Raw genomic sequence first — 72089 nt, 5'->3', positions numbered from 1 at the left:
AAAGATGCGACTGGAGGAGCTTTCTTCCCTCTTCTCCTCTTCTTCTCCCCAACATCTTTTCTTGGAAAGTGGTTTTTGATGGGACAGGGTAAAGACACAAGAAGCTGATACTAAACCTCAGGAGGCAGTCATTGTTAGTGAGTTAAAAGTTTGTTTGCTTGGAGGAGGCTTTGCTCTGAAGAATTGGACCTGAAAGACCTCATCCTGGTTATCCAAGATGGAGCAGGAACCCTGGGATTCCTTTCGTTGTTATGTGAAACAAAAATTAAAGCAGGGGCTTCCCTGGTGGCGCAGTGGTTGAGAATCCGCCTGCCGATGCAGGGGACACGGGTTCGTGCCCCGGTCCGGGAAGATCCCACGTGCCGCGGAGCTGCTGGGCCCGTGAGCCATGGCCTCTTGGCCTGCGTGTCCGGAGCCTGTGCTCTGCAATGGGAGAGGCCACAACGGTGGGGGGCCCGCGTACCGCCAAAAAAAAAAAAAAAAAAAATTAAAGCAGCAAGGAAGATGTCCAGGTAATTACAAATCAAGGTTCACTGCTCCCTTCCTTCTGTTAATTTAATGATGAACCAGACACAGGAAGTTGGGGTTCTTGGTGACCAATGGCAGTAGCCTCAAGTAAGAGTGGCCAGTTAATTAGTGTAGACGGAGGGTCAGGTCGTCTTCTGCATTCACACTCCGGCTGGATTCAGAGTATCTCCTTCCATGAACTCTGGTTGGCATTGCCACCCCTCTGGCCCTCACCCTCACACTCTCTGCCTCACTGGGTTCTTTGATTCTCTTGTTCATTTTCCGAAGCCAGGCCTCAGATCATGTCACTCCAAGGATCTCAAGGCCCCTCTTGCTGGACTATTGTCATCGTCAACCCAGGAGCCAACACGGTGATTTTCTGCTGCCAATTCACCCAGCCCGCTGTGGCCACGCCATTCCACTGATTTGCGGCTTCTCCCTGTGTGGACATAAGATTCCCTTTCTCTTCTCTTCCTTTGGCAGAAAAGGAAAGAAAGCTACCCCAAAGCACCTAGTAACACCCTTCTGAGCAACCTCTGTAGGCTGAAAGGGTCAGTCTTTCTATTGAGCTATCATGGGTTTCTCCATACCCTGCCATGCTATATGGGTGGGTGAGAGGCACAGACAAGCACCCCAAAGGTGGTACCCCTCACTACCCCTGCCTGATGGGGGAGGGGCATGATCAGCCCCCAATTATTCCAAGAGCATCCACTCTGCTTGCTTTCTTCTGACTCTGGACTGTGTGCTGAGGCTCCTGTTCTGACATCCTGACCTTCCACAGATGGGAGACTGTTCTCTCCTCCGGGGCGGGGCCTGATCCCAGGCTCCGGCAGTAAATGCACGTTGTCAGGGACGTTGGCTGTGCCTGGCCCAGGTGGAGACCACCGGGTTATAGACCTTATTGTCACCGAATCCATTGCTCGCAAAGCGGGAAGCGTTTTGACCATCAAGGTCGGTGCTTATAGATACCGAATTCCCTTCCCTAACACGGAAAATGTAAGTACTGTCCTGCCCTCAGAAAGGCCTTTCTTTGTAAAACCCCACTAACCTGCTGCTTTCACATTCTCAGACCAATCAGGTCAGCGATGATCAGTCTCCCAGGAGGCAGCTGGTATATATGGAATCCTGGCTCTAGTGAATGGGATTTTGTAGGTGTACTGGTGAAGGTTAAAAAAATAAACAAAAATTAAGCTCTTGGGCTTCCCTGGTGGCGCAGTGGTTGAGAATCCGCCTGCCGATGCAGGGCACACGGGTTCGTGCCCCGGTCCGGGAAGATCCCACGTGCCGCGGAGCGGCTGGGCCCGTGAGCCATGGCCGCTGAGCCTGCGCGTCCGGAGCCTGTGCTCCGCAACGGGAGAGGCCACAACAGTGAGAGGCCCGCGTACCGCAAAAAAAAAACAAAAAAAAAAAATTAAGCTCTTGTGTTTTTCGCACAATCTGCAGAGCAGAAATTCAGATGCCCTTTTCTTTTGTATTCAATTGCTACACTACAACTAAGGTTGCAGTTCATCATAAATGGTCAGACGAGTTTTCTATCTTCCTCTCTCTCTCCCATGACCATTATGCCTGCAGACAGAAAGACATTTCCTCTCCAGGGGCAGCTAAACGGTGCTGGGGTGAAGAATCCCTCAATAACCACTGAACTGACTGAACACTGATTACTAATTAAAATAATTTTTTGCATTTTAATGTTTGATTTTTCTAATCTTAATCCTTTAAAAACATTTTTTTCTAACATATAGGAAAATATCTACCTACCTCCTCCATGTAATAACTCTTAATGTTTTCCTATATTTGCTTCAGATGAATTTTTCCCAAAGAAATAAAAATTACAGATTCAATAGAAGTTTCTTTTACACTCTTCTCCCTCCTTCCTCAGAGGTACAATGAAGCAGATACTCTGATTCGCTTTTTTAAAATCTTTTACTACATCCTGTGTGACAGTAAGCAATATAAAGTATCTTCTAAAACTTTATTACAGAACATTTTAAACATAAAGAAAATTAGGGGGAATGGTAGGAACTCTGGGGTTTTCTAACATCTGAGTTAATGGTATCATTTTCCATAAATCCTCTTGCAGTTTGGTTTTACATGCCTCATCTTGTTTCTGAGGGGGATCCAGGTTGATAGATGGAGATCTATTTCATGCATTTTAACGGCTCTGGAAAATCCCATTCTAGGCACGGCTACAACTTACTTCTCATCCCTCTGATGGTGGAATATTACGTGACTTCCCATTTTTCCAACAAGGCCGCAGTGAGGACCCTTGTACACATTTCCTTGCATGCATGAGGGTTCCTTGAGAAGTGGAATATAGGATCGAACAATAGGCATACTTTGAATTTTACTAGGTTTTGCCCAATTGTTCTCCAAATGGTTACACCAGATTTCACTCAACACAAAGAGCCTATGATTGTATTTCCCCACATCTTCACCAATACTTGTCATTGTCTGAATTACACATTTTACCCATCTTAATGGCTGTGACATTTCTGTGGTTTTAATTTGCATTTCTTGGACACTAGTGGGGTTGAACATTTTTTCAGGACTCCTCTGAAGATGTCATTGGCTGTATTCGGATTGGGGTGTAGATCTGCTTCCTGTGGATTTGTTTGACTGGAATCTAATCAAGGATAAGCGCTTGGTTCAGGCACAAGGCTAGGGGCTGGGAATACAAAACAAATGAGGCACCGTCTCCATCCTGGAAGACTTCTCAGTTCCATGGGGAAGAACGACGCCCGTGTGAACACACATCATACAGTAAAAACAAAGTCTGAGGGCCATGGGACCACAGAAGGGGGAGTTACACTATTCAAGAGACTTTCAGTTGAAAACGGTAGAAACCCAACTCAAACAAATTTAATCAAAGAGATTTCTTGACTCATGTCAGCATGGCCAGATCCGGGGCTTGTACAGAGCCTTCTGGAGTTCCTCTTTTTCCATTCTCCTCTCATCTTTATTTCTCTTTGCGTGTTAGACTGATTCTTTGTATGCAAAGAGGCTCTCTTTAAGTGGCAGTGTTGGGAAGTTGTGAGGGGGGGCTGGTTGGAAGATGACAGTTGAATTGTTGAGAGAGAGAGAGAGAAAGTAACCTGTCTTATCCCAGTTTGGAAAATTTATCGAAATGATGCCCCCTGGAATAATAACAAGCATTACGAGTGGCCCGAGACAGTGATAGTATAATCCTTCTTGAGGTAGAACAGAGTAATGGGAGTGTGTCTGTCTGTGGGTGCGGCACTATAGCTGCCAGCCTTACCACAATGACATGGAAAAGACAGGAGTTTCTCCTCAGAAGAATACTGAGCAGACAGAAACAAGAGATATATCAATATATAACAGAAGGGCACTAGAAGAAGCCGATAAGAGATGTACACTTTTGGCCCCCTTTAGAGCCCACTGAGACACAGATGCAAAAACACTGGGTTTGGAACCAGGAGATCATGGTAACAATGCCCATGTTGACACTTACCAGCTGTGTGATTAACTAATCACTAACCACCCTGAACCCATTTCTTTATCTGTAAAATGAGGATAGTTATGTCAACTTTCTAGGGCTACGGTGATGATAAATACTATAACCATCTACACATTTTCAGTGGATGTCTTCAAGTTGCCCCTCAAAATGGGACATTGCCAGCTGACTTCACTTCGTTACACAGAGATCTTGGTGGTGCTGGAGTTACAAGGCTTTATTCTCCTGCATTAAATATTTAATCGCTTGTGCTAAGAATGAAACTGAATGAAAATACTCTCAAAATACAATGTATATTTAATTGTTATTTCATTCTTGATACATTTCCGTTGATGCCTTTTGTAGTGATAATCTTTTTAATAAATATTCATCTTCTTTTGAGAGCAAAAGTGGATTCATTGGTTTCCAATACTACATTTTAAACAGGGCATATTTTTAGGCACCAGTGATTTTTAAAAGTCTCTCTTTGAGCTCCTGGAAACTTGTTATTTTCAACTGGAATTAGAGAACATTTCTGACATATTTCAGACAATTTCCCCGAACAAGGACAACAAGGACGCAAACAAATGTATTTCACTAAGGAAAAATACAAATGGGAAAGGGCTTTTTGAACAACAGGTAATGATATTTCAAGGACGATGCAGAACTATTCATTTCTGATATTCTCATTACCATTTCTAGCAACAGGCATATACGTCTCTCAATTTCTGTGTAGTTCTGTTAACCTCTCTACACAATATTCAATTTTCTTGCAACAATTCAGCTGATTTATTATTTCCCTCTTGCCTTTTAACTGCTAAAGATGCAATGTAACCCCATAAATTCGTTTCAGTCTCTCAGTTTCCATACCCAAGGTCGTTAATACCCCCCATATATCCTTCGCTTACATCACGCCTTTAAATGTGCCCTTTCTTGCCCAATGAGTTGTTACATAATTACATGGTGCCAGTAACAATATCATCTTGTTTTTATAGTTTTATGATTAAGTATATAAAAATGAACTGAATTCAAGAAAATGTTAGAAGATATTTGCAAATATAAGAGATGGCTACCATCGTTTATCACATATAAAGTATGTACATATTTAAAATTGAATTTTCTTAGTAGATAGATTAAAAATGTGTTCTGGAAAAATCGTTATATTAATGTGTGACCTGATGATTACGTATACATGGGGTATATCTTCTTTACAGGAGGGTTAAAATAATTGTGAAAGATTTATTTTTGCTACCACGAACCCCCCCAATTATAACCAAAAGTTTTCTATTGAACATTTACACCTAAAAGTATAGTGCTTGAGAAAGGAGAACAAATTTTTTAATGGGAACAACTCCCATACCATACAATTCTCAACCTGATTACAACTCAAAGTGTACCAGGGAGTAGTTAGGGTGACAGCTGTGTTCCAGTGTGCCAGGGACTGAAGGGTTACTGGGATGTGGGACTTCTGGTGCTAAAACTGGGAAAATCCCAGCAAAGTGGGGTGAATGGGTTCCCCCACGAGGAGTCTGGCTTCAGTTCTTTATCCCTATCCCTCAGCATCCCTAGTTTTGCCATGATCTCACTGTGGACAATAACACTTCCTTGTCCCTTGACTTGGGGCTTGGCCAAGTGACTTGTTTTGGCAAAAATATATGGGTCTAAATAATAGGTTTGAGGGGTCTTGTGTGTTTTTGGTTTCTCTCTTGCATCTCTGCCACACAAATGCTCCGCACTCGGCCCTGACTAGCCCACTAGCCCAAGGAGGGTCAGAGACAGGTGGAACACGGCCATGCCAGCTGACACACAGACCCGCAGTGAGAAGCAGCTTTGCCCAGATGAGCCCAGCTGAGATCAGAAGAACCCTAGCCAAACCACAGATGTATGAGTAGAAAATGCTTACTGTTATAACGTCACTGACATTTTGTGCTTATCCACCACACAGAATTATTGCAACAAAAGCTAACTGATACAGGTGGTTAACAAGTACTCATTTAATAAATATTTATCAAGGTGTTACCATGTGCTAGGTCCAGGGGATGCAATGACAAAGCAAGATGAACAGAACTGTTATTCTCATGGAACGTATAAGCTATTGCAGTGGTCCCTGAGACCGTTTCGGGAAGGTCTGCAAAGTCAAAATTATCTTCATAGTAATACTAAAACATTACTCGTCTTCTCCCCATATTTATTGTGCTGACATCTACACCAATGATACAGACAATGGAGAGTGTAACTTCTGATATCCTGATACAAATCCAGGCGGGGATGCTGAACTGCAGGAGAAGTCACTGTATTCACCACCCCTCATGCACTTTCAGTTACAAACATGTCAGTTTGGCTTATGAATGTCCTTGATGAAGTAGTAAAAATTACAGATTTGATTCAATCTCCACCCTTGAGGTTAAACTTTTCAATCATCTGTATGACACAACGAGATATGCCCCTAAAGCACGTCTGCTTATAATGGAATAGTCAATATTTGATTGAAAACTGGTTACTCCTTCGTTGGAAAAGTCAAATCCCTACCTCGCAACACACTCAAAACTATCTTCCCCTCAGATTAAAGATGTAAATACAAAAATAGAACAAAACACTATTAGAAGGAAATCTACAAGGACCCATTTTTTTACAACACTGATTTAGGATACTTCTTTCTCAGCATTGCATAAAGGCCAGAAAGCACAAGGGACTTCGGTGTTTTCCTTTACATATTTCACTGTTGTTTTAATTTCTCTGAGGTTATTTTTATAATAAAAATAATTAAATTAGCCCCACTAAATAAACAAAGCAAGTCTCTGCTGGCATTCTTCACCAATTGCAACTCAGGATTCATTGATGCCATATGAAGAATAAGCAAATTTTAAACACAATTATTACACAACCCATCCCAGTTTAACGGTAAATCTCATCAGAAAACAAGTCTCAACAATCCAAGACTCTTCACACCATTTGTCATCCAAAGTCAGCATTGGATCCCCGCGAGAGTGATGGCCCATTATATAAATTATGTAATTTCCCTAGACGTTCCAGAGGGTGAGGAACTTTAAAAAGTTCGTGACAGCTTACTAAAACCAAAATCAGAGAGGGTAAACACAATCTTAAGATGTTCCGGTTGGAACAGTCAATTGTTAACAGCTTCCCTTAATCTTTTTCGGGCCTAAAGCATCTTCTTCCTGGGATACGGCGCCAAACCCTATGGCCTCAAATTAATTCTTATTAAAGAGCCATGCCTTGTAGCGAGGTGGATGGACCTAGAGACTGTCATACAGAGTGAAGTAAGTCAGAAAGAGAGAAACAAATACCGTATGCTAACACATATATATGGAATCTTAAAAAAAAAAAAAAAAAAGGCTCTGAAGAACCTAGGGGAAGGACAAGAATAAAAATGCAGACACAGAGAATGGACTTGAGGACACGGGGACGGGGAAGGGTAAGCTGGGACGAAGTGAGAGAGTGGCATGGACATATATACACTACCAAATGTAAAACAGATGGCTAGTGGGAAGCAGCCGCATAGCACAGGGAGATCAACTCGGTGCTTTGCGACCACCTAAAGGGGTGGGATAGGGAGGGTGGGAGGGAGGGAGACGCAAGAGGGAGGAGACATGGGGATATATGTATACGTATAGCTGACTCACTTTGTTATACAGCAAAACTAACACACCATTGTAAAGCAATTATACTCCAATACAGATGTTTAAAATAAAATAAAGAGCCATGTCAAGACTGCTTTTTAAGTGGCAGCCCACAGAAACGGGAAGGATGTGAGTCAGACTGTAGGTTTTCACAAGGTCTCTGTTAGCACATACCATGCCCTTACAGGAATTAGAAAAAGACATCCCTCCTCTGGGTGGATAACAAATTGGAAAAAGACACATTAGAAAAAGGATCCTCCTCTGGGTGGATGCAGTGAAGCATCAGCTGGATTTCCACAGCCCCTAGTTCCCATAGCTGAAAGCCATTGGGAGGGTACAGCCTGGCCAGCTGTGTGCTATAGCCCCACGTCTTCACAACATAAGCTCTGCTTCTTGCTGTCTGGCCACAGAATTAAACTTTAATGAAGCAATAATAGGGAATATGCATTCATGCTGTAAAATTCCTCCTTGAACTATTTGTGACACAAAGCTTATTTGGACATTCTAGTATTTGAGACACAAGGATAAAGGTATAAAATCTTTAACTAAATTAAATCTTAAAGCTCTATCTTTTATTATGTTATAGCAGTGATCAACAAACAAAAGTCCATAAGCCACAGCAGCCAGGTTTTGTAGATCAACTTTTACTGGAGTAAACCCACACTTATTTATGTACGGTCTATGGATGCTTTCATTCTACAACTACAGAGTAGCTGTAATAGTCACCATATAGCTCACAAAGCTTCAAATATTTACTACCTGGTCCTTGGGAGGAAAAGTTTGCCAACCTCTGTATTAGATCACCAAGTAGCGCTGTCTCCATCATACTATGTCAGCCTTTTGCCTAAATGTCCCTAACGAATTGCAATGTATTTATTTATTTGTTTTTTTTAAACATCTTCATTGGAGTATAATTGCTTTACAATGGTGTGTTAGTTTCTGCTTTAGAACAAAGTGAATCAGCTATACATATACACTGCAATTTAATGCTAATCCCACTGCATATAAAGATGAATTGTATAATAAACAGTCATGTCCATCAGATCCTCTCTATATAAAACACCGTTAAAATGATGATATTTTCCAATTTCAAATGCAGTTCAACCTCAAAGTTTCCATGAAACTAACTGGATTTCTATAAAACCAAAGATTAAGGAAGGCAGTAGCCATTAGGTTACTGAGCATCTCTTAGTAAAGAACTCCGGTCACAAATTCCTCCATAAAATCATGAAAGGGAAAACAGAAACAGACTCACAGACATAGAGAGCAGACTTGTGGTTGCCAAGGGGGTTGGGGGGTGGAGAGGGAAGGAAAGGGAGTTTGGGATTAGTAGATACAAACTATTATATATGGAATGGATAAACAACAAAGCCCTACTATATCGCACAGAGAATTATATTCAATATCCTGTGATAAACCAAAATGGAAAAAAATATGAGAAAGAATGTATATATATGTATAACTGAATCGCTTTCCTGTACAGCAGAAATTAACGTTGTAAATCAAGTATACTTCAATAAAATAAATTTTAAAAAGTCTTGGAAGGGAAAAATTTGTCTTTGCAAACGAGCTCACTGCCTTTGTTAAGACAGAAAGCATTATATAATTCAACTCCTTTTACCTGGCTGCTAGGACACTCACAGCTAAATTCAAGACTCACCTAAAGTAATTTGTCACTCCAATGTAACATATGCTAAACTATCTTTGTTCTGTTTTCTTTCTTAACTGTTTTGTTTTTATATCATGTTATATTGCATTTATTCCTTTTTTGAAAGGAGGACGTTTTATAAATCTTCTATTATCAAATCATCTTGGCCCAGTGTTCCTCCCACCAACAACAATTTCGTTTAGGGAAAGTACATGGGTTTCATGCCAACCAGATCAGGGTTCAAACCTTAGCTCTGCCCCTTACTAGCACCATGCCCTTGAACAACTTATTTAACATCTTTGAGCCTCAGTTTCTTCACGTGTAAAATGAAACAGTAATACCTATCTTGCAACGTTGCCAGGACAATTAGAAAGAATATATGTAAAGTACCAATGAACTTTGCTTATATCATGTGTTCCTACTGTTACAGATTGAACCACAGGCCCCAAAATGGCATCACTTGTGCTAAAGCCCATGATACCAAACCTAGATTAAATACCTGACCTAATTGCAGTTTTCACCTTCCCCAGGAGTATAACTTTTTATTTAATTTTTTTTAATTTTAATTTTTATAATTACATTTTATTGAAATATAGTTGACGTATAGTATTATGTTAGTTTCAGGTGTACCACTTAATGACTTGACATTTGCATATGTTATGAAATGATCACCATGGCAAGTCTAGCAACCATCTGTCCCCATAAAAGTTATTACAGATTACTTAGTTGTGAGGAGGAACCAAGATGGCGGAGTAGAAGTATGTGCTCTCACTCCCTCTTGCGAGAACACCAGAATCACAACTAGCTGCTGGACAGTCATCTACAGGAAGACACTGGAACTCACCAGAAAAAATATCCCACATCCAAAGACAAAGGAGAAGCCACAATGAGACAGTAAGGGGCCCAATCACAGCAAAATCAAATCCCATAACTGTTGGGTGGGTGACTCACAGACTGGAGAACACTTATACCACAAAAGTCCACCCACTGGAGTGAAGGTTCTGAGCCCCATGTCAGGCTTCCCAACTTGGGGGTCCGGCAACGGGAGGAGGAATTCCTAGAGAATCAGACTTTGAAGTCTAGTGGGAAGTGATTGCAGGACTTCGACAGGACTGGGGGAAACAGAGACTCCACTCTTGGAGGGCACACACAAAGTAGTGTGCGCATCAGGACCCAGGGGAAGTAGCAGTGACCGCGGGGGAAACTGAACCAGACCTACCTGCTAGTGTTGGAGTCTCCTGCAGAGGCGGGGGGTGGCTCTGTTTCACCGTGGGGACAAGGACACCAGCAGCAGAAGTTCTGGGAAGTACTCCTTGGCATGAGCCCTCCCAGATTCTGCCATTAGCCTCACCAAAGAGCCCAGGTAGGCTCCAGTGTTGGGTTGCCTCAGGCCAAACAACCAACAGGGAGGGAACCCAGCCCCACCCATCAACAGTCAAGTGGAATAAGTTTTACCGAGCTCGGCCCACCAGAGCAACAGTCAGCTCTACCCACCACCAGTCCCTCCCATCAAGCCTCTTAGATAGCCTCATCTACCAGAGGGCAGACAGCAGAAGCAAAAAGAACTACAATCCTGCAGCCTGTGGAACAAAAACCACATTCACAGAAAGATAGACAAGATGAAAAGGCACAAGGCTATATACCAGATGAAGGAACAGGATAAAACCCCAGGAAAACAACTAAATGAAGTGGAGATAGGCAACCTTCCAGAAAAAGAATTCAGAATAATGATAGTGAAGATGATCCAGGACCTCGGAAAAAGAATAGAGGCAAAGATGGAGAAGGTACAAGAAATGTTTAACAAAGACCTAGAAGAATTAAAGAACAAACAAACAGAGATGAACAATATAATAACTGAAATGAAACCTACACTAGAAGGAATCAATAGCAGAATAACTGAGGCAGAAGAATGGATAAGTGACCTGAAGGACAGAATGGTGGAATTCACTGCTGTGGAACAGACTAAAGAAAAAAGAATGAAAAGAAATGAAGACAGCCTAAGAGACCTCTGGGACAACATTAAACACAACAACATTCGCATTATAGGGGTCCCAGAAGGAGAAGAGAGAGAGAGGACCAGAGAAAATATTTGAGATTATAGTCGAAAACTTCCCTAACAGGGGAAAGGAAATAGCCACCCAATTCCAGGAAGCATGGCAAGTCCCATACGGGATAAACCCAAGGAGAAATACGCCGAGACACATAGTAATCAAACTGGCAAAAATTAAAGACAAAGAATAATTATTAAAAGCAGCTAGGGAAAAACAACAAATAACATACAAGGGAACTCCCATAAGGTTAACAGCTGATTTCTCAGCAGAAACTCTACAATCCAGAAAGGAGTGGCATGATATACTTAAAGTGATGAAAGGGAAGAACCTACCACCAAGATTACTCTTGGTTGCAAGGATCTCATTCAGATTTGATGGAGAAATCAAAAGCTTTACACACAAGCAAAAGCTAAGAGAATTCAGCACCACCAAACCAACTCTACAACAAATGCTAAAGGAACTTATCTAAATGGGAAACACAAGAGAAGAAAAGGACCTTCAAAAACAAACCCAAAACAATTAAGAAAATGGTCATAGGAACATACATATCGATAATTACCTTAAACATGAATGGATTAAATGCTCCAACCAAAAGACACAGGCTTGCTGAATGGATACAAAAACAAGACCCATATATATGTTGTCTACAAGAGACCCACTTCAGACCTAGGGACACATACAGACTGAAAGTGAGGGAATGGAAAAAGATATTCCATGCAAATGGAAATCAAAAGAAAGCTGGAGTAGCTATACTCATATCAGATAAAATAGACTTTAAAATAAAGAATATTACAAGAGACAAGGAAGCACACTACAGAATGATAAAGGGATCAATCCAAGAAGAAGATATAACAATTATAAATATATATGCACCCAACATAGGAGCACCTCAATACATAAGGCAACTGCTAACAGCTATAAAAGAGGAAATCGACAGTAACACAATAATACTGGGGGACTTTAACACCTCACTTACACCAATGGACAGATCATCCAGACAGAAAATTAATAAGGAAATACAAGCTTTAAATGACACAATACAGCAGATAGATTTAATTGATATTTATAGGACATTCCATCCAAAAACAGCAGACTACAATTTCTTCTTAAGTGCACACAGAACATTCTCCAGGACCGATCACATCTTGGGTCACAAATCAAGCCTCAGTAAATTTAAGAATACTGAAATCATATCAAGCATCTTTTCTGACCACAATTCCATGAGATTAGAAATCAATTACAGGGAAAAAAAGTAAAAAATACAAACACATGGAGGCTAAACAATACGTTACTAAATAACCAAGAGATCACTGAAGAAATCAAAGAGGAAATCAAAAAATACCTAGAAACAAATGACAATGAAAACACGATGATGCAAAACCTATGGGATGCAGTGAAAGCGGTTCTAAGAGGGAATTTTATAGCTATACAAGCCTACCTCAAGAAACAAGAAAAATCTCAAGTAAACAATCTAATCTTACACCTAAAGGAACTAGAGAAAGAAGAACAAACATAACCCAAAGTTAGCAGAAGGGAAGAAATCATAAAGATCAGAGCAGAAAAAAATGAAACAGAAACAAAGAAAACAATAGCAAAGATCAATAAAACTAAAAGCTGGTTCTTTGAGAAGATAAACAAAACTGATAAACCATTAGCCAAACTCATCAGGAAAAGAGGTAGAGGCCTCAAATAAATAAAATTAGAAAAGAAAAAGGAGAAGTTACAACAGACACTGAAGAAATACAAAGCATCCTAAGAGACTACTACCAGCAACTCTATGCCAATAAAATGGACAACCTAGAAGAAATGGACAAATTCTTAGAAAGGTATAACCTTCCAAGACTGAACCAGGAAGAAACAGAAAGTATGAACAGACCAATCACAAGTAATGAAATTGAAACTGTGATTAAAAGTCTTCCAACAAACAAAAGTCCAGGACCAGATGGCTTCACAGGTGAATTCTATCAAACATTTAGAGAAGAGCTAACACCCATCCTTCTCAAACTCCTCCAAAAAGCTGCAGAGGAAGGAACACTCCCAAAGTCATTCTATGAGGCCACCATCACCCTGATACCAAAACCAGACAAAGATACTACAAAAAAAGAAAATTACAGACCAATATCACTGATGAATGTAGATGTAAAAATCATCAACAAAATACTAGCAAACAGAATCTAACAACACATTAAAAGGATCATACACCATGATCAAGTGGGATTTATCCCAGGGATGTAAGGATTCTTCAATATACACAAATCAATCAATGTGATACACCATATTAACAAACTGAAGAATAAAAACCATATGATCATCTCAATAGATGCAGAAAAAGCTTTTGACAAAATTCAACACTGATTTATGATAAAAACTATCCAGAAAGTGGGCCTAGAGGGAACCTACCTCAACACAATAAAGGCCATATATGACAAACCCCCAGCAAACATCATTCTCAATGGTGAAAAACTGAAAGCATTTCCTCTAAGATTAGGAACGAGACAAGGATGTCCACTCTCACCACTACTACTCAACATAGATTTGGAAGTCCTAGCCACAGCAATCAGAGAAGAAAAAGAAATAAAAGGAAGACAAATTGGAAAAGAAGAAGTAAAACCGTCACTGTTTGCAGATGACATGATACTATACTTGGAGATCCTAAAAATGCCACTAGAAAACTACTAGAGCTAATGAATGAATTTGGTAAAGCTGCAGGATACAAAATTAATGCACAGAAATCTCTTGCATTCCTATAAACTAACGATGAAAAATCTGAAAGACAAATTATGGAAACACTCCCATTTACCATTGCAACAAAAAAATAAAATACCTAGGAATAAACCTACCTTGGGAGACAAAAGACCTGTATGCAGAAAACTATAAGACACTGATGAAAGAAATTAAAGATGATACCAACAGGATATACCACGTTCTTGGACTGGAAGAACCAATATTGTGAAAATGACTATACTACCCAAAGCAATCTACAGATTCAATGCAATCCCTATCAAATTACCAATGGCATTTTTTACGGAGCTTGAACAAACCAACTTAAAATTTGTATGGAGACATAAAAGACCCCGAATAGCCAAAGCAGTCTTGAAGGAAAAAAATGGAGCTGAATCAGACTCCCTGACTTCAGACTATACTACAAAGCTACAGTAATCAAGACAATATGGTACTGGCACAAAAACAGAAACATAGATCAATGGAACAAGATAGAAAGCCCAGAGATAAACCCATGCACCTACGGTCAACTAATCTATGACAAAGGAGGCAAAGATATACAATGGAGAGAAGACAGTCTCTTCAATAAGTGGTGCTGGGAAAACTGGACAGCTACAGGTAAAAGAATGAAATTAGAACACTCCCTAACACCATACACAAAAATAAACTCAAAATGGATTCGAGACCTAAATGTAAGACCGGATACTATAAAACTCTTAGAGGAAAACATAGGAAGAACACTCTTTGACATAAATCACAGCAAGATCTTTTTTGATCCACCTCCTAGAGTAATGGAAATAAAAACAAAAATAAACAAATGGGACCTAATGAAACTTAAAAGCTTTTGCACAGCAAAGGAAACCATAAACAAGAAGAAAAGACAACCCTCAGAATGGGAGAAAACATTTGCAAATGAATCAATGGACAAAGGATTAATCTCCAAAATATATAAACAGCTCATGCAGCTCAATATTAAAGACACAAACAACCCAATCCAAAAATGGGCAGAAGACCTAAATAGACATTTCTCCAAAGAAGATATACAGATGGCCAAGAAGCCCATGAAAAGCTGCTCAACATCACTAATTATTAGAGAAATGCAAATCAAAACTACAATGAGGTATCACCTCTTGCCAGCTAGAATGGGCATCATCAGAAAATCTACAAACAACAAATGCTGGAGAGGGTGTGGAGAAAAGGGAACCCTCTCGCACTGTTGGTGGGAATGTAAATTGATACAGCCACTATGGAGAACAGTATGGAGGTTCCTTAAAAAACTAAAAATAGAACTACCATATGACCCAGCAATCCCACTACTGGGCATATACCCAGAGAAAACCATAATTCAAAAAGACACAGGTACCCCAATGTTCATTGCAGCACTATTTACAATAGCCAGATCATGGAAGCAACCTAAATGCCCATCGACAGACAAATGGATGAAGAAGTGGTGGTACATATATACAATGGAATATTACTCATCCATAAAAAGGAATGAAATTGAGTCATTTGTTGAGACGTGGATGGACCTAGAGACTGTCATACAGAGTGAAGTAAGTCAGAAAGAGAAAAACAAATATCATATATTAATGCATGTATGTGGAACCTAGAAAAATAGTACAGATGAACCGGTTTGCAGGGCAGAAGTTGAGACACACATGTAGAGAACATACGGACACCAAGGGGAGAAACCGTGGTGGTGGGGGATGGTGGTGTGCTGAATTGGGTGATTGGAATTGACATGTATACACTGATGTGTATAAAATTGATGACTAATAAGAACCTGCAGTATAAACAAACAAACTAACAAACAACTAATACTAAACTTTCTTTGGGTTATTTGTATGGAAATATGTTAACATAAATGTTTCAGACATTACATGAAGTTTCTAAAAATCTTATATGTTCTGGTATAATGTTATGTCATAATTCTAGTTATTACTTTAAAACGTATATCTCAAAAATAACTAAATTTCCTTGTCAATTGCATTATTATGAACTTTCATCAAATCTTTAACCATGGTCATTTTTAAGTCTTATTTATTTACAGACAGTTCTGGTTGTACTCTGATGCTTTTGCAAAAATGTTCCTATAAAAGGGTTTCATCTTCAAGGAACTCATGGAAAAGACTCTGACAAGTACAGGTTTCTGGTAACTGACTATACTGCTGAACTGAATGAATAAGCATTTTCAGAACTCTAATGGAAAACTGATGAATTCATAGAAGTGCTAACAAAAGATTAAGATGAAAAAAAATTAATTCGATGGGACTGAGTGAACTGATGAGGATGATTATAATTTTGGTGACTTTCTGTTTGAATAAAAAAAAAAATCCCACAAGGACTGAGGGGGAAAAAATATACAAATCAATTTTCACTGCAAAGTAAAGGAGCTGTTACAGTGGAGGATTCCTGCACTGAGTGTCAATATTATGACATCGTATGAGTGTGTTTCGCATTTGGTAATTGCAACATTGTTGCTTTTGTTGTGGTCATCCATTTACAACGCTTGGTGTCAGTCTATTTATCTCTTGTGAAAATAAAATACAATGTGTGTGCATGAAAAACAAGTTATTACAATATTATTGACCATATTCCTTATGCTGTATATTACATCCCTGTGGCTTACTTATTTTATAACTGGAGGTTTGTACCTCTTCATCCCCTCACTTATTTCACCCATCTTCTCACCATCTTCAAATCTGGCAACCACCCATCTGTTCTCTGTATCTATGAGTCTGTTTTGTTTCATTTGTTTGCCTGCTTGCTTGGTTTTTAGATTCTACATATAAGTGAGATCACATGGTATTTGTCTTTCTCTGTCTGACTCATTTCACTTAGCATAGTGCCCTTTAAACTATCCACATTGTCGCAAACATCAAAGGAAAGATCTTTTGCACGTCCAAGGAAACTATCAACAAAATGAAAAGGTCACCTACTGAATGGGAGAAGATATTTGCAAACGATATATCTGACAAGGGGTTTACACCCAAAGTATACAAAGAACTCATACAGCTCAATATCAAAAAAACAAAACAAAAAAAACAACCTGATGAAAAAATGGGCAGAGGACCTGAATAGATATTCTTCCAAAGAGGACACACTGATAGCCAACAGACACATGCAAAGGTGCTCAACATCACTAATCGTCAGCGAAATGCAAATACAGTGAAAAAACCACAATGAGATACCACCTCACACACATCAGAATGGCCATGATCAAAAGAGGACAAATAACAAGTTGGTGAGGATGTGGAGAAAAGGGAACACTTTAGCAAAGTTGGTGGGAATGTAAATTGGTGCAGCCACTATGGAGAACAGGAGGATAAAGGGATACAATCTTAAATGAAGGTTACTAAAAAAATTAAAAGTAGAACTGCCGTATGATCCAGAATTTTAACTTCTGGATATTTACCTGAAGAAAACGAAAACACTAATTTGAAAAGATGTTTGCACTCCAATGTCCATTGCAGCATTATTTACAATAGTCAAGGTATCAAAGCAACCTAATAGTCCATCAGTAGACATACACATGAATAAGATATGGTATGAGCTTCCCTGGTGGCGCAGTGGTTGAGAGGCCGCCTGCTGATGCAGGGGACACGGGTTCGTGCCCCGGTCCGGGAAGATCCCACATGCCGCGGAGCGGCTGGGCCCGTGAGCCATGGCCACTGAGCCTGTGCGTCCGGAGCCTGTGCTCCGCAACGGGAGAGGCCACAACAGTGAGAGGCCCGCGTACCGCAAAAAAAAAAAAAGAAAAAGAAAGATATGGTATATACGTGTGTGTGTGTGTGTGTGTGTGTGTGTGTGTGTGTGATGGAATATTACTCAGCCATTAAAAAAATGAAACCTAGCAATGTAATTTTAATTCTCCAGTCTGGAATTTTCTGGTGAGCACCAATGAGTTAATCTGTCATGTGGGCTCTCTCCATCCCCCCAAGGAAGAAGATGTAATCAGTATTATGGACCCTCACCCTTCCCCTGAAAGGTGACCTGGCCTGAAACAATTCTTCTCTTTTGTAATAGCTTCCTTGTCCCACCCTCCTTCTGCTTATAAAAACCTTCTATTTTGTACAACCCCTCTAGAGCATCCTTATATTATTAGATGGGATGTTACCTGATTCATGAATCATTAATAAAACCAATTAGATCTTCAAACTTACTTGGCTGAATTTTGTTTTTTTTAACGCTACCCAATATGCTTATAATATTTAACATTTATTAATTTTAATTTAAAACATCTAAATAGAACTTGAGATAGTTTTGAAATGGGATCACGTAGCCATTTGATGACTTTAGCATAATGTTCCAAGAGAACTTTCACACAGTGTCTTGGACAATAAAAAAACATTATTTTGTCATACCCAAATTTTATTAAAAGAATAGTATTATTCCTGCTTAACAACCAATAATACTTGTAATTTTCTTTACAAATGTGTTCTAGAGGTAGCTTTGTTATCTGTCAGATAATCAGGATCACGAGAGGAGTTCTTAAAATTCCTTTCTCTGCATACGCATGTTTATGATCCTAAATTGATATCTGGCAAATGGAATAAACTGATAAATCACTCAAAACATTTTTTCCATACAACATGTAATAATTCATCTTTGAAATGGCACTGTTTATAGCATTATAGCCTCAATTTACAACAGACTCTTCAAATTATATGGAGGCCAAATCAAAATATATCGGATACAAATCATGACGAAAATAACAACTATTATTCTGACAAGAATTTAGATATGACTTAACTGAAAAATGAACAGAACAACACATTCATTAACTATATGGAGCTGATTACTTCTTATCCTAAAAACAACACAGAATTAAAATCAAAGATTAGTACAGACAGAAAAAAAATGGGAAAAATATGAAAGAAAACCAGAGCACATTTATTCCATTCAAACATCAGCTTTATTTGATTGCAAAGAGCTATGGAATAAATCAACCCGTCTAAAGTTACATAACCCGAAAGGAAAATTTTTCTTTTCAGATGATCACAAATGGACCCCACGGAAGGAGAGGTTGTGTTTGACTAGTATTCGCTGCTCATCAATTTTAAATGTAAAAGCACATGAAACATTAACATCTAGACAGCTGGCTTCTTCTAGCCAGATCTGTGATTTGGACTAAATCAGAGTAAGTCCTCAGACGAGAATGCAGTCCTGCTTGGATGGTGTCTTGCAGAGGGCGCAGGATGCAGAGTCCCACGTGACCAACCCCCAACCTTTGCCTGGAGACCGTCAAGTTCTCTCCCCCTCCCAAGAAGATCTGGGGCCTCTCCTTTTCCCCTCAGTTTCTTGCCTTGGAATAAAACTTGGAGCTTCTTCCTGAGGTTGCAGAAGTGCTCTCCAGGCCAGGCCCAGCTCCTGAGATAGAACTGCCAGATTAAATGCAGGTCACCCAGTTACATTTGAATTTTAGAGCAACACCAACTAATTTTTTTTAGTGTAAGTATGTCCCACGAAAGATCTGGGATAAAATTATGCTAAAAAATTATTCATTGTTAATCTAAAATTCAAAGTTAATCGGGTATCTTGCGTTTTATGTGCAAAACCTGGACACCCTTGCTGGAGGGGACAAATTGTTTTTTTTTTTTTTGGCGGTACGCGGGCCTCTCACTGTTGTGGCCTCTCCTGTTGCGGTGTACAGGCTCCAGACGCACAGGCTCAGCGGCCACGGCTCACAGGCCTAGCCGCTCTGTGGCATGTGGGATCTTCCTGGACCAGGGCACGAACCCATGTCCCCTGCATCGGCAGATGGACTCTCAACCACTGCGCCACCAGGGAAGCCCCAGAGGAGACACTTTTAGATGACAACATTATCATTCTGGGAGCTGTGAGGCAATCGAAAACTAGTCCTACAGCAAAACCCAAAGACTGAAGTCAACATGAAATAGAACTTCCAGAGTGTAAGGAATGTCCTCCAGTATCGATACAAACATTCAACAAAGGTCGGTCTGAGGTCTCTTATATTAAAAATGAGAAAAACTTGGCCCAGTTGGTTGCTTGGGGGAGGGAAGAGGGGTAAGAAAAATTCATACTGATCTACTTTTTCAGTTTTTGAAACTGTAAAACCTTTATGTAACTATCACAATATAGCAAAGCTAATTAACTCTATCTCATTCGCTGTATCCCATGTGTCACATTCCTACCATCTTCAGATGATTGCCAAAGAGCATTTCTTGTTTTTGTGCATTAGCAAACTTCCTTTTGCCTCATCCTGTGAAGCCAGTGCCCCACAGGCTTTCTGCTGGTTGAGTGGCTATGATGACTTGATCAGAGGTATTATTTTGAGTGCTGGGTGTGTAAAATGCTTTACATACAAAACTCTATGGGAACCCTCTTACACGGCTGGTGGGAATATAAATTGGTGAAACCACTATGGAGAACAGTATGGAGTTTCCTTAAAAAACTAAAAATAGAGCTACCACATGATCCAGCAATCCTACTCCTGGGCATATATCCAGAAAAGACAAAAAGTAATTCAAAAAGATACATGTACCCCAGTGTTCACAGCAGCACTATTTACAATAGCCAAGATATAGAAACAACCTAGATGTCTATTGAGAGATGAAAGGATAAAGAAGATGTGGTATATATACAATGGAATATTACTCAGCCATAAAGAAGAATGAAATAATGCTATTTGCAGCAACATGGATGGACCTGGAGATTATCATTCTAAGTGAAGTCAGTCAGACAGAGAAAGACAGACAAATATATGATATTTATATGTGGAATTTTTAAAAATGATACAAATGAACTCATTTACAAAACATAAATAGATTCACAGACATGGAAAACAAATACGTGGTCACCAAAGGGGAAAGATGGGAGGGATAAATTAGAAATGTGGGATTAACAGATACATATTACTCACAACACTGTAAAGCAATTATACTCCAGTAAAGATGTAAAAATAAAGATACACACTACTATATATAGATAAACAACAAGGACCTACTGTATAGCACGGGGAACTATATTCAATATCTTGTAATAACCTATAATGGAAAAGAATCTGAAAAAGAATATATATACGTACACACACACATACATATACACACAACTGAATCACTTTGCTATACACTGGAAACATTGTAAATCAACTATACATCAATTAAAAAAAATAAAACAACTCTGTGAGGTGGGTACTGATATTCCCATCTCACAAGTGAGAAAACAAAGACCCAGAGGCTATCAGCTTGGCCTTGGTGGGTGGTGTGGCTATGAAGGTAGGACTGGTCTTTAAATCCTGAGAGGAATTCTAGCCCTATGGTCCTCTGTGCTACCTCCTTCTTCTCTGAGGCCCTGTAGAGTGATCTGCACGGGCCCAAATTCTGCCCATCATTTGCAAAAGGCCACGAGGTGAAAGTGAGACATCCAAGGGGAGAGTGAAAATTCAGGGGAAGAATTACTAGGAGTCAGGTGCATCCTGCTTTCTCCACTCCCCTTCTTTGTTTGTTCTTTCCATCAGTCCTTATTTTTTTTATTTTTTTGTGGTACGCGGGCCTCTCACTGTTGTGGCCTCTCCCATTGTGGAGCACAGGCTCTGGACGCGCAGGCTCAGCGGCTATGGCTCACGGGCCCAGCCACTCCGCGGCATGTGGGATCTTCCCGGACCGGGGCACGAACCCGTGTCCCCTGCATCGGCAGGGGGACTCTCAACCACTGCACCACCAGGGAAGCCCCTTATTCTTTTTTAAATGAGCTGTAACCCATGCTGAGTACCTCTGCGGGTGCTACTCATCAACTGTAATTACCATCTTTGGTAAAGTAAGGAGAAACAGGAATACTTTTCCTTTTAGGTTTATTGCTATACGTTTTCTTTTAGATAAAGTCAGATGGACTGTGCATGTAAGAGCCCCTCAAATACAGGCCACGGCTTCAAGGTGAATCTGTAGACCACTGTTTGCCCTTAGATTTCAGACAAATGAAAAGCCGCTTGAAATGAGGAAGGGTTTTAGAAAGAATGTCGGTAGAGCAGAGGCAAACATCCATCTTTGGATTCCTCAGCTAACATTTTCAGGCACTGGCTCAGATGATCTTTAATGATGGTAACAGTTAACAATTTATTAAGTGCCAACTAAATGCCGAGTACTTTGCGTCCATTGTCTTTTTAAATTCTTATCCCAAACCATTGTGTTACCCTCATTTTACAGATGGGGAAACTGAGGTTGAGAGAGTGAAAGTTCCTTGTCCAAGATCTTACAGCTGATAGAGGCAGAATTCAAGTCCATGTCTGATGGTTCAGGAGCACACGTCCAAACACTGCTTCTATCCAACTGCATGTGCTAAAATAATTAGGGTTGGAGGGATGCGACACAGCCATCAGCTTGGCTAAGGGATGTCTTCCTCAGTGCTGTATGACCGAGTGCGGGTCAGTTCTTGCCTCTCCATGCTCCAGAAAGGTTCTGACCAGAAAATATTCAAGGACCAAAGAGGTCAATTCTATCTTTGAGAAAGAAGGGAATTCTCTTCTCAGTTCTGAAAGATCTGTAGACGTACATTCGCTCATCCTCCCTAGTGTGGGCTGAACTGGGTCCCCGCCAACCTCAATTCATATGTTGAAACCCTAATCCTCTTAAAGAAAAAAATGATTCATGATACTTGTTCAAGGTGCTGAGGGCAACTTTATGCAACAAGGGGTTTGCAGTGGGGGAAAGAGATCAGCCCCAAAATAAATATAACAAAGACAAGTGGAGGTTTATAGACAAGGAAGAGGGTAGGGAGGTGAGGGTGGGGGTGTGTGGAGGAGTGTCAGCAGATAGATTACTAAAAGGCTATGGGGAGTTTTGGTAGACCCACTCAACAGGAATCTTGCCAAAGACAGGACCGGTGCTAAGGTAGCCAGTGTCGGCGATGAGGAAACTGATCAGCTATCCAGGGTGAGAGATTTTTGTTAAATTGACCCAGCTGGATTCTTGCTAAAATTATACTAAGTAGGCCAAGGACAAAACCCAGGGTCGGGCTTCCCTGGTGGCGCAGTGGTTGAGAGTCCGCCTGTCGATGCAGGGGACACGGGTTCGTGCCCCGGTCCGGGAAGATCCCACATACCGCAGAGCAGCTAGGCCCGTGAACCATGGCCATTGAGCCTGCACATCCGAAGCCTGTGCTCTGCAACGGAAGAGGCCACAAGAGTGAGAGGCCCGCGTACCGCAAAAAAACCCAAAAAACCCAGGGTCAGGGCTTTGAGAGCTTAGAGCAGCCTGACTAAAGTTTGGTTAAGGAGTCATTGTCAATGACCAATACCTCAGAATATGAGTGTATTTGGAGACTGGGCCTTTAAAGAGGTAATTAAAATTAAATGAGGTCATTATGAATGGGCCCTCATCCACACGACTGTTTTTGGAGACAGAACCTTCAAAGAGGTGATTAAGTTAAAATGAGGCCCTTAGGGTGGACCCTAACGCAATCTGACTGATGTCCTTATAAGAAGAGGAAATTTGGACTTGCAAAGAGACACCGGGGATGCACATGCACAAAGAAAAGATCACGTGAGGACATAGCGAGAAGGTGGCCATCTACAAGCCAAAGAGAGAGGCCTCAGAATGAAAGCAACCCTGCTCTCACCTTGATCCTGAACTTCCTGCTTTCAGAACTGTGAGGAATAAATTTCTCTTGTTGAAGCCACTTAGTCTGTGATATTCTGTCATGGCAGTGAAAACGAGCATGACCCTGTGGGGTCCTCTCGGGTACAAACACCCCTCTGTGTCCCCCATTCCTGTGTGTAGAAAAAGGCTTTAGTCTCCCAGGCCTGCCTTGAGTTCAAAGGGCAGATTCAAGCAGTTACTATTGATAATTAGGGAAGAGAGGAAATGCAGAAACAAAGGAAAACTAGTCAGGAAATAATAGTGCAGTGAAAAAGCAGAGTCCTAATTCCTCCTCTAGGGATATACCTAACAATCTGTTGCCTAACTTCAAGTTTTTCTGTAGGAACTAAGGCCCCCACCCAGGTAGAGGATGGTGACTGCGTGTTGAGCACAAGCACTTAGACCCCAGACCGGCTGAAACCAGAAGGTTGATGATTGAGATCCTGATACATCACCCTGTTACCTCACCACCAACCAATCAGAAGAAAGTCCTGCATCCTTCAGCCCTTACCCCAATGTTGCCTTTAAAAACGCTTCCCTGAAAGCTATTGGAGGGTTCTGGTCTTTGGAGCGTGAGCTGCCCATTCTCCTTGCTCAGCCCCTGCAATAAACCTTTCTCTGCTCCAAACTCTGATGCGTTGTTTCGTTCGGCTTTACTATATATCGGGCACACGAACTTGGGTTCAACAGCAGCCCTAGCAAAGGAATACACCCTCTGAAGGTCAATCTTAATGAGCATCTTTAAGTACAAGAGAGAAGTAACTGCTTAAGAAGAAAAACACTGCAAAATATTCTGTTTTTAGATGTAATCATTTAGATCTAAAAGACCTTTAAAAATAAGAAGAATGAACTCCATTTGACCAAGTTTCTCCAGAGTGGTGTCCGCCACTGAGCCCCTGATCCTGTTGCTTTTGAGGGTTATTAAGTCCTTCATCTAATGAGACCTTTCCCTATTGCTGGGCCAGGTGAACCACAAGAAAGACAAATCTATATCATAAACCCATTGAACTATATTATATAAATAGCTTTCGGGAAAAAGAACAAAACACACCCTCTTATTTCCAAATGATTGCTTCAGGAGCATTTCCTTCATAAACTGTCATCAAATATCCAACCACGAAACGAAACTATTAAATTACATTAATTTCTAATTAAATTCAAACTAGAGAAACACAGGAAGTCAAGTGCTCTGGGTTGTAATCTCGGATTCATCATTAATTGTAGAAGTAACTAGTAACTAGTAACGAGATGAGTCACATTTCTTCTCTGTGTCAATTCCAAATCTAGACAATAAGACTACTAATGCATTTCCTAACTAATATTTGGTAAGTGATTAAAGTGATGAAAATAGTTGTGAAATATTTGGAAGAAAAATGGGCTAGGCAAGTATAAGGCAATATCCTAGGTAGCATTTTTCTTACTGGCTTAGTTAATTTCTATAAAAAATAAACTTTGGAAATAAATTAATCTAGACGTATCCTCAAGAGAATCTTATAAAATATATACTAATTAGAGGTGGTTTCTTTTTAACCTATTACATTAAATAAATTATGTGACCTCTTACTGAAGTAACATATTACTATATAAATTAATGACCAAAACATTACACAAACCCAGAAGTTTTTCATATACCGCTTGGGCTGCTGGTCCACAGTTTTCTCAAATGTGTAAACTCTCTTCCAAATTTCGGAGTGGCTACACTGAAAACTTTCTATGTTAAAGACTACCAAGGCAAACTCTGTCACTCTTACTCATAACAACACCCTTCCCACCACATTAAGCTTGTCTTCCCATAGCCCCGACAGTGTCTGAGCCTCCATGTTCTCTGTAAGAAACTCAGCCTCTCGAGGAATTCAGTGATCACGTGCATGGAAACTATACCCAAAATTATATGCCAAATTTTGACCTTGGTAAAGCTTTGAAACAAAGTGTCTGTGTGTGTGTGTGTGTGCTTGTGTGTGTGTGTTTCACCTTCTGCCCTGCACTCATACTGTCTTAGGTTTTGTTCCCTGAAACAAGAATGTGAGGTGAAGTAGTTCATCCAGGAGATGGTTTCAGGAAGTGGGGGAACCAGAAAGTGAGATGGAGGAGGGAAGGAAGCTGATAAAAAGTATGTCATCAAGCAGGTGAGAAACGCGGGCAACTGTGGCTCATCCCCTCTGGGGACCTCTGCGGGGGCAGTGTAGAGCACACCCCAAAAGCTGGAGTATTCATCCACAATCTCCCACTAGGTAGCAGTTCATCAATGCCGTCAGCATGAACCTTATTTTCTGTTCTTTCTCCTTCAGTCTTCTCATCCATTCTCTCACCAAAGCCGATGAGTTCTTATCCCTCTACCGTGTCTCAGCTACACACGTCCGTCCCCCGCCCCCCACATCCACAATCATAAGTCCAATGGGCAGAGCTCCGTGAATCCTTCGTGCTGGGAGCCCTGTCTCCAGTCCCACCCTGGCGCCATCTTGGCTGTGTACTACCATTCAAACACCACTGACAGAAGGTTATTTCTCTCTTTTGCTCAGGTGGTGCACTGCTGTATGTTATATTAAAGCCAAAAGATTTGGCCCAATCTTTCCTTTTTACCCACACTTAACCCCAGATACGTAAACCTACTTGATGCTTTTTGTGGTATCTGTACCATCTTGCTGGCCCCTGGCCCCTTCTGGCCATACCATGCCATTCTCCCTGGGTTCTCTCCAAGTCAGCCATATTTGCCTTCTATGAGTTCTTGAATTTGTCAAGTCCCTTCCACCTCAGGGCTTTTGCACGTGCCGTTCCCCTCCTTTGTCTGTAATATTTCTCTCTGTTCTTCACTTACCAACTCCTCTTCCTCCCTCAGTTGGAATGGCATTTAGTTCAGCCCTTTCTAACTGATTTCCCCTTACCCAGCCTCCATTCCCTGTACCCTGACAGGTCAGGTGCCCTGTTACATATTCTTCTAGCCTGTTTTTCTCCTTCATACCACTTCTCATGACTGCAGGTAATTTATTGATTAATTGCATTAACTGATTAATTCCATTTTAAGTTTCTGCTTCTCCCAGCAGACTGTAAGTTACATGAGTGACTATACTACTCACCTGTGTATCCCTAACACCTAGCAGGATGCTTGGCATACTACCAGCACTCAATACATATAAAAGAATGAATATACACAACTTACGCTGTCCAGCTCTGAAGGCTTTGATTTCTCCTCCCATGATGGCTTCCATCCTCTTCGTTTAGATGAAATACTTTGTAAACAACTGTGCTCAACAAACATTGTGGCTGGATCCCCGGACAAGCAATTTGAGAGGGCTCTGTGTAAATATAAAGAGCAAAATGCTACAAAATCATTATCATCCTTTGTCTATAATCAAAACATCACATTGTGTGTCATTTGCCAATTATATGTAATGAAACAGTAAGATTTTCAGGGATTTGATAACAATGCCGGCAGTAGGAGACTATAGAAAATAAAATGATTCTGTGAACTTGGTTTTTTTTTTAAATTACTGCTAGATCTTTTCTTTTTCTTTTTTTACATTTATTTATTTATTTTTATTTATTTTTCGCTGCTTTGGGTCTTCATTGCATTGTGCGGGCTGCTCATTGTGGTGGCTTCTCTTGTTGTGGAGCATGGGCTCTAGGCGTGCGGGCTTCAGTAGTTGTGGCTCACGCTCTAGAGTGCAGGCTCAGTAGTTGTGGCGCACGGGCTTAGTTGCTCCGCAGCATGTGGGATCTTCCCGGACCAGGGCTCGAACCTGTGTCCCCTGCATTGGCAGGCGGATTCCTAAGGGAAGTCCCATCTGTGAACTTGTTAAAGCTTGTGGTTACTCTCAAATTTAAGGGGAAATGCATGCAGCACTAACAGAAGTCAGACAGTGACTTAATGCTTTGGAAATTTATGGGACAGGTGTGACAGCCTATTGTGTCTCAGAATAAGGAATTTCAGCAAAGCCATAAAGTATACAGATGAGAAGAGAATTTGATTTCACTTAATTTTATTTGATAGAACTTAATACTTGAACAAGTGCTGTTGCTAAACAACAGGAGCTTAAAAATTCTCCTTTCTCCCTAATGGGGCCCAAAGAGAAATGTATCCATTTGTTCCATCATAAATGTTCAACTTCAGATTTGGGGGATAATAAAAGCTCTGGCCTTGCTATTTAATTATTTAGTTGACTGCTAGAAAGATTTACCTACCCAAATGGGCTTGTAACTCAGAAATGTTAATCCATGTGTATTTAAAAAGATAGTCATGCAATTCCAAGACAAACTAGTATCAATCTAGATTTTTATTATGACTTTGGCAATTATATAAAAAGCTGTAAAATATTTGGCAAATTCGCTTTTTACTTGGTATTCTCAAAGACGCTTTCTGAGACAAACACTATGTTCTTGGAACTTCTACATTGAACACTGAGAGTGAATCATTGCAAAAAGGGTGACAGTGAGACACTTATAAAGATATTTTTCTACTCGGCGATTATGTTTTGAAGAAGAGTTTAACGTATGTTTCATAGTAGACCTACTTTAAAATATGTACACATCACTAAAGGGAAAACCTCAATAAAAGCAAACACTGTATAATGAATTTCCGGTAAAACTTTAAAATGTTGTCATTAATTACAGACGGAGCACTTTTCCTGCAATATATTCCTGTTTGTTTGACACCTGGCAGGGCCAGCACCAATTTATTCACTTTCTCTGTTACACGACATTCAGTCCCTGGGGCCATTATTTCTGAGGGAAACTGAGCAGTGTAACTAGAAGCCTACATAAATGATTCATACTAGAACACTCTAGAACACGCCACTCAATGGGAAAGGCTGATCGTCTAATCTGACTTGATGGCTGAAGCTGCTGTGGTGTCAGAAGGAAGGGATCCATTTACCAGATCCTTCAGATTACCTACGTTCTTTCTGCAGCTGTAGAGCCCTGTCATCTTCCCTTGTCTGCAGGAAGTATTTGCAATACTTTATCGTGATGAAGCGTTTCCTGAAAACCACACACACACGCACGCACACACACGCACGCACACACACACACACACACAGTATAATGGCTGCTTATCTTTGGCACCTCCCACTTAGTAGCGACTTTCTCTTGTATTTTTAATAACCCCTTTATTATTTTAGAGGCAGCACATTTACATTTATAAAAAATTACAAAACACAGACAATCAAGCAAACAAAACTTCACCTTCCTGTCACCCAGAATCACCACGTCTGACCTTTCGGTGCATATGCTTCTGGACCTTTATATGTTTGCATGTATATTTGTATCTATATATACACACACATTTATGCGTATTTTTCTTTCCCAGGAGGAGATTATACTCTACATACTGTTCTAACACTTAGCCTTTTTTGGTCAATGAATCTTGACCTTTCCGCTTCAGTACATTTTCTATGTCACGGAAGAGCCAAACCATATTCAAATTTCCCCACTTAAGCTAAAACAATTCTTCAACTGTTTAGTCCTATCCAGGAATCCTAGGAAGAAAGCTCTCTGGCTGCTTTCTTATTTCTTATTTCTCTTCTGTCTGTCAGGATCCCCTTTTCATGACACTGGCTTTTTGAAGACATCGGGCCAGTTTTCCTGTGGAATGTCTCCCCTTCTAGATTTCTCTGATTGCTTCCTTGTTGTACCATGTAGCCGACTCCTATACCCCTCTATCTCCTACAGAATGCAAGTTAGATCTAAAGGATGGTTGGATTCATATTTTGTCTAGAAAACACCATAGGGGATTCTGTATCTAGAACTGTACTGTCCAATGTGGTAGCTTCCAGCCATATACGTAGTCATTTACGCTTCAGCTTCAATTAATTAAAACTGAAAATTAAGTTCCTCAGTTGCACTGCCCTTTGGACAGTGCAGATATGGAAAACTTCCGTCATTGTGGCAAGTTCTACCGGACTTGCTAGCTAGAGACTGAGTCTGTTACTTCACTGCTTGAGTCTGGGCTTGGGTCAATCAGATACTAGTAAGCGTGATGCAAACAGAGGCTTGGAGATTGTTTGCGTACCAGTGGTTGCCCCCTTTGGCTGCTGAACCCTTGAGACTGCCATGTAGAGAAGCTTGGACTGTTCTACAGCAGGATAAGTTACCCCACGGACAGTGACCAGAGCTCTTCCAGCTGAGGTCCCAGAGATGTGAATAAAGCCATCCTAGGCCTTCTTGAGAACAGTACAGAGAGAGACCTCAGCCATCCAGCCATCCCTGTCAACTGCCTGACATATGAGTGAGGCCACCTGAGACCCATCGGCCCCAAGTGAGCCATCAGCTGAATACAGAGACCAGTAAAGCTGCTCCAGACATAAGAACCAACAAGCTGACTCATAGAGTAATGAAGAATAATACATGATTATTATTTTTAGCCGCTAGATTTAAAAATTTTTTTAGCCACTCACCTAATATATAAATCTTGCCTAAATCCATAATTTCATTAGGTTTTGTAAAATTATGTTTTCAACTTCTATCATTCCTTCTGCACTTATTAACCGGCATTCTTTTGTAAAGTACAGCTTCTTTTCATCAATTGGGCTAATTGTTTATTCTGTCATACAATTTCTCCTGGAAAGGCATAAATATTTAGTTTTTTCCTTTAATTATCAATTAAAAAGTAAGGAGTTGCTTAATGACCATCTCATACTACGCTTTTCTGGCTTTCTCGTTTTTGAGTGCCTTTATGAAGTCATGAGTTTTATATATTAAACACATTTTATCTATATCTATAATCATTATTCTTTTTCATGCCCCAATTATCCCAACTTTGGCCACTGGGAGCCCTTTCAGACCACCTTCTATGTCATTTTGATACAAGTCTATTAACCTTAGAAAGCTTCCTTTCCTTCTGTCAGAATAAGCTATCTCAAGTTCATCCTGCATCTTCCCTGCCCCAGACCTAGAACCAGCCACATCTCTTAAGAGTCCTGGGGATGTACTGACGTGCACAATCTGGGTGACAATCGATCCTGAGGTGACAATGCTTGCACCATTCCATTTATAGAGATGTGATTTGAGCGTACACGTCCTCTTCCCTTTCTCCGACCCCTACGTTTGGTTCTTTGTTCTCAAATCTGCTCACAGCACTTCTCACTCAAGATGCAACCCTCTTCTGCATTCGACCATCTGGCGGATTTGCAGCTTATAACACGTTTCAGAATCTCCCTTCCTTCCTGTTGCACCAGTGTTGATTTCACACCACTTTTGCTACCTCTTGGTTTGGGGGTTTCTCTGCCTCTTAGTATTGCCAAAGATGTTGTAAATGAGTTTTGATTTTTGTTATCCCTGATGCTCTCCTTGCTTTTCAGAAAATGAAGTAGAAAGATTACAGACTGGGCTGCCTTCAATCCCTATACTCAATCCTCAATCCAAACAAGGGTTGGGCAAGTGATCCAGGTCAGGTTAATCAGAAGGTTCACCTTCCTGATTATGGTTTTGGGTCAGGAAAGGACACTGACCCAACTCTATCTAATCAAAAGCCATCTGGGACTTACGCTGGAATGACTGGGCTAGAGGAGCTGAATAAATAAAAGCCTGGAATTGCTAGAAGCTACTGGCTCTCTCATGGAGAGAATCTGGCTGAGACTGATGCCATCATGGAGGAGAGAACTGAAAGGGAGAAAGAGACAGAGACATCTGAGGGCCTCATTTGGGCTCCTGGGTCCAGCCTTACCTGTAACAAGACCAAACCTAGGTTTTTTCACTTACATAATTTTTAGAAGGTCCTTTTAAAGAAATAAAACAATGAAGATGAAGTGGTTATCCTAGTGAGTGGCACACAAGAAGTCCCAATATATGCTATCATTATTATTTTTGAAAACTTATCTGAGTTAGGTTTCTACCATTTGCAAGTGCAATATTAACAACAAAAAAATAATACCAAAGATTTTTGAGAATTGTGCTAGGCACTTTACATGTTACTTCACTAAATCCTCACTTCAAGCCTTGAGATAAGTATTCTTACTCCCATTTTAAAGACTTAAAAAGGAGCTAAGGCTTCAATGAGCCTAAGTAAGCTGGTCAGAGAGCTAGTGAGTGGTAGTGCTGGAATTTCAACCTTAGCAGTTTGAGTCTAGAATCCAAGCTCCAAACGGCTTAAAAATTCTTGGCGATTTAAATATAATTAAAAGTAATAGGTACTTAATCGAAAGCAGCTGGAAGATCACCTGTAACGTGCTTAGTCAAGAAATATGTCTGTGTATTTGGAATCTACGCTTTGTTAACGGCTCATGAACTCAGAAGCTGTGCTCATATTCTCCCAATAACGCACCATAATGACTTCACACCAGATTTTATAATCGAATGCTCAATTTCACTTTGCAGAATTCTTCGTGTTAATTTCTTTGAAAACTGCCAGTTGAAATAATTAGCAGAGTAGCTGAACGATTGAACCTACGGGATAAGGAAAACCAGATTTCCAGGAAAGTGCCTTGTTGGTTGAGGGGGAATTCTGTTCATCTTTCTCTCGCTCCGACACAATGAAATTTCCCCTCCCAGACAAATATATAAACAGCATGTTCCAAAATATGCACTCTTTACCATTTAATTAAAATGATTCCATTAAAGTGTTATAAATTGAATTCAATTACTACCCATTTTTCTTTTTAAATATGCTTAATAATAAGTAAGTTTAACCAAAGTGATGTTATTGTTATAGATTCATTTTCACCCCATTCCTTCACAGCACCTTTGTCATGATCATCTCATTAACAGGCACTAATGCTTTTCTACATCCTTGCTAAAGAAAGAAAAAGGAAAAAAAATGAAAATACTCTATCCCATCAACATCTAATTGGAACTTCTCTGGGGAAAGGCATTTTAAAACAAAGTATAAATATGTTGCTTTGATAATGATAATTCTCTTTAGTTTATAGCCAGCCTGCCTATGGGAAATTAGTCATGGAGACACCAAAACAGCAGAAAGATTCTAATTTACTTCTGTACATTTTCAGCCAGTACGCAGTAATACTATGGGTTAGGTACAATTTTTACCCATTTTACAAATAAGGAATCACAGGCTTAGAGAGGTTAAGTAAGCTGACAAGTACACAGCTAGGAAATGAAAGGATATAAACCTGGATGAGGCCAACATTTACCCTTGTAACTTCTAATTTTTTCTCTTTTAATAAGAATTCACTGAAAATTTGGGAATTATAGAAATACTCCACAGAGGAGAACTCACATCTGCTCCAAGAGTAGTTACCTCCAGTGTCTGTAGTCCTGAACTCATTCTGAAGATGAGTTAAGTGATTAAGAACTTATCTTAAATGCTTCCCAGGAGACCGTCTATAAGTCAGGGATCAACTGAAGCCCCCCACCAAGGAATCAACGTCTCCCTGAAGGGGGAGAAAAGTTTTCCTTAGCTGAGTATAGTTCCCGGGGTACCTGTGAGGTCCCGAGGGTGACCAACAGTGGTAACATCCATTTGCTTAAAGGGAAGCCTAGCACCTCACTACCTCACCCAACGTACAGTATGGTTCCACCCAAATGGCCAGGACCCGACCATCACAGTGAACCAGCCCCAGTTCCCCAGCTGGGGCTGCTCACTCTGTGTGTGAAGCCATCACCCAGTGGGGAGCTCTCTACCACGCCCCATCTAGTCTTTCTTCTAAGCTGATGTGAAGGAAATCTGCCTTAGCCAACCCTCACAATCTCTATAAGAAACATGTAAATAGCGCTGGTAAATTTTTCAGATGTAGGATAGCTTCTGTCTAGCTTTCAGAGAAAGAAATTTTCTCACCCCGTTCTGACACACTCTCACTTTATAGGACTAAACAGAACACAGACCGGCTGCAATGTCTGCCTGTGGGTGACTTCCCAGATTTAGATATTGACTCACAAGTCTCAACTAGCACTGCCCACCAGAGGGGATCTCCTATAACAAAGGCTGACTTTGCTCCCAAGATAATCTCTACCCTAGAGAGCAAACATTTTGAAATCTTAAAAGTGACAGTTTTTTTTTTTAAGTTAAGTTTATTATGTATTTACTTATTTTTGGCTGTATTGGCTCTTCAGTTGCCACGCGCGGGCTTTCTCTAGTTGTGGCGAGTGGAAGCTACTCTTCGTTGCGGTGCGTGGGTTTCTCATCGCGGTGGCTTCTCTTGTTGCGGAGCACGGGCTCTAGGCACATGGGCTTCAGTAGTTGTGGCACGAGGGCTCAGCAGCTGTGGCTCGCGGGCTCTAGAGTGCAGGCTCAGTAGTTGTGGTGCACGGGCTTAGTTGCTCTGCGGCACGTGGGATCTTCCCGGACCAGGGCTCGAACCCGTGTCCCCTGCATTGGCAGGCGGATTCCTAACCACTGCGCCACCAGGGAAGTCCCAAACTGACAGTTTTTAACTTAAAAAAAAAAAAAAAAGTTTAACCTCTGCCTCTGCCAGCTCTTAGAACTCCATTCCATATGGAACACACAGCCACACAGATGCTTGGTGTCAGGCAAGGCAAAGTGGCAAAGCCCCAAAGGCTGTGACTGCCACATATGGACTATCTTATACAAATGCAAAGTTAATTCCAAATACTTCGTGATTTCATGCTGGGATTCATGAGCACCTTAGGTGGCAATGAATCCAGTTTTCACCCAGAGTAGGGTATAAGAGAGACCTACATGGACACCCACATGGCTTCCACTTTCCAGAAGTGGTCAGCAGTCCCATGGCTGAAAGTAGTCCCCCAATCTTCTATGGCACTTGTCTGAAATCCCAAGGTCACTGCCACCTTCCACCTCATCTTAGTTTGGAGGTAGTATATAGTAAGACTACAGGGAGCAGACAACCACTCAAGACTTAGCATGGACCTACTCCATCATACTTCAGCCCAGGAGAGCAATGAAGGTAGTCTTGGGACGAAGCATTCCACCAATGACTAGCCAAGCAGCATCCAGGAGGGGCCCAGAGAGTACGAGGCACCAGGTTGAGGGCCAGGAAAGAGAGCTGAGATACAGAATTCTTGCTTCTGAAAGCTCACAGCGTGCTGGAGAAATCAAGGGGGGATCTTGGTTGTGGGGTAAGCAGGGCGGGTGTTTATGATATGACTTGGAAGTGTGGCAAGACTCCCCTTGCCTAACAGCCCCTCCTTACCTGACTATGGGGCTTGGAACCTCTCAGACTCTGGGGCTGGATCAAGCTGTATCTGAAGCAGTCCTTGGCTCCTTAAAGCCCAGCAACTTGATTCTTAAGTGAAAACAGTCACTTCTCACTCTATTTTCAGGTTAATCCTGAATGAAAGGCAGGATCCCTTAAAGCCAACCACCGATGGTTCAAAATTCATTCTTTTTTTTAGTTAAAAAAGGGTCTGGACATTGAGGAGAGCATGGACCCCAAGGCAGATACAACCTACACATTTTGGGGGCCCACAGTCTTGTGGGCAACACAGAGAGTTAAACCAGTGACTGCACTGCAGTGTGTTGACAACTATTTGGAGAGACTACACACAGCTCAGGAAGTGCACAGCAGGGGGACTGAACCTAATTTGGGGGTAGATCTGAGCTGAGGCCCAAAGGATGAATAAAGACCCTCAGGGAAGAGGGAGGCTCCATGTCACAGTGGTTAGAATGGTGGGATCTAGGATCTGACGGCCTAGGGTTCAAATCCTAGGCAAGTCGATTAACCCGTCTCAGCCTCAGTTTCCACATTTTAAAAATGGGAATAGGAATAATAATTCTTACCTCGTAAGTGTCCTCAGAGGTAAAGATTAAGTAGGATATATATAAAGTTCACTAGCAGAGTAACTGACACATAAGAAGGCTTCATAAGGAGAATAATTTTTAATGATGAGAGTAAGAAATATGTCTCAACATTAAAGAAATGGCAAATGTGACAGCCTAGAGCTAAAGGAGAGCAAAAATGAAGCTGAGGGGGGCTTCCCTGGTGGCGCAGTGGTTGAGAGTCCGCCTGCCGATGCAGGGGACGCGGGTTCGTGCCCCGGTCTGGGAAGATCCCACATGCCGCGGAGCGGCTGGGCCCGTGAGCCATGGCCGCTGAGCCTGCGCGTCCGCAGCCTGTGCTCTGCAACGGGAGAGGGCAAAACAGTGAGAGGCCCGCGTACCGCAAAAAAAAAAAAAAAAAAAAAAAAAAATGAAGCTGAGGAATTGGTAAGAAATTTATTAGATCTAGATCCGCCTAAGAAGTAGAGTGTCCAGAATTCCTTTTGGGTAAGCAGTGACCAGAGGGATCACCGATACCACTAGTCCAACCCGGATAGGGGGTCTTTCTATTGATCTCTGAGATTCTGACTCATATAAAGGTGCCCTCCTCATGACTGGCCTCCCTCTGACAGACTTCCCTCTCAGTCACTGGTCATAAGTTCTTACTGTCGTGTCTTGGTAGCCCAGTTCTCTCTGAGGCTTGTTGTGTGTTAGAAGTCATTTGGTTGCAAGTGACAGAAATACACACACAGGCGTGCACGCATGCGAGGGGAGGACATTACTGGCTCACATAACTGAGAGATCTAGGCACAGTGATGGCTTGATGCAGGTCTTCAAACATGGTTGTTGGTAATCTTTCTCCATTCTCATTCTTCTGCTTTCCTTTATCCTGGCTTCATTCCAAGCCATTATCTTCTCTATGGTAACAAGCAAATTGTTGAACTAATCAGTATAGTCCATGGGTAGAAAACACTCATTGGCCAGGACTAAGTCATATGCTCACCCCTGGAGCCAAAGGTCAAGGTCAGCTCCATCCAAATCCTATGGGAGAGATGGTTCCTGGACCTGTCCTTTGCCTATTGGCTCTCAGATTTCTGCTCTGCATCGCAGAGAATGCCATCTCCTTGATGTCTTTGCCTGCTGGTTCCCAGGGAGATTCTGCCAATTGGAGGCACTGACAGAAGATTAAAGGACAGGAAGTAAAAGAGGCCGAAGTATTTATCTTTCTCTCACTCTGCTTCAGGGGGTGTCAAGGACAGTAGCTGCATCTCTCTGAGGCCCCTCCTTTTACCGTCCCAGCTCCTGCAGCTCAGACCCACCATATCTGTAGCTCACACCACATGGCCCTGGACTCCAGCAACACCGTCCTCCTCCCTTTTCTCCTTAAGCGTCATAGAGACTGCCTGCTGTTCTAACCACTGGGAAGCCCCACCATCCCATGTGACCCCTCACCCTTCGGTACTAGGTGGAGATGCCCTCACATTGTGTTTGGGGTTTGCCTCCCAGTACCTGACAGCTGTAGAGCATAGCCTGACTAACTCCAGTAAACCCTGAGTTATACAAGAGGATTAAAGTTCTCTCTGCAGAAACCAACTGTGGCACAAAACAATCACCCTGATCGCAAGAAACATGGCAGAGAATTCTCTGCGAAGGGCACGAACACCGTGCCAGACCCTCGCTTAGCATTCCAGTGAGTGGAATCCAAATGAAATGAGGAAATAATCACGGGTCTACGATGCTGCCTAATTAAAGCTAAATTTAGCCAACTCTGGTTTTTCAGAGCTGTCGTGAAATCCATTTCAATTCAGACAATAATCATGGCAAACCAGGATAATGAGGAAAGGGATTTAATTAGAAAGGTGGAGTGGCATCAATATAATAATTAAGATAAAAAACACCACACATCCACACGAGGGCCAAACGAAACGGGCAGTTCTGGGTTGACATTTTCAGTGATTTCACTGTGGCTTTGTGGCTTTCTAACTTTAAAAAAAAAGGGGGGCTTCCCTGGTGGCACAGTGGTTGGGAGTCCGCCTGCCGATGCAGGGGATGAGGGTTTGTGCCCCGGTCTGGGAAGATCCCACAAGCCGCGGAGCGGCTGAGCCCGTGAGCCATGGCCGCTGAGCCTGTGCTCCGCAACGGGAGAGGCCACAACACTGAGGGGCCCGCATACCAAAAAAAAAAAAAAAAAGAAAGCAAGCAAGCAAGAAGAATATCAAGTGATACTGTGATTCTTTTGCCATTTCCAGGGGCACCCAGTAAACCTGGTGCCTCATGGCAACATGGTCGGGGGCGGGGGGGATGGTGGAGAACCTCCTCCAGGTGCTGGAGGTCTTTAATTACAAGGCAGGGCAGATGACAGCTCTGTCCTTCATGACAACTCCATCGCCGGCCCTGGAGTGACACCACAGACCTGGCTCCAAATCAGATTGCAAGGAAAGGGCAGTGAGGCTCCTCCGGAGCTGGAAGGCTGCACCAAGTAGCGGCTTTGGACTTGGGCTGCCTTTCCGCTATGAGGCTTTGCTTTCTCTTCAATTAATATAGGTCACTGAGAAATAATCGGGAAATGTCTGTGAAGCTTCCAGTCTCATGAAACGGAAACAGAGAGGGGAATGGAGGTGACGGGGGAGGAAGAGGTTGATAAAGGAAATACTCTTTACATCCAAGATTCCAACACACGCACGCACGTGCATACATACATGTAATAAGAAGGCTTCAGCTGTTTTATGCCTTTTTCCAGCCCTTACAGGCAGGAAAAGGACATAAAAATCTAAAGACTGATTATGTGGCTACTGACCTGCCACCTCATTCCAGAGACAACTTAGTGAGCAAGCCATTCAATTTCTCTTAGAATTCCCCAACATTCAATCTGTTATCTCATAGGTATCAGGCACTTTAATTGTCTTATTTTATCAGCGGTGCAATACTAAAAACTAGGTATCATTATCCCTAATCTACAGATTAAGAAACCAAGACTCCGAGAAGCTAAGTTGCCCCCATATCACAGAACCGTAAGTGCACGTTTGGGATTCAATCTATCAACTGTCAGACCACAGTGCAATACCACCTCCTAGCTCCTGCACGCAGCTAAGGGCCAATATGTCTCCATGTGCTACACAGCCTGATTATGAGATACCCATTGTGAAGATTTTTTAAATATGGCTTTAAAAATGCAAACAACAGATCTTCCTTGACTTATGATGGCATTACATCTCGATAAACCCATCCTAAGTTGAAAATATCTTACATTGAAGATGCATTTAATAACTTAATTTACCAAACACCATAGCTTAGCTTTGTCTACCTTAAGCGTGCTCAGAAGGGTCACACGAGCCTGCAAGTGGGCAAAACCTTCTAACACAAAACCTGTTCTACAATACAGGGTTGAATATCTCATGTAGTTTATCGAACACGGTACTGAAAGTGAAAAACATAATGACTGTCTGGGTACAGCATGGTTGTAAGTACTTGGGTTGTTTGCCCTGCTGATCTGCGGCCCCCGCCTCTGCCCAGCATCACCAGAGAGTATTGTACCACATATCTCTAGCCCAGGGAAAGATCAAAATTCAGAATTCAAAATTCAAAGTATGGTTTTAACCAAATGCACGTCACTTTCACACCATCGTCACGTTGAAAAATCCTAAGTCAAACCATTGTAAGTCAGGGACCATCTGTATTAAGATTCAGCTTTAAAGACAAAATCCAAGTAATGGACCAAAGAGACTTTCTCAACCAGCCCTGAGTCTTAGGAGAGTTACTCTAAAAGTAGCATAAATAGAATGTTCTTTTGGAGGGTAATAATGCCACACACTACGTGAATCCAAGGGTTTTTTTTTTTTAATACACCCAAGAATTAGATCCACTGAGAAAATAAATTAGCATATATATGTATATTTATAATCAACTTTATATGAAGATAAGAATATTCACAGTCTTTGCCTTTGTCTGATCTCCAAAGAGAATCTGCTCTGCTAATTCTGACACCCTCTTCCCCCATTCTGCCCAGGTTCTATGGCATTGATTCTCAAAGTGTGGGCCAGAGAGAAAGACTGTATGGACAGAAGAGGTATGAGAAATGCATCAAATAATATATCTCTCTCACCATACCTTTATGAGTCAATCTGACAGTCAAGTAATTTAAAGGGCTAGCTACCAAAAAATAATGCAGCCCGGGAAAGATATTACTAAATACCAGAGGGACAAAATGATTTTATCCCTTCAGTGCTGTGGTCAATGCTATTTTCTAAGACTGGTTGTAACAATCTCTCCCTTCCTACTCGTAGTATGACTCTGACACTCCCCTCACTGATAGATGGGTTCAAATTTCCTCCTGTTGAGTTTGGGCAGGCTTGTGATCACCGTGAAGGTGACTTCCAAGGCTTGGCCATAAAAGGCAATACAGTTTCTACCTGTTTGCCTTGGAGCACTTGTTCCTGGAACCCAGCCACCATGCTGTGAGGAAGCCCAAGCAGCCACATGAAGAGGCCAAGTGCAGATGTACTAGTCAGCAATTTCCCTGGAGTCTGCAAATGTCAGCACTGACTGCCAGATAAGCAAGTGAGTGAGCCTTCAGACGATGCCACACCCTACCCACAGAGTCACCTCCTGCCTTCGAGTCTTCCTAGCTGGGTTCCAGACATTATGGTGTAGAGACAAGCTGACCCCTCTGTGCTCCCTTTCAAATTCCTGACCCACAAAATCATAAGCGTAATAAGATGGTTGCTATGTTATGCTGTAAGTCTGTGGAAATTTGCTACACAGTAATAGCAAGGAGGATAAACACCCCTTCTCCCTTTCTTCCTTCCTTCTTATCTTTTAAGACACAGGTGTTGTCTTCTTTGTGACTCCAGCCCTGTGCACTAATAACAGTTTATATCCACCTCTATTAAAGCAAGTATCATTCTAATCCACCCGTGATTACACTTCTGCCTGCCTGCCATCAGCTTGTGGGCTTTCCAAGGACGGGGACTTTTGCTTATTGATTTCCATTCCCCCAAAGCATTTGCTGTGTGAATGAATAAATGAATGAATGAAAGAATGACTGAAATCACCTAGAAACCATCACACTTTCGACCTCAATCTCATCTTCCCAAACACAGAGAAAACTTGATACGTTTTTTTTTTTTTTTTTGCGGTACGCGGGCCTCTCGCTGTTGTGGCCTCTCCCGTTGCGGAGCACAGGCTCCGGACGCGCAGGCTCAGCGGCCATGGCTCACGGGCCCAGCCGCTCCGCGGCATGTGGGATCTTCCCGGACCGGGGCACGAACCCGCATCCCCTGCATCGGCAGGCGGACTCTCAACCACTGCGCCACCAGGGAAGCCCAAACTTGATAGGTTTTAAAGCTACAGTGTTTGTGAAGAGTCATTACTTATGAATCGATACACATGCGATCAATACACCTTCCTACTCTGTGTGAAGAGGCTAAGCTGAAAATCTAGGAATTGAACACAAGAATATTCACAGGTCTGGTGGCAGATGCCGGCTGTGCCCCTCCCATGTCCCTGTGAATTCCTGGGGTCTCCCAAGCACATGCCTACTATGTCCTGTTACAGGTACCTACAACTTCCCCTAAAGGCTTGCTCTCAGCTCCCAAGCAACACAGGCCAGAAGTGCTGGGGAATTAAAACCATAGAAACAGCCCTTAGCAATGATGGATGTGAGGTGGATGATGAATGTCCCCCACTTCCTCACTTCTTGGCTGGGTAATTCTGGGGCTCTTTCTACACCTGTCCACCAGAATACCCCAGCAGGAATGAGCCCAAGGGGCTCTATATGGAAAACTTCTCAAGAACTCACCCTTCTTTTCCCACTTTTATTCCCCCAATCTCTTGCTAATACTCTTGGCATAACCTTTGAAATAAGCCATTGGTACTCAAATTCTCTACCCAGGGTCTGCTTCTGGGAAAAACTCAAAATGAGCGGTACCCTAAAAACAGAGAACAGATATTACTGACAAAAACAGTAACAAGAAGAGGGTACAGATGGATAAAATTCACCCCGCGAGTTACAATTCCTTCCAATGGGTTTTGACAAATGACTCCAATACAAATTGCCATGGCTGTTGATTAAAGATAATCAACTCAAGATTCAGGCCACAATAAAGTATAATAGACAAAGGGTCCATTTATACATTAGTGAGGACACTTTTGGCTGCAAGGGACAGAAAACTAACACAGAGTGGCTTGAGAAAAATAGAAATTAACGGGTTTGTGTAACTGAAGTCCTACAAGAAGCGGAAGGTCTCCAGGCAGTGGTGGACCCGTATCAATAGTATCAAAAATCTGTTTACCTCCGTTGTTCAGCTATGCTTTTCTCTTGACTATTGTTACTATTCAGTAAGCTCTTTGAAAGCAATGGGAAGATGCACCTTCAGATTTACATCCCCCTCACGTAGTAACATCAGCAGAAAGAGAGATGCTCTTTCCCAAGATTTCCATGCAAACTCTTGGGCTTGGCTTTCGTTCCTGAAGTGACAACTACAGCCAGGGAATACAGAATATGCACACTGTACAGCCTGGAAGTGCATCAGCAGTGGTTCCCTGAAGGAACTTCAGGGTTAGAAGGACAAGAGATATTACCCAGAGGAGCCCAACAGACACCCATGACAACATTAAAACAGAACTGTTATTTCAAAAAGGAGAAAGTACAGACAAGCCAAAACAAAGACACTGAAACTTTCAGTTACTCAAGGAGTAAACACTCCATCTTTTGGGAAAGCCAGTTTCTCTGGCTTTCTTCTCTTCTCTTCTCCCCACAGGGGCTCACCTGTGAATTACTCATTCCTGGAGCTGGCTCTAAACAACATACACAGCCCTTAGAACTGAGTACCGAATAGACTATGCCCAACTTCCTGGCAGGGCCCTGGGTGGTGAAGATCCAGAACAGATCTAAACAGCACCACACAGGATTTGAAAACTGAACTGACCCTGAAACCACAGACCACAGACAGCTGGTTAGAAATTGAGCACTGAACCCCCCTTGGGCTAATTAACCACTAAAACAAAAATATCAATGTTCTCCATAGGATTTCAGTAAGACTCAGAGTCTCATAATGTAATATTTAAAATGTCCAGGATATAAATCAAAATTATTCAGCACGTGAAGAACCAGGGAAATCTCAGCTCACACAGGAAAAGATGCCGACGCTGAGATAACACAGATATTGCAATTACCTGACAAAGGCTTTAAAGCCGCTATTAAAGAAATACTCCAATAAGAAATCTGGAAGACTCTTGACATAAATGGAAAAATAGAAAGTCTCAGCAAAGGAAAAGAAGATATAAAGAATCAAATAAACATTTCAGAACAGAAAAATACGATAACCAAGATGAAAAACTCACTGGATGGGCTCATCAGCAGAATGGAGATGAAAGAGGAAAGAGTCAGTGAACTTGAAGATAGATTAATAGGAAGAACACAACCTGAGCAACACAGAAAAGGAAGAGTAAAAGATCCTTCAGGATCTGGGAGACAATACCAGAAGGTTTAACATTCCTATCTTGGAGTTTGAGAAGGGGTAGAGAAAAGCACAGAAAACATATTTGAAGAGATAACAATTTGAGAACCTACCGAATTTGGCAAAAGGCATAAACCTGAAGAGTCAAGAAGCTTAGCAAGTCCCAGATAATAAAAACCTAAAGAGGGCTTCCCTGATGGTGCAATGGTTGAGAGTCCGCCTGCCGATGCAGGGGACACGAGTTCGTGCCCCGGTCCGGGAAGATCCCACATGCCGCGGAGCGGCTGGGCCCGTGAGCCATGGCCGCTGAGCCTGCGCGTCTGGAGCCTGTGCTCCGCAACGGGAGAGGCCATAACAGTGAGAGGCCCGCGTACCGCAAAAAAAAAAAAAAAAAAAAACTAAAGAAGTCCATGTCCAATAACATAATAATAAAACTGCTGAAAACTAAAGAAAAAGAAAAAAAATCTTGAAAGCACCTAGGAACAATCGACACATTATTTACAGGAGGACAACAACTGAAGTAACTGCAGATTTCTCATGAGAAACCACAGAGTCTGATATGAAGTATAACCATACACTTAAAGTGTAGGAAGAAAACAGTGTCAAGCCAGAATCCTAGTCTAATGAAAATATCCTTCAGGAATGAGTTGAAGTAAGGACATTCTCAGGTGAAGGAAAATTAAGAGAATTACCAGCAGACCTGCTCTAAAAGAATTTCCAGAGATGTTCTCCAGGCAGAGGGAAATGTTACCAGAAGGAAACTCAGAATGTCAAGTATGAGGAAAGAGAAACCAAAGTGGCAAATTTCTAAGTAAATATAATAGGCTACTCTTCTCCTACTGAGGTTTTTAAAGTATGATTGATGGTTGAAAGCAAAAATTGTAACACTGTCTGGAGTTTTCACTGTCAATATACAAAAAAACCTGGTACATCTACTGGTAAGGTTTCAATATTCAACCTGAAATGCTAAAATATTTAAAAGTGAAATATTATGTAAATTGTAATCCCTACAGCAATTGCTAAAAATACTACATAAAGAGATCTAGGCACAAAAACAGAATATATACGTACAAAGTATGCTCTCAGACCACAGTGGAGTTAAATTAGAAATCAATAACAGAGAAGTAGCTGAAGAATCTCAGAAGAACAGACTAGGTAAATAAAAATGGGAATACTAAAAAATACGTTCAAATAACCCCCCAGAAAGGTAGGAAAGGGGAAACAGGAATGAAAATAGAGGAAACAAACAGAAAGCAAATAAAATAGTTGACTAAATTCAAGCATATCAAAAACTGCATTAAAATGTACATGATTCAAACACACCAATGTTCAAAGACACAGATTATCAGAATGGATTAAAAAACATGACCCAGCTGTATGCTGCTTATATGAAACTCATCTTAAATACAAGTAGGTTAAAGTAGGTTAAAGTAAAAAAGAAGAAAAAGATATACCATGTAAAAACTGAAGAAAAGTAACCTTGAGCGGCTACAGTAATGCCAGATAAAGTACACATCGAAGCGAAGGAAATTACCAAGGATAAAAAGGGATATTACATACGGTAAAAAGATTAATACAACAAGAAGAAATAACAATGATAAATGTGTATACATCTAACATAGAGTTTTAAAAACACATAAAGCAAAAACTCAGAGAACTAAAAACAGATAAATCCAGAATGATAGCTTGAAAATTCAACACTCTTCTCTCAGTAATTGATAGACTAGTAGACAGAAAAAAAAGAATATAAAAGACTAAGCAATATCATCGGAAAACTGGATTTAATGCCCCAAATTGGAAACATCCAAATGTTCTTCAACAGGTGAACAAACAAAGAAACTGGGTTCCATCCATACAATGGAATTATGCTCAACAATAAGAAATGGACTGTGGGTACAGACAACAGCTTGGACGAATCTCAAAGGTATTATTAGGCTGAGTGAAAGGAGCCAGTCACGAAAGGTGATACACTGTTTGAATCCACTTATGGGACTTTCCAGGAAAAACCAAACCTTGGGGGTAGAAAATAGATCTGTGGTTGCCAGAGATTAGGGTTGTAGGAGAGGGTGTATTCTGATGGTAGCTGTGGTTTACATGAATCTATACAAGGGTCAAAGTTCACTGTAATGTACAGATATGCAAAAGGTCAGTTTTACTGTGTTCATTTAAAAAGTAAAATTTTAAGAAATTCTGAAAACGAGTTAAAATGTTTTCAATGAGCCAACCCAACATAATAAGAAGAAGCCAGTTATTCAGATGTACTGTTTTGTAGGTAAAGATGACAAGGAGGAAAAAAAAAAAAACACCTAAAAAAGAAAAGTAAGTTTTGGCTTGAGCAGTGACTCTCAAAGTTAAGTCTCTATAGGAATCATCTGGAGGATTTGTCAACATTGTTTATTCTGGACCTTGCCTCGTCCCCATCTCTGAGAAATACTTGGCTGGACCAGAAAAGGTACGAGTCGTGAAGTTACCTCTGCCTGCTTTAAAACGTCAGATGAAGAGCAAACTGGACTTGCTCTAGTAACTCAGAACAGATGTTTCTGGATTCAGTTAAGTAATTAGGACAAAATTTTCCTTCCGAGAGTTTACATTTGCAGTGCTTAGGCTTGTAAATTGAGACACATAAATAAACCCTCCTCCTACCATCAGAACTAAAGCTTTTTTCCCTCTTCTTAGATTGAAGCCATTCACGTGAGATTCTCTTGAGTTTTCCTATACAGTCACCAAAGAGCCTGAGCCTTAAAAAATGAACCCTCCATGAAACGACTTCCTGCACGTTTTTGGTGGAACATGAAGACTTTTGTTTGTTTGCCTGTTCTTGGCAGGGAGAGGAGATGCAAATGCATAAAAGCAACCAAATGGGGCATTTGGGATTCTGGGAAATAAAGTCAAAAACACAACTAAAAAGGTCCCTCTCTCTTTCCTCCCGTTGTAGTTTGATGTTAGCTTAACTTTAAAAAGTTTGTTTTGAAAAGTCATTGTGAAGGGCCCTATCTAATTTTTCATAACGTTTTTAAAAAGAGAAAAGAATAAAAGTGAAAAGTGAAATAAACTCCTAACTTGCTTATATGTGGTTCCAGTATCTCCAGAACATGTGAAGTACCCTCCATTTGGGAATGATGCAAACGAAGGTGCTATCTCACTTGTCACCATTTTACAAGAGTGGGACGTGAAGGGGAGCTGGGTGTTCTAATCCCAGTGGTATCAGTTTCACGAGGGCTTCAAGGACGTAGGACCTGACAGCTCCACACATCAAAACAGCGGCTGTGGGGCTTCCCTGGTGGCGCAGTGGTTGAGAATCTGCCTGCTAATACAGGGGACATGGGTCTGAGCCCTGGTCTGAGAGGATCCCACCTGCCGCGGAGCAACTAGGCCCGTGAGCCACAACTACTGAGCCTGCGCATCTGAAGCCTGCGCTCCACAACGAGAGGCCGCGATAGTGAGAGGCCCGCGCACTGTGATGAAGAGTGGCCCCCGATTGCCACAACTAGAGAAAGCCCTCACACAGAAACAAATACCCAACACAGCAAAAGTAAACAAATTAATTAATAAACTACTACCCCCAACATCTTCTTTAAAAAAATAAAAATAAAGAAACAAAAAACAGCGGCTGCTTTCCCCAGCCCATGTGCCCAAGCCCAAGCCAAGAATTTTGAACCATAAGGTACAGGTTGACCTTCCAGGGCAGTGGGCCCATTCCCCCTACCCAAGGAGGGGACTTGGGGGTTTCAAATGACCAGAGTTGCCTCAGCATCACACCTTGGGTGGGAAGAAAAGATCCTCTGTTTTCATTCTTTCAGCAAGGGAGCTAGATACAGACAGGAAGGGAGGAATCGCAGGCCTGTTCTCTCTCAGCCAGCAACCTAGAGAACGGGTCCAGGCCAGCAAGACTGTTACTGAAACTTATGCTCAAAAGTACAAAACAGGAACCGCCACTTTGGAAGGCAAAGTTTGGTAGTTTCTTACAAAACTTGCCACATGATCTAGCAATTGCATTCCTTGGTATTTACCCAAGAAGTTGAAAAGTTATGTCCACACAAAAGCATGCACACAAATGTTTACACCAGCTTTATTCACAATTGCCAAAACTCTGAAGCAACCAAAGCGCCCTTCAATAGGTGAATGGATAAACAAATTGTGGTATATCCATTCAACAGAACATTATTCAGTGACAAAAGAAATGAACTCTCAAGCGTTGAGAAGACATAGGGCAGCCTTAAATGCTTACTGCTAAGGAAAGAAGCCAACCTGAAAAGGCTACATACTCTGTGATTCCAACTATAGAACATTCTGGAAAAGACAAAACTATGGAGACAGAAAAAAGATGAGTGATTACCAGGGGTTCAGGGAGTCAGGGGAGGTGGGGGAGGGATGAGTAGATAGAGCATCGAGGACTTTTTAGGGCAGTAAAACTATTCTGTATGATTCCATAATGTTGGATACACGTCTTAGAACACGTGACACCAAGAGAGAACTCTAATGGAAACTATGGACTTTTGATAGGTTTTGATAGGTTTATCAATAAACTATGGATAGGTTAATAATAACCTGTCAATATCGGCCCATCCATGGTAACAACTGTATCACACCAACGCAAGATATTAATAATAGGGGAAAATGGAGGAGGGGGCAGGGGTGTGAGAGACTATGTGGGAACTCTCAGTGCTTTCTGCTCAATTGTTCTGTAAACCTAAAACTGCTCAAAAAACTAAGTTTAGTAATAATAGTAACTTTTTAAAACGTACAAATCGTGTGTCATGGGCCTCTTACCGTGGCCAGAGCCCTGCACTCTCCTTGAACTCCCAGGGCCCCCTTGCAACATTTTGTTGACTTGGTTTATTTCCCTAATGGCTTGTAGCCCTGAATTTCCTCAGCTCCAAGGGACCCTAGCGGCCGGAGGTGTTCATTCCCATGTGTTGTCTGACTTTGCGACCTTCGGAACCACCGGGGGTGATATACAAACTGCCTGTGTCAAGAATCTTTCCAGCTTCCCTCGCAGGTTTACCGGCAATACTTTGAGTCTTCGTCTCTCTGAGCGACAGCTTCCTCATACCTAACACCGGGGTGATGACAGAATCCATCTTTACAGCTGTTCTCAAGCAACCCCTACTTACCAAGTCCCTGCTCTGTTCAAGGCACTGTCCTAGGCACTGGAGATACTACCATGAAGAAAAGAGACAAAAATTCCTGCTCACATGGGCTTCTTCTAGTGAATGGATTCAGGGAGACAACTCATGGAGGTACTAAGCATAGTTTAGGCCCTTAGCAGGTGCTCAGTAAATACTAGTCATTGCAGGGGTGAAACCCACTGTGTCCACTGGCACAAGAGCTGTAATTCAGAGCTTGGAGTTTTTGCAAACGCCCTCCACGCCATCCTCAGGTGGGAAGGCTGCAGAGCCTCGGCGCTCCAGCAGATGGCAGCAGTGCCAGACACATCCCACGGTGGCCTGGGCGCGTGGACCAGGGGTCGAGAGATGGACTGATGGATGTGAGGCTCAGACTCTTATCCTCTGGATCACAGTGAAAGCCTGTTCTTTCTGAGGAGTGTCTCTGAAAACAGAGCCCCTTATCTTATCGCATCATCTCTTGCTCTGTCCTTTCAAAAGCAGCCACTTAAGCCCCTGTGGCAGGGAGACAATCCCTCTGGCCCTTCAAGACAAACCTGAGGTTTCAGCTGCTGCATTTTAGAGCTGGAAGAGACTTGAGAATTCATGGGCTCAGGCGTTTGCAAAGCCAAAAGCCTCCCGGGCTGGGCGGCAGTACACACCTTCCAAAGCCCTTCCTGGCTTCCAGAGATCAGCAGCGCACTCACCCCAGCGTCTGGGACAAGCCAGCGATCCTGACTTTGACGTGATACCACCTGCTTTTCAAAGCACAGTGCTGCCCCAAGAACTTGTCTGCTACCTGGATTTGGCCTCCAGGTGGTGACCCCTGACAGTTCACAGTAGCGATTTCCACATAAATTCCAAGTCCTCCCCAGGGCCCAGAGAGGAGGAGGAACTTGCCCAGGGCTGCCCCAGAGAGCTGAGCACAGCCCAGAGCTGAACAGAGCTCCTACCTGCTGGCTCTGCCTGTGCACCCACTGACCTGAAGTATGTGTGTGTGTGTGTGTGTGTGTGTGAGTGTGTGTGTGAAGAAAAGCAAAGTGGTTAAAATGCTACGTGTAGCCCGAGATCACTGTGACTGGTATTACTCCTCCTTGATGGATAATAACACCCCCGGCAAGAGCAGAGAACATCAATGGGCATTTACTGTATGCCAGGCCCTGGGCTCAGCACCTTCTATGGATTAACTCACTCACCCCTCACAGCCACCTGCCCAGGCAAGTATACTCACCAGCCCCAATTCACACAAGGGCTCTGAGCAATTTGCCCAGCATCACTGAGCCGTCAGAGGCAGAACCTCAATCCTTCCTTTGCTTTGAGAAGGAAGGTGATCAAGAGAGGGCTCTTGTCTTGTCCAGGGGCCACCCCAGGGGAGGCTGGAGAGAAAGCCCCCCTTAGATGGCGAGGAGCCAGGATGCAAGCCTGCCAGGGTTTAGAGAGGTTGCTTCCTCCCCACCCGGCCTGCTGCCAGCCTTCCACCTGTCTGCATGCTCAGGAGGAAGGTGACATAATGACACTGAAAGAGACACAGGCCTAGACCAGTAGCACTGTGGGAAGCGGGGTCAGAGACCGGCTCTGGCCTCCTGGGAGACACCGATTCCAGTGAACTGTGGGGACTCCACTGAGGCCAGGGGGTCTCTAGGGCAGCTGCACAGCCAACTAGGAGAGGGGTGGATGCCTGTCAGCTCTGCCAGGCCCCTCTCGGAACAGAGTGTGGACTCGGAGCCAGAGGGAAAGGGCGGCCAGAGCTCCACCCCTTCCTGTCGACCTCCGAGTCGACTAAAAAAGTATTCACAACCTAAAAGTTCGGAGTTATGTTTTATTTGGCAGGAGTTTTTAGAACTTCAAGCCTGGGAGGCAGCATCTCAAGAAACCCTGAGAGAACTGCTCCAAGGAGGCGACGGGGAAGCTACGATATATAGGAGTTTTGCAAAAAAGGGCAGGTCATCTGAACGTCAAAAGACTATGTTAATTACAGAAAACCAGATATCCCAAGTTAAGGAATTTAGGGCTTTTCTATGTGTGGGAAGATGCAAGAGTCCGGGCTCGCAGAAATCATTCCTTTGACATGCACCTCAGCTATCTGGGGCCTGTATCCTGTGTTTTCACATCCTGAGTCTCTTCAGAGCTCCCCGGAGGGAGTGGCTGCAGTCTGATGGCTGCTAGATGGCAGGTATTCTTTCCTTCCTGAGTCCCCTAGGGCTCACCGGCTCACCATTGGTGGTGGCCGCAATTGCCGATGACTGTGACATCCTCTGTTCACTGATATGGCAGGAAATATTCCATTTCTCGTCTGCTTATGCTTCTTTGAACGTCCTCGTCTCACAGTAACTCCCTTCCGCCTCTCCTGACTCACACTCACACGCACACTAAATGGTCAGGGCTCTCCTGGTGTTTTCCACCTTGCCAGAGTGCTCAGAGCTGTCATGCTGTGTCTGGGCTCTCCTCGGCATTTACGAGTTTATGCCTCCAGTTAACCTCCCCAAGCCTCAGTTTTCCCATCTGTAAAATGGGACATGATGACAGAGTACGGCTTGAAGAGTATGGCTCTTGTAAACTTTAGCAACCACAGTACAGTGCCTGACATGGGGTTCACACTCAGTGAATGGTATTAGTTACGGTCATGCTTCCTCAGGACAGAGCCTCATGCCTGGCGCTTCCCATTCCCCCCAGACAACAGCAACAGCAACAGCAACAGAAATCCTTTAGTTCTGCACCCTGGGTGGGCTTTTACAAAGACTCAACAACCAATCAAGAAGATGAATTCACAAAAAAGTTGAAATGGAAAAGAGTGGTTTAATGTGTTTCCCCCTCCCGGGTAAGATTTGCATTTTAACAAAATGTTTCAACACCTTGAGTTGAAAGAGTGATGAATGGAGGGGGTTTCAAGTAGAAATCAGGCGGCTGGTGTAAATGTACAGCAAAGGAGTACTTTGGTCCTGATCCTAAGGGAAACTGCGAAAGAGATTACTATGACACATTGTGATCTGGAATCCCTCACTCCTCTCCTGTACCTTTTATATAAACACACACACCGAATATCTAGAGACATCTCAAGTCAGAGCTGTGCTTTCTTACTCTATACCTTTATCTCCTAAGGTATAAAATGACATAATAATAATATCAATAGTAGCTATGTCTTGGACTTCCCTGGTGGCACAGTGGTTAAGAATCCGCCTGCCAATGCAGAGGGCACGGGTTCAAGCCCTGGTCCGGGAAGACCCCACATGCCGCGGAGCAACTAAGCCCATGCGCCACAACTACTGAGCCTGCGTGCCACAGCTACTGAAGCCCGTGGGCCTAGAGCCCGTGCTCCGCAACAAGAGAAGCCACCACAGTGAGAAGCCCGTGCACCACAACGAAGAGTAGCCCCCGTTCACCACAACTACAGAAAGCCCACCTACAGCAACAAAGACCCAATGCAGCCAAAAATAAAATTAATTAATTCAAAAAACAAAAGACCAAAAATCAAAACACAGTATCCATGTCTTAGGGTTATTATCGTGAGGATTAAGTGAGTTAATACATGTAAAACTCTTCAATAGTGACCAACATTCAGGAAGCGCTCTACAATGGTGAACTGTATGAATTGCCAGGTTGGCCTTAATTCTCAGCTCCTGCAAGTGTGCCATGTTACTAAATGTTATTCCTTCTACTCAAACTCGCACTTGCAGGTACGCACACCACATTTCCTGAAATCTTACACAGGCCTCTCAAACGTCATTCCCATTTGCTTTCAGGGAGAACCATACCTAATCTGTATCCTATAGTTTAGCATAAAGCAGCTTGATATACTGGGAAGGACACAGGGACAGAAGATGATTCAGTGCTCACTGACCTTGGACAAAGTCAGATGTCTCTGAAACAGAAAACATTCACAGAGTCCTTTAAGGATCAGATGGCATTATGGATGTGAAAGATTTTAGGTAGAAAGCTATTATTACTACCCCTACCAAGTGGAGTCCTGGGAAGCGGGGTCATGAATTCGATGACCACTGAACTAATTTTCTCCCTCCTCCAGCCCTCAGACTCAACATCTGACCTGCATTTGTCTGCCCAGGCTGCTATAACAGAATACCATAGATTGGGTGGCTGAAGCAATGGAAATTTATTTCTTATACTTTGGGAGGCTGGGATGTCCAAGATCAAGGTCCTGGTAAGGGACGTTTCATTCCGAGGCTTCTTCTCTTGACTTGTACTCAGCCATCATCTTGCCGTGTGCTTACGTGACCTCCTCTTCAAGTGTGCACAGAACGAGTGAACTTTCTGGTGTCTTTTCTGAGAAGGGCACTAATCCCATCATGATAGCCCCACCCTCATGACATCATCTATACCTAATTACTTCCCAAAGTCTTATCCCCAAATACCATCACATTGGGGGGTTAGGGCTTCAGTGTATTAATTTTGTGGGAACACGTACATTGAGTTTATAACATCACCCATCAGTAAATGCCGGTGGGGTGACTGGGCTGCTGGCTTCCGTGTTACCTAAAGCTGGCCCATGGAGATGTTTTGGCTTAAGGTTCAGAACAAGGAAGGGCTGACTGACACTTTTCTTGTTAAAAAGGAAGATTACAAGCCTTATTCTTGCTCTATTGTACCTGACCATGGTATACAGCAGTATGGCAACAAGGTCTCTAAATGGAAGCAAAGTATCTCGCAGCAAACCATGTCTTTGCTTCATTTGGTAGAGTTATCTAACATCTCTGCACCCCAGTTTTTTCATCTGTAAAATGGGGATAATAAAATTACATATCTCACAGGGTGTTGGAAGCGTCAGATGTGATGACGCTTGTTAATTGTTTAACAGAGTACCTGCCACAGTACATGGTGAGAAAACGGCAGTTTTGAATCTAGAACAGTTTTTAAAGAAGGAGGAACATTAAACTTTTTGCTACAGAACTGAGGCTCAGAAGAGCTTAATTTGTGTTTGGATCTCAGTTCTTGGGCAAGACACTTAGCTTCTCAGTTTCCCTACTTAGAAAATAACCCAACCAGAATTTCCTAACATGTGTCTACAAAGTATTCATCCTTTTGGATATCCCATGAAAAGGGTGTTGTAGCCATGAAGTCTTGGGCAAACCTCCATCCTCTCTGCCTCTGAGAGTCCCAACAGAGGTGTACTGGAGCTGGCCTGGGCTAACCGATGGTTAAATTTTCAGGAATTCTGTGAGCCAGCTATGCATTCAGTGACGTCATGGTGGTAGCGTCACATCAGTCAGAGCAGGAGTATTTATACTCCAGAAATTGGCAAATGCTCAGAATCAGGGCTGTATTTTTGTCCTCAGAGAACTTGTTGTTAAACATGTATCAGCACACATTGGTCCTAATACCTATGAGCTTATTAAAGTCTCCAAGAAGTCCAGCAATCAACTCATTTACTTGGGTGTTCCCCAAACATTTTAGACCAAAGGACTACTTCATTGACAGGGTTCAGAAAACTTTTTGGAAACCTAGCACTAGATGATTCTGTGGCCCTTTTAGTCTACCATTTTCCCATTAGAGGATGCAGCCACTGAGTTCCTGAGTTGGAAGGGACTCCTGGTTGCCTGAAGGTTGAGTTCAGTGCTCTTTTCACCACACTTATTGACAAAGAATTATCCTTTCACAATTCCATGAGATTTCCAGACTCATCCCCTTGCAAATGAAGGTTTTCTTGCATTCTTCACATTGATGGAATGTATCACCTGCCACAGGTCTTTATACACAATGGTCCTGCTGTCTAAACTCTATCCTCCTCCTAGTTAGTGCCTCTTCACTCTTGAGATCTCACCTCAGGTATCAGTTTGCGGGGGGTGGTGGGCAGGTAGAGTTCAGCCTTCGGTCAAATGAGATTCTGCTGATCCCTCCAACACTTGCATAAAACTCTGCTCCTGGTCTTCACAGCACTTATCTTGTGGTAGCTGAAACATGTCCAAAAAGTCTCTGAAGCTCTTCCTATCAAATTGACTTTGAATCTGGGCCGGCCTTGTACCAGGCTCTGACCCAGAGAACATGGAGGCCTTATTCCCCTGGAATGCAGCCCTGAGACCTCTGTGCTAGTCCGCTTAGAACAGACAGAGAAGCACTGCAGTAATTCTGGTCTCTAATATGAAAAATCAGATTTTGAAGGGAAAAACAGCCTTTGAAGCCAGATTATCCCTGTGAGAGAAGATTTCCCAGATTCTCACATTCCCCTTCAGTCCAAAAGCATCTGACCCTAGAGGGCACAGATTTTAGTTTTTTCTCATGACAGCTCTTTGTTATGGACAGGATTATGGGACGTTTCCACACTTCAGCACAGACAGTGCGATACTCTGTGTTGGCTTAAGCCACGTGCTAGGGAAGACTGCTGCCAAAATGAGGAATTTAGACACCAGGGGCACTCAGCTTGCTTTACGTCACAAAGGCCCAATTCCAGGCACTGAGAATCCTTAAGTGGAAGAGTCTTTGATAATTAATAAAAAGAACATGAGAAATGTATTTCCGTTGGTAAAATTAGGGGTGTTAAATTAACGTAGTAGATACGATAAATGGATTCTCATTAAGTAAATCAGTGGTATTCAAGATACGTGGCTAGGCCAGGGCCTGGAGAGACAGTCGTCTGTCCTGAGGTGAATACGGTATAAAGTCCAGTGAGCCCTTTAGTGTGTACACTTAGGATGATACCAGAGGCTTGGTCTCTTGATGCTGTCTCTAGATTAGCATCACAACTGCTTCATGTGAACCTTCCAAGAAAGGTGAGGTTAAAAGGGCAGAGACTGACGTCTCATCCAGCTTGCAAAACATTTTTGTATAAACACTTTCAGGCCTGCTTGTTAATAAATACTTAAATAATATGTCTAATGTGTATGGCACAACTTGGTTGGAGACTTGGTTACATTATGACCTGTCTTTCAAATGCATGAGGTGATCCCTTTCACTTGCCCGGGTTTTCTGCTTTGAAACTCTTTCCAGATCATGGTGCAGGGAGGGAAAACTGAAGCAGAGAACATCAATTTCACCAAGTAGATCGGAGTTAGTGCTGATAACATGGCCAGAACTGACAGGGCAGAGTTGTAGAGAGATGGAAATAATACAAAGGAGCTTCAGAAATCTGCACAAGGATCTCCTAGAATCTCTGGGTGAATACCAAGTGGCCTGTGTGCAGGACAAGCATCCTTGAGAGAAGGCAAAGAACAAATACTGCGTACCTATGAGTTGAATTGAGATTCTGGAGCTTGAACAGAACTGAGAGATAGTTTTTTAAGTGTAAGTGGAGAAATCACTTTGAAAATTCTGGGCACTCAGTTGACACACAAGAAAGACCATGCATCAGGGGAAGGGTTACTATCATTCAGAATTAAGAATATACTAGACCTTCCCTAACAAACATTAAAAACAAGAGTCAGGGGCTTCCCTGGTGGCGCAGTGGTTGAGAGTCCGCCTGCCGATGCAGGGGACGCGGGTTTGTGCCCCGGTCCGGGAAGATCCCACATGCCGCGGAGCGGCTGGGCCCGTGAGCCATGGCTGCTGAGCCTGTGCGTACGCAGCCTGTGCTCCGCAACGGGAGAGGCCACAACAGTGAGAGGCCCGCGTACCGCAAAAAAAAAAAACAACAAGAGTCAAAGGATAAGGCTGACCCATAAGGAAGTTAACTGCCTTCGAGACAAAATGCAACGTTATTTAAAGGAAGACCACAAAATCCAGACATTCAACACTGTATCATCCACAATGTCTAGCACACGATAAAATATTATTAGACACATGAAGAAGCAGGAAAATGTGAAGGAAGAAAAATCAGTCAATAACTGAAATAGGCTAGAAAAGATAGAGGTGATGGAATCAGGAGACAAGACTTTTAAAAACCACGATTATAAATGCAGTCAAGGATATTAAAGGAAAATATAAACATTATGAGGGAATAGGTAGTGAGTCTTAATACAGAAATAGAAACTATAAAAAAGAACTAAAATAATATCTAAAAACTGAAAAATACAGTATTCAACACGAAAAATTCACTGGATGGCATTAACAGATGAGACACTATGGAAGAAAAACATCAGGAAACTCAAAGAAACTAATAAAACTGAAGCATATGGAGAAAGAAGCTGAAAAAGTAACTGAACAGAGCTTTAAGGACCTGTAGGATGATACCAAGTCTAACATTTATTTCTTGGTTCCTGAAGGAGAAGATAGTGACAGATGGGCAGAAAAAGTATTTTAAGAAATGTAAGGCAAAACCTTTACACATTAGATGAAAGATATAAACTCATAGATTCAAGAAGCTCAACAAATATCAGGTGGGATAAACAAAAAGAAATACACACTAAGGCGTATCATGAGAAATTTGCTGTAAAACAATGATGAAAATAAAATTTTAGAAGCAGTCAAAGAAAAAAGACAATTTATATACGGAAAAACAGTCATACAAATTATGGCTGACTTGTCAAAAAAAACCCAATGTGGGCCAAAATATTGGAATGGCATCTTTAAAGTACTGAAAGAAAACAATCTAACCAGAATTCTATGCCCAGTGAAAATATCCTTCAAAACTGGAGAAACAAACTCATTATCAGACTAACAGAGCTAACAAAATTCATCACCAGCAGAACTTCACAAGACATATTAACAGAAGTTCTTTAAGAGAAGAAAAATAACAAATGAAAATCTAAATCTACACAAAGAAATCAAGAACATTTTAAATGATAAATACCATCAAATAAACCTTCGGCCTTCATTTCTAACTTCTTTAAAACATAACTGACCAGCAAAGAGAACAAAATATCACGGATGTTATAACATATGTGCACGCAGAATGTATGACAATAGCACAAAGGTTGGGGGGGAAACAGACATATAATGTTGTGATGCTTTTACACTGTATGAGAAGTGGTATAATGTTATTTGAAGCTGAACTGTGGTAAGTCAACAATGCAGATTTTAAACCCTGGAGCTACTGCTGAAAGAAACTATCTGTTGAATGAATGGAAGATTTATTCTAGGTATTAAAGACCTACCTTTTATGGGACTATTGACTGAATTAGATGTGACATTGGTCTTCTCCCGGACACTTTGCTTCAGTGGGATAAGACAATGGGAAATTTTCACAAGGGCAAAGGAGGGAGGAATGGGAAGCAGAACAGGGTGAATTTTCTGCTTCACTGTACCTAATACAATGCTCCAGTTGTTAGAATGTCATGTTAGATTCAACCAGACAGTACTGTAAATTCCAAGAGAAATAAAATATTCCAGGAAAGTCTTCCCGCCAAGACCCGAGCTGGCCTCCTGTGGTGACATTTCATTAAGAAATATTCCAGCTTACAGTTTATGAAAGGATTAGAACTGACAAAGTGTCTTCCCTGCTAATGTAAATACTTGAAAGAAAATAAAGATTTTTTAGAATATGACTTGTCCTTCACTTTCAGTGTCTGTGTGAGGAAACACCTCATATCTTCTCTTCTGACTTATGTCTTGCTATTTATTCGCATGTTTTATAAGTGCCGTGCAGGAGATTTAGGAGAATCACATTTTGGGTGCTAGATACTAATACTGCTGGGCCAATGGAAAGGAAGCTTTCTTGGTTGTAGAAAAGACACAATTTGTTACTAGAAGTTTCTATTCATGGTGTAACCCCCAAAGGGTATATATAATCAAAGAACTGATGGATTTCCACAAAGCATTACCTACTCCTCTTTTTCACTGGAAGATAGTGTAGCTGGGTCACAGAGAGGACTAGAAATGGGAGTGGATCCCCAGCAGAATGGCTTTGAAAGGCATGGAGTTGAGTGACACCCACCCTCTCCCTTATTCCTTGGAGCTTCTCTGCCCTTTTCTCTAGTGTTCTGAACAGAACTCCATGGTGTGCTGTCTGGAATCAGTGTAACAGTATGTGTGATTACAATAATCATTTTGCATGCATGTAGCTCTTTTCTTCCAAAAATACTCAAGGGCAATGTTGAAAGAAAAATAAGACTTCCAGAACCTTGGTTAGCTTGTAAGTCAGGATTCCTTAACTTGGGGTTTGAACTCAACCTTGGCTTTGAGGACATTGGTGAGTTGCCTGAAATGGCTTGGGGAACAAACATATATGCATTTTCCCAAGAAGAGGGTCCTTAGGATTATTGTGTGTTTGTGCATGGGGAGACGGGAGAGTAAGGTCCAAAGCAAGAGAAAAATCCATTGCTGTAAAAGAGGCATTTCTCTTTCAAAAATTCAGAAGCAACAAAAAATATTTAATCACTGAATCGGATCATTGCATCACTGAAGCTAAGAGTGAGAAGAAAAATGAACATATTGAGTGTATATTTTCTCAGTCTCCCAGTCTACGGGATAAATATTATGCACCTCTTTTACAGAAAGGATTTCAGCTTGGAGAATGCATGTGCTTTTCTGAAAGCAAACAGCTTTAAAAGTTCAAAAGAGGATTCGAACCAAAATATTTCAGTCACCAAAGTCCTATTTTTTTCCACTTCCTTTTCCTGCTATCGCAGATAAACAGTCCATGCTCCAGCATAAACCAGTCCCTCCATAGGCACACTGGGTTCCATCTCCTCTCCCCTATTCGAGGACATTTCTCCAGCAACCCTCCCCTCTATCTCCTGCACCAGAGGTGGGTAATCCAGCTGGCCGCTGTTTCGCTATGGACCATAAGGTAAGAATGGTTTTTACATTTTTTAAATCGTTGGGGAACAAAACTTAAAAAAAAAAAAAAAGAATATCTGTGATATGTGAAAATATGAGATATGAAATTCAAATTTCAGTGCCTGTAAACACTTGACTGTCACAGCAAGTCAAACTGCTATGCAAATTTCTCAGTGTTTACTCTCAGTTCCTTTCATATGTCGTGGCACTGATTTCTGCACCATGCGGGGGAGCTCTGCCATGGAGTGGGGATCCTGCAGAGTAAGGAATGGTGCCCACTTGGAGGCAGGAACCCCTGGAGATCATGCTCTGGGTAGCCTGGACTCTGGGGTCACCGCTGGATGACTCCAAGCCCACATCCAGGGCCTGTGCAGGCCTCTTACCCAGATCCACCCTGGCCGGCATGGGAGCCTCTAGGCCACAAAGGGCACCTGTTTGTGGTAAGCTGTGGTAGGAAGAGAAGCAGACAGAGCCTTGGGCCTGGGCCTCTTCTCCAGCTGTAGAATTCTGAGTAGTCTGGAAAGTCTTTTGGTCAAGATGAAAGTAAATTTTAAGGTAGAAAGATAAAACCTTACTTAGTTAATAGATTATAAGCTTCATTTATAACTTTGAAGTATTTGGATATATGGCACGTAGGCCTCCATCTGAACCCTTGCCTCGGGTCCCATAAATTCTAGGGGCAGGTGAATCTATGTGATTCTACTCGAGGCTTAGCTCAGCTCTCACCTTTTGCCTCAGTTTCTTAGGGTGGCCATAACAAAGTACAACAAACTGGGTGGCTGAGAACAATACAAATGTATTGTCTCACAGCTCTGGAGGCCAGAAGTCCGAAATCAAGGTGTTCCTAGGGCCAGGCTCCCTCTGAAGATGCTAGGAAGGTATCTGTTCCAGCTCTGTCTCTTAGGTTCTGGTAGCCTCGGGCATCCCTTGGCTTGTGGATGGCCATCTTCTCCCTGTGTCTCTCTTCATCTAATCTTCCCTCTGTGTGATGTCTCTGTACCCAAATTTCTCCTTTTTATAAGGACACCAGTCATGTTGGATTAAACCTCACCCTAATGATTGCATTTTAACTAGATGACCTCAGTGAAGGTCAAAGTCTGAGGTACTGGTGACTAGGATTTCCACATATCTCTCTTGGGTGTGAGGGTGGCAGAATTCAACCAAAGGTGCCTTCCTAGCGAGAAGTCCCCAGAGGCCTCTCTTCGGTGCTGTATCTCGCCCCCTTACCAGCTCTCACACCCTCAGACTCTCTCACCATGATCTGCTTTATCTTTCTTCCATTTTGATTATCATCTTCTAACATGGGTTAGTTAATTTATGCATTCAATTTACTGTGCATTGAACGTCTCTTCCTATAAGAATATGAGCTCCCTGAGGGCAGGGATCTGTCTAGAGCAGCACTGGGCTCATAAGAGGCGCTCAGTAAACATGTGTGGGCTGAATGATTTGATCCACACTGTCTTCAAGGGGAAGAAAAATGGGCCTTCCTTGCAATAGCAGAAAAAGAGAAAAAAAAAAAAACCCGGATGGCCATCAATATGGGTAAAAAAGTAATAATAGTAAGATAAATAAGCTGTAGTATATCTGTACCACTAGTTCTCAACCTTGACTGTACCCTAAAAACATCTGGCAAGCTTTTAAGAAGATTTATGGTGATTCTCAACTGAGAAACAATAGAATCCTTATTGCCAGGTATGGAGTCTGTAATATGTACATCAGTATTGTTTTTTAAAAAAAAAATTCAGGGTTGAGAAACACTGATCTACGCCATGAACTCTGCTACCTTTAAACAGAGTTGAGACATATGTACTAACATATATAGATCCAGGTACAACGTGAGACATTTTAAGGAAGCGTACAAGGGTGGGCAGCCTCAAAAATGGCCCCCAGTGACCTCCACCTCCTGACAGTGTCTCCCCCTCAAAAAGAACCTCCTCCCCTTGGATTTACGGACTTGCTTGATGAATAGACTATGGGGGAAGTGAGGAGATATCATTTCTGAGATTAGGTTACAAAAGACTGGGCTTCCATCTTGGGTGCTCGCTTCATTCTCTCTTGGATTTCTCGCCCTGGGGGAATCCAGCTCCCATGTCATGAGGCGGCCCCGTGAGGAAGCCTTGGTAGCAGAGGAATGGCGCCTGCCAACAACCACGTGAGTGGGCTTGAATGTCGGTCTTCTGTCCAAGTCTGGCCCTCAGATAAACCCAACCTGACTGCCAACAAGCTTGACTGCGACTTAATGAGACACTCTGAGCCACAAATACCCAGCTAAGCTTCTCCCCGTCTTCCTGACCCAGAAACTGGGAGATAATAACGCTTGTTGTTTTAACTAAGTTTGCATAATTGGTTGCATAAATAGATAAATAATAGACACAGCAATCTATGCATTTTCAATGTCTCCACATATATGTATAGAAAGACACAGAAAAGCATATAAAAGGTGCAGACAAAAATAATGGTGGTAACCTCAGGGGTGGTGTGGGTCTGGTTTGTTTTTGTTTGTTTTTTTTTTTAATAAGGACTGGTCAAAGAGATACTAGCTTTATCTGGACAGTTTCATTTTTATTTACTGGGAGAATACACGCATGGATTGCTGGTCTAATTAAAACCATAAGAAAAGATGTTGTGAGCTGTGGTTGGGAGAGGCAGCTTTCAGTTACTGGGCATCGCAGCTGAGAATGAGTGTTTGTGGTGTTTCCAGAATGATGTGAAGAGCCTTCCACTTGTTCCCCTTCCCCTGGTGAAACATTTATGAGTGAGTTGTATTTCTGGTTCACGGCCAGTTCCGTCACCATGCTCCATGCCACAGTTCAGAGCCCTCTGGGAGAAGTGGGTTGAGCAAAGAAGGAGCGGTCAAATGAATGGAGAGAAAAAGCGCTCTCGGGGACTGAGAATACGCCTGCAGAAGTGGCCCTGAGACTTCAAGAGTTTGTGTGGGGCTTCCCTGGTGGCGCAGTGGTTGAGAGTCTGCCTGCCGATGCAGGGGACACGGGTTCGTGCCCCGGTCCGGGAAGATCCCACATGCCGCGTTGCGGCTGGTCCCGTGAGCCATGGCCGCTGAGCCTGCGCGTCCGGAGCCTGTGCTCCGCAGCGGGAGAGCCCACGGCAGTGAGAGGCCCGCATATCGCGTGTGATTTCTTCTATCATTTCAGTTTTGACAACTCAGACAAATAAATAAGCAGCCACACTTCCTAGAATCCCCGGATGCCAGTCGGGAAGGGCAACCACTTTAACTATGATCCAGCGAGGGGAGTTCCTTACTCGGCTGACCGGGAAGAGCCAGAAGTCCATGAGGAAATGCCAGTTTCTGGTTACCAACAAGACAACGTCATCACGCCAGCAAGCATCCACACTGTGCATCAGGGCGTGTGCGCCGCACGTAGCTCTCACGACACAACATCGTGAGGCGGACACTAGCCTGCCCATGCTAAATGAGAGGTAGGTCTTTCTAACTACTCAACCAGAAATATGCCATTTTGGGTCCCTGCCAATACCTGGAAGCCAAAAAAAGCAACAGTCCAGCTAGCAGGGTGCCTCAGGCAGAGGGTTTCCTGAACAGGAGCTCTCTTTGATTAAGGGAAAAGAAAAAGAGAGTCTAGCATGTGCCAACGGGAGAAGAGCAATAAAACGTAAAACACAGCTATGCTCTTGCCAACAGCAGCGGGCCATCACTGGGCGCCCACTGGTACCAGTGCTGTGATGGCTCTGGGTACAACAGCCAGGCTTGTGTCTTGGCCAACCCACAGTGGCCCAGGGCCAAGGAGCGAAGGCAGGGGGCCTGGCTCTCCATCTCCCCCTTGCTCAGTGGGGCTCAACACACGCCCAGTTCTTCTGGCCTCCTCCCTTTCCCAGGCCTGCCCAACCCAGGCATCACCCTCGACTTAGAACCCACCTCCTTGTAATCCCGCACGGCAACACTGGCCAGTTCTGTCCCCCTTTCTGCAGGGACCAGCTGTCAATCTGCAAAGAAAAGAGCTTTGGGGTCAGGCGGTCCTACACCCAAATCACACCTGAGCCACTTGCCAAGCTCTGAGACTTTAGGCAAGTCATTTCACGTCACGGGGCATCGGTTTTGCCCTCTGCCAGCTGGGGACAATGCAAGATGGCACTAAGGGGTGTGATATAAGAAAAACCTCACAGGCAGGACTCAATGAGGTTTGGGTTTCCTGACTCTAAGGATTTCATGACTAATCAAAACATGCTTTTCCTCCCCTGAAACATTTGCATTTTAAAAAGAGTTCATGAGAGATCTTTATAGGTTAGGTATTTGCAGGCAGTAGATAAGGATTAACTTGGTGGAAACTGGAAGGTAGATGGGATCATATGGGAAGAAGGGGACCCTCTGGAGGCCTTCAAGTCACACTTCGTGGCTGGTGTGCAGACTGTGGATAAGCCTTTTCAGAATCATCCAGACAGCCCAGTGGGGCAGGCAAGAAAGCTGACCTGTATTCCAACACCTGCAGGGATTTTGATGCAGAGTATGTCTAGAATGTCCCCTACGCTTCCCAGACATAAGACAGCTCCTGCTGAGGGGATTTCTGTTTGAAACGGTCTTTCCTGCATGAATCCACTTGGCAAAACAAAAACAAAAGTGATTTCCCAAAAGTTTTTCACACATGTGAAGCATTTCTTGATGTCAGCCCAGCTCTTGCGAAGCCAGTTTCTCACACCCCAAGTAACCTTTCAGAGCTACATGCCTCATTTTGAATGGAGAGAATGAGAAACAGTTTCAGAGAATTTTCCTATGTTATCATGCCTCCAAAAATAGCCCTTTATTTCCTTCTTATCCAGTGACAAAAAAGGTTAACAGCAGTCTAAAAGCAAAGGGTTGAGAAACTCACACTTTAGAAATGAGGATGCGTGTACGGAAGAAAAAGAAACTCTCTGCTTCGGACTGTCTTCTCTCCTCTCTTCGGTATTTCAGTGAGTTCTCTGAAGTCAGGCTCACGTTTTCTGGGCCCGTCTTGTCTATTGTCTGGGGCACTGTTCTCCACTGTGGCTGAAACACCCTGTCACCATGAGCCTGTGCTGATGGGGAGACGTTTGGTTTGGTGCAGGGGAATTCTGGGGTTCCTGATTCATTTATGTAGTTTCCTCTTTTTTTTTTTTTCTTTTTCCTGAGGAAGTCCAGAAAGAGGAATGGGCAGCTGTTACCAAGTCCTACGGACACCTGAGTTTGAACTCTCCTGAAAGATGTCACAGTGTCTATTTGACAGCCTGTAGGAGGGCTGCTCTGAGGGGTGTAGCAGTCAGGACTCCTTGAGTAAGGAGCCGAACCCTAACTCAAACTGCTGTAAGCAAAGACAGAAGGCGCTGGCTCAGGCAGCAGGGAGGGAGCCGGTGATCGGCACCCACATCTAGGGCAGGCATGCCACAGGGAGGACTCACGAGTTAGAGCTGGTGCGCCCTGTCCCCTCTCTCTCCCTGGCTGCCTCTGCTTTCTGCATTCTCTCAGGCTGCTGTTTCACAAGGCCTCCTCCACGCAGTGGGAAGACGGCACCGCTGCTCCCGGCTGACACAGCTGCCCCTTGTCGTCTCTACCTCACAGCATCCGTCGTTTATCTCAGGGGAGGATGCTGACTGGGCCTGTAAGTTGCTGCCACTACTCCTTGGACCGATCACCTTTGCGGGCTGGATGAGGTACCAGGATGGGCCAGGCCTGACTCATGTGCCCACCTCTGGCCCAGGCAGTTGTGCTGAATTCCAGAAGGGCATTGCCAATACTTGCTGGACAGGAAAGAAGCAAGAGCTATGAGTAGTCCACTTGCAGGGGCAGGAGAGCTTGCCCAGAGCCGAGGGGACCTGCCGCGAGGCACAGCAGAGGTAGCAGCGAAGTAGATGCAGTGAATTTGCTTCTACAACTGTGCTGGGTTTGGGGGAGATTCCTTCACAGAAATGCCCGTGACACGGTGGCCACGGACGGCTTGAAGGGGACCGAAAAAAGAGAGCAAGCTGGGAGACTTGTGATGAGTCCCATGGGTTATTTTTAATGGGGAAAATACAGAAACATTTAAAATAGCCAACAACGGAGCAATGGTTAAGTAAATTGTAACACCAACTCATAAGAGACCGTCATCAAGAAGTTTTTATGACAGAGAGTAAAATGGCTACATGATAAGGTTAAAGGTGAGAGGCAGGACACAGAAATCTATATGCTATGTGGGCTTAACCATGTACCGCCATCCCTCTGAAAAATGATAAACAGAAAAATATGCCTACTCACCACGGTAGTGTTTGGGCTGTAGGATTATGTGCCCTTTACCGCCTTATCTCTATACCTTTTTGTCTTTGTTTATTTCACTTTCTCCCTTTTATAGCGAGCCTGTCTTCCTTTGGTAATGAGAAACAAAAAATAACTAATAATATCCTCGAATTGAGCTCTAGAGGTTTGAGAATAACAGAGGAGATTTTAACAATTCCTGGAATCCCAGGAGACCGACTCCTGCGAGCCGTGTGGGGAGACAGAAGAGACAGGCAAAAAGGAGAGAATCCCGAGAAACTAAAATCCTTTTCTTTCTCTTGAAAGCAGTATTTTCTGAGTAGCTTTACAAAGATTATCTCCTTTAAACGTTTCCAATAACTCTAAGATGTCAGTAGAATTGTCCACCCCATCTTTCAGGTGCGGAAACAGAGGTTCCGGGAGGTTAGCTGACTTGTCCAGATCACACAGCCAGCAGAGGGGAAGAGCTGGGCTTGGAACCCTGCTTGCTTCACGGCACTGCAGCAGAAGGAAGTGTGGGTGGGGGAAGGAGAAAGAATGACAGTTTCCCCCCAGTAAGCATTCCCAGAGAAGGGTCTGACCCAAGGCAGAAAAACACCACAGTCACGCAGAATTTATTTTAGATTAGAGAGACACCTGTAAGAGCGTGGCATCAGTTCATGGTTTTCAAAGATGAGACCACTGAGGCCCAGAGAGGGTAAGTGACACGCCCAAGGTCACACAGCAAGTGTGTACTGTTGCCGAAGGTAGTCAAGGCTTGTCATTAGCAGTGCAGGGCTCTTTGGGGGCCATCACGTGGCAATGCGTCATCTGTTATAAAAAGAAGCAGGCACCTCAGTAGGAAGGGAGCATCTGTGCCTGTCTCCTAGAAACACGCATCCCTGAGATGGATCTAGAGCTACGAGGGATGGATGGACTTCTTGATACAGGGCTGGAAAATCTGTTATGTTTAATTACTGTTCAAAAACCATAAGTAACTTAAAGGCATTTTTTTGGAAAAGGTAAGGAAGAGCCTTTACATGTTTCTTCATACCCATATATTTTTTCAGTGTATTTTGTTTCTGTTGCACTCGGCCTTAGGTTGCCAAGGAGACCGTTATCAGCAGAACTAAGTTGTTGGTGAATAATTAATTGTCCGTCCCCAGCTGAGGCTCGGAAAGAGAACTTCTCAGAGGGTCTCTGTAGGGTTCGGGCAGAATCGGCCTCTGTCTGCGGCCAAGAGAGGAATGAGGGGCCAGCGTGATGGCCACAGAAGAGGTGGGGGAGCAAGATGGAGGCTCCCCCAGTCCCCGCAACGGCAGTCTCAGCAGTGGTCACTGCCACGGCCACTCATGGCCCTACACCTGACCAACGCAGGGGACCTCGCAGGCCACCCATGGCCACCATTGGCATTTTCTTGTTTGAGAGATTTTCTAGCACCAAGGTCTTGAGGTGGCCTGTGGCAGGCCAGAAGTGCCAAAAAAAACTACTGGGAGCAGCCCTCAACCAGTGAGTGACGGAGGGACACGGGCTGCTCTCCACGGGCACCCCATGTCCCAGGGGGATTCAGCTCCGCTGACCCACATGCTTGTTTGCTAACACACACTTTACTGGCTTCCTTCCTTTCCCAGGCTTACTCCTTGGCTCGCCAATCAGTGCTTCCTGAAAACATCTCCCAAATCAACTCCTTGCATTCAGATTGTTGCCTCAAGTCTGCTCCTGGGCCAACAGGCACTGAGAAGATCACAGTGTGGGCAAGACCCCTGTGGGGACGCAGGACCTAGGAGCAGTGCTTCCCATCTGCTGTTCTGTTCTGCCTTCGTGTGTCAAAGAATATTCTGTAACATGCGATTTCTCCAGCTCCTCCTTTCATTTTTTAGATTAGCCTAAACCCAAATAATTGCATGCTCTCAGTGACAATTTCTCTCCAGTAAACACAAAAGGAGTTGAGGGGCTCTGAAACCCTGGTGAGTGTGTGAACCAGCCAAAGAGTGCTTGATCTATAACTCGGCGTTTACGTTCCCAGAGAAGGTTATGATCCAAGACAGGAAAACACCACAGTCACGCAGAATCTGTTGTAAATTACAGGACCCTTGTAAGAGCGTGGTATCATTTTATTGCTCAAATAGCTGCAACTCAGCCTCAGCCCAGGTCTGCCTGGCTTCTCCAGCTACATGTGCAGAGGAGAACTGAGTAGAGAAGGAAAGGCCTCCTAGCCTTCCAGAACTTTCTGTCTGGACCTTTCCAATTCAACCTCCTCGGGTTGAAAAGAGTTGCAAATCCCAGCTGAGATGTATAGTCAGACACCTATTTGGTGCATTAAACGATGCGGAACATCTTTCAGGTGAGGTGTTCAGCTAATATTCTTGGTTATGCAGAAGAGAACTTTGGGTTATAAGCACCTCTGCCCCTTTGTTATGCAAAGGGACTGGATCTTAAGGTTCCTAGAAAGCACCGAGTCCTCTGGAAACTTCAGTGGTTCAAGAAGCAGGAACCACCCTCCACCTTTCCTCAAACATACAGACTGCCCATAACAGGGAGAGAATGTGTTTATCACTACAAGTAATGCAACTTCTGGGTGTATGGGCAGAACGCGGGAAAAGGTAAGAGCGCAGGCAGACAGACCCAAGTTCAAGCTTTAGCCTGGGCACAGTGCCTAGGCTGGTCAATTAATTATACCTCCTTTCTTCTTCTCCAAGTAAATGAAGCACCACCCTGAACAAGGAGGCAGGAAGGGTGTCGTGGACATGTGCTTTTGCCTGCCCATCACTCCTTCCTCCTCCTTCCAAGGACCGCATTCTTTTTTCCCCAGTGATAACCTTTTACATGTGTTGGGTGAGGTCTACTGCCTTCTCTTCTCTTCAGCCACCAAGGTGGGAATGAGTCTTAGCCTTTGCTGAACCTCCCACCCTGCCCGAACTACAATGATAGGTACAGGAATGGATACATGAGTCAAAATGTCTCTATTCTGAGTCCTCCCTGGAACTTTCTTCTGGTTGGAGGTACCATAATAGATTCGTTCAGTGCTAAATTTGTACGGGTGAGGACTTTATGCATATGGCGGCTGCCTTTCCTGCTGTATCAGAGTTGGCTCAGAAAAGTAGAACCTGTAGAACACGCATATCATGGCGGACCTGTTACAGTGACTGGGCCTTTTGTAATTGTAAGAGTGGTTAAACAGTCTACGGGAGGGTGTTCTTTCTGTGTTGAGTGCAGGAAGCTGAGGTCTGCAGGGCAGGCTGTTGAGAAGGGAAGAAGGACAGGAAGCAGGGGAAGCAAAGATAAACTGAATTCCGCGAGGATGGGCAGGAATTCATGTGGTGAGACTAGAATACACACTGGTCTCACCCCACCTCCAAGCGACCCACTTCAATGATGGAAGTAAGCTGGAGGAGAAGCTGGCATCCTTCGTCGAGCTAAACAAGCACTTGGCCCAGGAGTAAGAACAGAAGGTGAAGGAAGATCCAGCAGAGGTTGGAGATGTTGTATAAGCCCAACCCCACCAGGTGAGTGAACAGGTAAGGAACAGCATGAACAAGCCATGGCAGCGCCTCATAACCCACACTGGCCTTCCAAGCATAAAAAGAAATACGAATGCTGCTCTAGTTCCACATCCAAATCTCATAGAAAAAGTCTACGTGGTTCATACTAACCAGGAACTAGGCAGAGAAGTGAATTCTGGGAAATGTAGTTCCAGCTTAGCTAAGCCGACAGAACAAATTTACCACACCAGCTGTACGATGAGAACCATTTAAGAACCGGGGAGAGAGGAAAAGCCCTGATGATACCATTTGAGCCTCTGGATCCAGCCAGTCCTGAAGCTATATCTATCTCTAGAATTTCCAGTTGTGTGAACCGCTTAGCTTATGCTGGTTTAAATTGTGTGTCTGTCTCTGAAAAGAAAGTGGCCTGACCAAAATAAGTATCTAGTTCACCTTCCAACAGTAATTTGGTTCAGGAGTTGTGACAGAATTCCACTGAAGACCCTAACTTTGTCGTGGCAATGAGGAACAAACTAAAACCTCTTGGATAAGAGGGAATGACTAGTACAGAGCATTTTCACTTTTGATGGGTAAAGAATTTGCTACGAACTGGCAAAAAGGCTTATATACAAAACATGATTAATGTCTGCTATTAACATACTACCAAGTGGCAGGTGTAATCTTTGTAGGAGGTAGGCTGACACATGGTGGGAAGCCAAAGGGACGCCCAGACAGAACCTCACAGGTGGGGAACCCCCATATTTCAAACTTTCATTCTTGGTTTTGCAGGTCAAAAGACTTCATCTCATCAGCTTTGGAAGTGGGGGTCTGACCTCCTTACCATTCCCTCAAGAGACTGATAAATAAACCAGCGTAAATTAATTTACAAAGAGGGGATATATTGTTCCAGCAACTGGAATCTTTGCGCCCCTCACCGAAGATACATCTTTCCCAGAGACAGTTCACCTGGGATATCGAATGAAGATTCAGAATGCTTTTTTGAAGAACATGGGACAGTCTGAGGGAGATTTTACCCAGGCTCTGAGCAAGCCTGGTAAACCCTTATTCTCCAAAAGTGGACAAAATACTTGTGAATGTCATGAGATCTGGAGTCTTCTTTTCTTAGATGGTTGTTTGGATCATGTTCCATTCTCAAAATACTCTGTAATTTTTGTGACTCTATTACCATATCACCTTATTGTCCCGGTTATGGATAACTTCTTAGAATATCACCTACACAGACTTTCAACTTCACCACTAAGAACAGGCTTTAAAAAAATTAGGTTTTGAAAAAAAATTATTTCCTTCTCCTTCTTCTAAATGAAAACTGTTTCTCTATTCACAATACTTCTGACACCAAATGTGCACGTCTTCTGCACCAAACACTTCTCCAGTTCTCTGTAGACACCAATGAGGTGTCCAGTAATTCAATCCAATGCTGACCCTGACTACCCGGAGTTAGCCCAAACCCACAGGTTTAGGGCTCAGTCCCATAAGACAGCCCCCAACTTCAGACACCAATAGCAGGTAGCGGGCTGTCAGGTCACCCATGCTACTGTCTGACCTGGCTACAAATCAAGGATTCTCATGACTCCTCCACAGGTTCAAAACTTTGCTATAGTGGCTCATAGAACTCAGGGAAATACTTATATGGTTTATTTTAAAGGATATAAATGAACAGCCAGATAAAGAGGTACATTGGGTGAGACTGCAAGGGTTTCGATCAGAGGAGTGTTTTGTTCCCATGGAGCTGTGGTGCATACCTTCTTGGCATGCGAATGTGTTTGTCAACCTGGAAGCCCTCTGAGCCCCCTAGTTCGGGGATTTTTATGGAGGCTTCATCATGTAGTCACGATAGATTATGAACTCAATCTCTAGCCCCTTTCCATTTCCTGGAAGATGGAGTATATGGTCTGAAAGTACTAACTTTCTTATCACGGCTTAGTCTTTCTGGTGACCAGCCCCCATCTGGGAGCCCACCAGGAGTCAGCTCATTAGAAAAAAGAGGTTCCTATCACCAGGAAATTCCAAGGCATTTAGGAGCTCCATGTCAAGAACCAAGGGAAAAATATATTTCTTATCATATCACAACATCAGACTTTCCAAGCTTTTTAGGTACCAGGCAGTGTGCACCAACAAATGGAGGACAAACACACGGATAAGATACAGTCATTCCCTCAAAGCGTGCAAAGAACCACCCTCCTCATTCTAGATACCATTTTTCTAATCATGCTACCAAAAATTCCATTACTATTTGGGAAAGCCACCTCCCACTACATGTTGAGCCTATGATCTGCCAACGTCCTATATATTTTTCTTCTCCTGTATGTATGTATTAAAGCTCCCCTACGCCACCCCAGTTCATTCCTTCAGTGGATGTTTTAAATTCTTAAACTTATCTTCTTCCAATTTCAAAACTAGTAAATGCAGCATACAGAATCTTTAGGACACCATGCCCCCCGCCAACTTTTTAAAACTACTTTTATTCTCAGGTAGTTACTTTCTCAAGCGTGGGAGGCCCCTTGTTCACTAACTGCACTAAGAGTGGATGGATGGGATGAACCTCACATCCATCACCACTCTTGGTCTCTGGTCCTACTGCCCTGGTACAAGCCGCCTTCATCTCTTACCAGGCAGCCCAGTTGCTCTGTATCCTGTCTTGTTACTTCTAGTTTCGTGTATCCCCTTCACAGCAGCCAGAGTGTCACTTAAAATGTCAATCAGATCACCGCCCTCCCTTGCTTAAATCCCGCCAATTATGCCAATTATGCTTCAGGGAAGCTAGAATACAACCCAACACCTCTCAGGGTCTACAAGGCTTTGTCTCCCTCTTCACTTCCTCATTCTTCACATTCCAGCCTCTTGGGGTTTCTCTCTGACCCTCAAGCATGCCCAGCTGGTCCCCCTTCAGGTTCTCAGCACAGGGAATGCTCCGCCCTCTCCTGGCTGGCTCCTTCTGACTTGGGCCTCACATCACAGGTCACCACTCCCGAGAAGCTCTCGCCATCTACCTCCCTCGGGAGGTCTCTCCCTACCTTTCCACCACTTGTTTATACCCCCTTTTCTACTTTATTTTTCGTCACTGCACTTATCAATATCTGAAAATATATTGCATGTTTCTGAGTTTATTGACCGCCGACTCCACAAGCATGTACATTCCCTAAGGGTGCGTTGTTGAGAGACCCCACAGCAGAGTGGTTCTAGTAGTTTCCTTCATATCTAGCAGTGGGAAACGGGCCCCAGGTGCTTCACCATCCTTCGTCCATTTCCTTTAGCCCTGCCCTCATCTTTGTAAATGGTGTCTTCTTCATTAAACTCTCCTTCATGACCCCGGCAAACGGGCCATCTCTTCCCTCCCAGGTGCTTAACTCAGGTTTTAACTTGACTTTCGGGACAAAGGAAGAGGTAAGTGTCCCGATGAGAGATGCTGGATTCTCAAGGGCTAGTCCTCTGCCCTTTGGTCCAAGCACCAGGACCGTTACCTCCCTCCTGATCTCTGAAGGCTCTTTCACTTCCTTCCAGTGATTGGCATCATGGAGACCCAGGAATTATGCATTAATGGATCTCTTAAAACTTAAGCACTGAATCAGGCCCTTTATTTATAGCTCATTTTATAAATGTGAATTAAAGTGGGCCAGTCTTATGACACACTCCAATTTATTATCCCCACTTGATGGCCTGGATAGTTAAATACTTCAGTGAATAAACTTAGAATTCATTAAGTCTCATTTTGTCATATTTCATGTATTTGCAATCCACTCTCTTCCCTGGCAGTTTTCAAACAAGAAAATTAAGCCTGGCTCTGAAATTTATGGATGTAGTCTTCTAATATTCCTTTAATTAGAAACTCCTATGCAGCTTCCTAAGCAAGCCACCCATGGAGATAACTTATGGGACTGGGGCTCCTTATTGTATGACGACTTCCTAATTCCATTTTTTTCCCTTAAGCTCTCATTAGTTCTGAAACACCCTGTAGGTAAAGTTCTGTAGAAGCACAGGCAGGAGGGCT

Source organism: Phocoena phocoena, chromosome 10 (genome assembly GCF_963924675.1).
Source record: "Phocoena phocoena chromosome 10, mPhoPho1.1, whole genome shotgun sequence".
Taxonomy (NCBI): domain Eukaryota; kingdom Metazoa; phylum Chordata; class Mammalia; order Artiodactyla; family Phocoenidae; genus Phocoena; species Phocoena phocoena.
Note: the sequence above shows the minus strand (reverse complement) of the source record.